This window comes from Triticum dicoccoides, chromosome 3B (assembly GCF_002162155.2).
Source record: "Triticum dicoccoides isolate Atlit2015 ecotype Zavitan chromosome 3B, WEW_v2.0, whole genome shotgun sequence".
In the NCBI taxonomy this organism is placed as follows: domain Eukaryota; kingdom Viridiplantae; phylum Streptophyta; class Magnoliopsida; order Poales; family Poaceae; genus Triticum; species Triticum dicoccoides.
The window spans coordinates 169439058-169511146 of NC_041385.1; positions in this window are offsets into that span (position 1 = coordinate 169439058).

Here is a 72089-nt window from a genome sequence, read left to right on the forward strand (position 1 = left end):
GAAAAATCGTTGTGGTTTTGATGCGTAGGTAAGAACGGTTCTTGCTAGAAGCCCGTAGTAGCAATGTAAAACTTGCAACAACAAAGTAGAGGACGTCTAACTTGTTTTTGCAGGGCTTGCTATGATGTGATATGGTCAAGGCATGATGTGATATAAATTGTTGTATGAGATGATCATGTTTTCTAACAAAGTTATCAGCAACTGTCAGGAGCCATATGGTTGTCCCTTTATTGTATCCAATGCAATCGCTATGTAATTGTTTTACTTTATCACTAAACGGTAGCAATCGTCATAGTAATAGTAGTTGGCGAGACGACAATGATGCTATGATGGAGATCAAGGTGTCGCGCAGGTGACGATGGAGATCATGTCTATGGTTCGGTGATGGAGATCATGAGCACAAGATGATGATGGCCATATCATGTCACATATTTTGATTGCATGCGATGTTTATCTTTTATGCATCTTATTTTGCTTAGTACGGCGGTAGCATTATAAGATGATCACTTACTAAATTTCATGGTACAAGTGTTCTCCCTGAGTATGCACCGTTGCTACAGTTCATCGTGCCGAGACACCACGCGATGATTGGGTGTGATAAGCTACGTTCACATACAACGGGTGCAAACCAATTTTGCACACGTAGAATACTCGGGTTAACCTTGACGAGCCTAGCATATGCAGATATGGCCTCGGAACACTGAGACCGAAAGGTCGAATGTGAATCATATAGTAGATATGATCAACATAGTGATGTTCACCATTGAAAACTTCATGTCACGTGATGATCGGACATGGTTTAGTTGATTTGGATCACGTGATCACTTAGATGACTAGAGGGATGTCTATCTAAGTGGTTGTTCTTATTAAGTAATATGATTAATTGAACTTTAATTTATCATGAAACTTAGTCCTGATAGTTATTTTGCATGTCTATGTTATTGTACATCAATGGACCGTGCTACCGTTCCTTTGAATTTTAATGCGTTCCTAGAGAAAGCTAAGTTGAAAGATGATGGCAGCAACTACACATACTGGGTCCGTAACTTGACGATTATCCTCATTGCTCCACAGAAGAATTACGTCCTGGAAGCACCGTTAGGTGTACCACCTGCGCCGGCAACTGCAGACATTGTGAATGCCTGGCAGACGTGTGTTGATGACTACTTGATAGTTCAGTGTACCATGCTCTACAGCTTAGAATTGGGACTTCAAAGACGTTTTGAACATCATGGAGCATATGAGATGTTCCAAGAGTTGAAGTTAATATTTCAAGCAAATTCCCGAGTTGAGAGATATGAAGTCTCCAACAAGTTCTACAACTGCAAAAATGGAGGAGAATAGTTCTATCGGTGAACACATACTCAAAATTTCTGGGTACGATAACCACTTGACTCAGCTGGGAGTTGATCTTCTAGTTGATTGTGTCATTGACAGAGTTCTTCAATCACTGCCACCAAGCTATAAAGGCTTTGTGATGAACTATAATATGCAAGGGATGAACAAGACTATTTCCGAGCTCTTCGCGATGCTAAAGGCTGCAGAGGTAGAAATCAAAAAGGAGCATCAAGTGTTGATGGTCAACAAGACCACTAGTTTCAAGAAAAAGGGCAAATGTAAGAAGGGGAACTTCAAGAAGAACATCAAAAAGGTTGCTGATCAAGAGAAGAAACCCAAGTCTGGCACTAAGCCTGAAACTAAGTGCTTCTACTGCAAAGGGACATGCCACTGGAAGCGGAACTGCCTCAAGTATTTGGCGGATAAGAAGGATGGCAAAGTGAAAGGTATATTTGATATACATGTTATTGATGTGTACCTTACTAATGCTCGTAGTAGCGCCTGTGTATTTGATACTGGTTCTGTTGCTCATATTTGAACTCGAAATATGGGCTACACATTAAATGAAGATTGGCTAAGGACGAGGTGACGATGTGCGTGGGAAATGGAGCCAAGGTCGATGTGATCACCGTCGGCCACTGCCTCTACATCTACCATCGGGATTAGTTTTAGACCTGAATTGTTGTTATTTTGTGCCAGCGTTGAGCATGAACATTATATCTGGATCTTGTTTAATGCAAGACGATTATTCATTTAAATCAAAGAATAATGGTTGTTCTATTTATATGAGTAATATCTTTTATGGTCATGCATCGTTGTTGAGTGGTCTATTTTTGTTGAATCTCGATAGTGATGATACACATATTCATAGTATTGAAGCCAAAAGATGCAAAGTTAATAATGATAGTGCAACTTATTTGTGGCACTGCCGTTTGGGTCATATCGGTGTAAAGCGCATGAAGAAACTCCATGCTGATGGACTTTTGGAATCACTTTATTATGAATCACTTGGTGCTTGCGAACCGTGCCTCATGGTCAAGATGACTAAAACTCCATTCTCCGGAACAATGGAATGAGCTACTGACTTGTTGGAAATAATACATACCGATGTATTTGGTCCAATGAGTATTGAAGCTCATGGCGGGTATCGTTATTTTCTTACCTTCACCGATGATTTGAGCAGATATGGTTATATCTACTTAATGAATCATAAGTCTGAAACATTTGAAAAGTTCAAAGAATTTCAGAGTGAAGTGGAAAATCATCATAACAAGAAAATAAAGTTTATACGATCTGATCGTGGAGGAGAATATTTGAGTTACGAGTTTAGTCTTCATTTGAAACAACATGGGATAGTTTCACAATTAACGCCACCTAGAACACCACAGCGAAATGGTGTGTCCGAACGTCGTAACCGTAAATTATTAGATATGGTGCGATCTATGATGTCTCTTACTGATTTACCGCTATCGTTTTTGGGTTATTCTTTAGAGACGGCTGCATTCACTTTAAATAGGGCACCATCAAAATCCGTTGATACGACGCCTTATGAACTATGGTTTGGCAAGAAACCAAAGTTGTCGTTTCTTAAAATTTGGGGCTGCGATGCTTATGTGAAAATGCTTCAACCGGATTAAAGGAAATATGCCCTAGAGGCAATAATAAAGTTATTATTTATTTCCTTATTTCATGATAAATGTTTATTATTCATGCTAGAATTGTATTAACCAGAAACTTAGTACATGTGTGAATACATAGACAAAACATAGTGTCCCTAGTATACCTCTACTTGACTAGCTTGTTAATCAATGATGGTTATGTTTCCAAACCATAGACATGTGTTCTCATTTAATGAACGGGATCACATCATTAGGAGAATGATGTGATGGACAAGACCCATCCATTAGCTTAGCATCATGATCGTTAAAGTTTTATTGCTACTGCTTTCTTCATGACTTATACATGTCCCTTAGACTATGAGATTATGCAACTACCGAATGCCAGAGGAACACCTTGTGTGCTATCAAACGTCACAACGTAACTGGGTGATTATAAATATGCTCTACAAGTGTCTCTGGAGGTGTTTGTTTGGTTGGCATAGATCGAGATTAGGATTTGTCACTCCGTGTTTCGGAGAGGTATCTCTGGGCCCTCTCGGTAATACTCATCACTATAAGCCTTGCAAGCATTGTGACTAATGAGTTATTTGTGGGATGAAGTATTACAGAACGAGTAAAGAGACTTGCTGGTAACGAGATTGAACTAGGTATGATGATACCGATGATCGAATCTCGGGCAAGTAACATACCGATGACAAAGGGACAACGTATGTTGTTATGCGGTTTGACCAATAAGATCTTCGTACAATATGTAGGAGCCAATATGAGCATCCAGGTTTTGCTATTGGTTATTGACCGGAGATGTGTCTCGGTCATGTCTACATACTTCTCGAACCCGTAGGGTCTGCACGCTTAACGTTCGATGATGATTTGTATTATGAGTTATCTGATTTGATGACTGAAGTTTGTTCGGAGTCCCGTATGAGATCACGAACGCTACGAGGAGTCTCGAAATGGTCAAGATGTAAAGATTGATATATTGGAAGGCTATATTCGGACATCGGAAAGGTTCCGAGTGATTCGTGTATTTTTCGGAGTACCACAGAGTTACATGAATTCGCCGGGGGAAGTAATGGGCCTTAATGGGCCATACGGGAAAGGAGAGAAGGGCGTGAAGGGGTGGCCGCATGCCCCCAATGGGTTGGTCCGAATTGGACAAGGAGGGGGCAGCGCCCCCTGACGATGCCATATACCTAGGGTAGGGTCATAGGCCTGACCTATACGCCCCACCCAAGGTCACTACCCTAGAAGCAAAGACATTCAAAGCGCAGCAGGAAGTATCAACTGAGGCCATCAAGTGTAATCCACTCGACCAGTCACCTCACTCGGATACCCCCAAGTTCACTCAACCAAGATGAAGCCATTCGACCATACAGGAAACCACTCGGAGTATAGAAGACCTAGAGTCACTTAGGATGTCAACAGTCAGGAGTTCACTCCATAGTCTTAAAGATCATTAATAACACTTTATAGCTGGTTAGCAGTAATGAGGACGGCTGGGGTCCTGGCGCACTCTATGTAAGCCACCCCCTCCTCTGGGACACGGGTTCACACCCCTTGTAACACACACCCATATTCCAGTCGACCGCCTCGGGGCACCGAGACGTAGGGCTTTTACCTCCTCCGAGAGGAGCCTGAACTCGTAAACTCGTGTGTACAACCTCGTCGTAGCTAGGGCCTAGCCTCCTCATATGTACCCCCTATTCTTACTGTCAGACTTAGTACCATGACAGTTGGTGCCCACCAGGGGGCAAAGCATCATAGCAACTTCCGGCAAGGTTACGTTTTCTCCGATCTTCATCAACATGGTTTCCGGCGGCGGTTTGGTCATGGGCCGCGAGTGCCGACTCGGCGTGCTCACTTTCATCACCGACGACTCCACCTGGCTCCAGGAAGCCCCCCTCGACGTCAACGCTCTCCCGATTCACGGATCGTCGCACTTCCGTGCGAGTGCATGTGGTGTCCTCCTTCGGCAGCAGTGGACCCCGTATCGGTCAGTCTTCGCGTTACCTTCTCACTCCGTTGGACGCCGTCGCAAGCGATCTGGTCGGTCGCGGCTACAGTGGTGGGTAAAGCATGTGGTGGCTTGTCAGACGGCCACCCCCCAATTCGCGGCAATCGAGCCCGACGAATTTCACTGTGGTCCGGTCGACCTGTCGACTGAATTTGCAGACATGTTTTCCGAGAGCGGGAGCTGTGACCCCACGGCAGAAGTCCTTATGGTTGACTCCCGTCGCAGCCCACCTGGGTTCCATTGCAGTTGCGGCAATGGTGGCGGCGATGGCCCGTCATTCGACCAGGAAGAGTACGATGCTCAATCTCTCAACTCGCAGCAGAGGGAAGAGTTGCACCGCCGCAACATGGAGGCCCTCCAGACCCCCATCATAGGGGAAACCGCCGAGGCTCGGGCCTTGGAGGCAGCGTGCCTGGTGATTCTGGCTAAGCGCACTCGTTTGAAGAATCTCCAACATTCTCTCAACGAGTGTGCCCGTCGACTGATCCCCGAGTCCAGTCGATGTCCATGACAGTTGTTTCTGCCTGAACCTTAGGTATTCCGCAGTGCGATCCAGAACCTTGCAGCTGATGCACACATCACAGAGTCTATTCAGCCGCCCCGTTCAGAGGCTGGAACGGGCTTATAACAGATCAGAACGCTGCTCCGAGCAGCAGGAGAGCTGAACTCCGCCATTTCTCAATCGCGGAACATGATCCACAACAGGTCGGTAAGGGCAGATACTGTTCAGTCGGCACACAGTCCCGGTTCGCCTTTGCAACGTGAAGATTTTGATCACCACCGAGATCGGCACCTGGGAAGAGCTCATGGAGAGTTTGATCGTGAGGACGCCCGTGACAACCACCGTCGAGTGCCTTGGCCCCTTCTGAGGGACGGGTCGTACGCGCCCCAGCGGTATGACAACAGGCGCCCATATGGTAATGACCGTAGAGTTCCAGTCGACCCAAGAGAGCCTAGGTTCGACGCAAGGTCAGTCCTTGTTCAAGGCTTGGTCGACCGGAACAGAGCATACAGAGAGGGGTTGGATAGAGACAGGCCCGGTGGAAGCAGCATCCATGTTTCCGGCCCCGAGTGTTTGGGAAGAGCCATCTGAGCCGCCGAGATCCCTCACAACTTTAGATTGGTGAGTGGCGTTAGTAAGTTCACATGAGAATCGAAACCCGACACTTGGTTAGAGGACTACCGAGTGGTTGTGCACATTGGTGGCGACAGCGATGAGGTGACCACGAAGCACCTCCGTTTGATGCTTGAAGGTTCTGCCAGAGCTTGGCTGAACCAGTTAGCCACTGGAAGCATTTTCAGTTGGGATGAGTTGGCCCGAGTGTTTACCAAAACATTTGAGGGCACCTGCAAGAGACCTGCTGGTTTGTCGGAATTGCAGCATTGCATGCAGAAACAGAATGAGTCCTTGAGAGATTATATCCAGAGATGGATCACTCTGCACCACACAGTGGAGAATGTATCAGATCACCAAGCAGTCTATGCCTTTAAAGAAGGCGTTCGCTACAGAGAGCTCAATCTGAAGTTTGGTCGGACCGGAGACATGTCTCTGGCTCGGATGATGGAGATGACACTAAGTATGCTAACAACAAAGAAGAGGACCGACTCCGGAGTGGCAAGAACGGACCAGTCGCCCAGGACATCGGAGGAGGAAATTCCAGTCGGAAGCAGAAGTGAAAGGATGAGGCAGCAGGCCCTACCGAGGCAGCAATTTTGAAACAAGGAAAGTTCAAGGGGAAGCCTAAAGGGCCTTGGACCCCTAAAAAAGTGAAGGATCAAGCATGAAATTATGAGATGGATTTTCTGTGTCATATACACACGAAAAAGGATGAGGAAGGGAATCTGATTCTCCCCAAGCATACCACTCGACAGTGTCGACTCTTGATCCAGAGCTTCCGAGAAAGCCAGCCCAGTGAAAAGGACAAGGAGTCCGATAAGGAGGAAGACAAAGTGGATGATGGTGGTTACCCCAATGGTAATGCCACCTTGGTGATTTTTGCTAATCTCGAGAGCAAAAGTTGACAGAAAGTTATTAACACAGAGGTGAACATGGTTGCTCCCGCAACACCAAGATATTTGAAGTGGTCAAAAACCCCTATTACATTCGACCACTCCGACCACCCGCCGCACGTTCCTACCCCTGGGCGGCAAGCGTTGGTGGTCGACCCAGTCGTTGGAGGCACCCGACTGACCAAGGTTTTGATGGATGGTGGCAGTGGTCTGAATATACTATACACTCAGGCCCTCCGGTGTATGGTCTTTCCGATGTCCAAACTAAGTGAGAGCAACATGAGATTCCATGGTATCATCCCAGGAAAGAAGGCCGGTTCACTCGGTCAGATCACTCTTGATGTGGTTTTCGGTGATTCTCCGAATTACCGCAAGGAAAAGTTGACGTTTGAGGTAGTGGATTTTGACAGTGCCTATCATGCCATTCTAGGCAGACCTGCCTATGCTAGTTTCATGGCCTGACCGTGCTATGTGTACCTCAAGTTGAATATGCTGGCCCCAAAGGCGTAATTGATGGTCACTAGAGATCGGCAGAGAGTAGAGGATTGCCTCCAAAACGGTTCGAAGATCGCCAATGAGCAGATGGCAACAGTAGAGTTTCAAGAATATCAGAAGACTGCAGATCCGAGTGATTTGCTGTGTGCCAAGAGGCCTACCTCGGAGTCCGCATTTCAGTCGGCCGGCAAGGCCAAGCCAGTCCACATTCACCCGACCGGACCCAATGCTGCTCTGACCCATATCTCAATGACACTCGACAGCAAATAGGAAGAAGCGCTCACCTAGTTCCTCCGTGAGAACTGGGACATCTTTGCATGGAATCCATCTGACATGCCAGGTGTACCCAGGGGACTGGCTGAGCACCATTTGCGAGTCGACTCAAAGGCAAAACCCGTTAAAGAGCATCTTTGTCAGTCTGCCGTGGAGAAGAGAAAGGCGATTGGCGAGGAGGTGGCTCGGCTTCTGACTGCCGAGTTCATCCACGGGATATACCACTCCGAGTGGCTCGCCAACGTTGTTATGGTCCCCAAGAAAGGTAAATCACTTCGAATGTGTATTGATATCAAGCACATCGATCGGGCCTTCCCGAAAGATCATTTTCCTCTGCCCCGCATTGAACAAATAGTCGACTCAACTGCGGGATGTGAGCGATTGTCCTTTCTGGACGCTTATTTTGGGTACCATCAGATCCGACAGTATGGGCCTGACGAGATAAAGACAACTTTCATCGCCCCATTCGGGTGTTTTTGCTATGTTACTATGCCCTTTGGCCTCAAGAATGCTGGTGCCACATTCATGCGCATGATTCAGAAGTGTTTGCTCACTCAAATCAGTCGGAATGTGGAAGCATACATGGATGACATAGTGGTTAAGTCATGCAAAGGTTCCACCTTGCTGACTGACCTCGCTGAAACCTTTGCCAATTTAAGAAGATATGATATCAAGCTCAATCCATCAAAGTGCACATTCGGGGTCCCAGGTGGAAAGTTACTCGGTTTTCTTGTTTCCGAACGCGGAATCGACGCAAACCCAGAGAAGATTGGCACAATCCCCCGAATGAAGCGCCCGGTGCACGTGCATGATGTTCAAAAGCTTACTGGTTGTTTGGTTGCATTGAATCGATTCATCTCACGCCTCGATGAAAAGGCACTGCCTCTTTACCAACTGATGAAGAAGTCTGACAAGTTCGAGTGGAATGAACAAGCTGAAGCAATGTTTGAAGAGCTCAAAGCCCTCCTTTCCACCCAGATGGTGCTTGCTGCTCCAGTCAGCAAGGAGCCTTTACTGCTTTAAATCGCAGCCACCGGACAGGTTGTCAGCACAGTGCTCACAGTTGAGCGGGAAGAAGAAGGCAAAGAGTTCAAAGTTTAGCGCCCTGTATATTACATTTCAGAAGTTCTGACCCCATCCAAGCAGAGATATCCTCATTATCAGAAGCTTGTTTATGAAATTTACCTAACCACGAATAAAGTTGCACATTACTTCTCAGACCACTTGGTTTCAATCGTCAGTGATGCTCCATTGTCAGAAATTCTAAATAATAGAGATGCAACTGGTCGAGTGGCAAAATGGGCGATTGAACTCCTTCCTTTAGATATCAAGTTTGAGGCAAAGAAAGCCATCAAGTCTCAAGCAATAGCAGATTTCCTCGCAGAGTGGATTGAACAGCAGCAACCGACTCAGATTCAGTCGGAACATTGGACTATGTTCTTTGATGGGTCCAAGATGTTGAATGGCTCTAGTGCAGGAGTGGTTTTAGTGTCCCCTAGAGGAGACATGCTCAGTTATGTCCTCCAGATTCACTTTGATTCTTCAAACAATGAAGCTGAGTATGAGGCATTATTGTATGGGTTGCGTATGGCCATTTCACTCGGCGTCCGGCGCTTGATGGTCTATGGCAACTCAGACTTAGTGGTTAATCAAGTAATGAAAGAATGGGACATCAAGAGTCCAGCAATGACCGGTTATTGCAATGTAGTGAGGAAGCTAGAAAAGAAGTTTGAGGGGTTAGAGCTCCACCACATACCCCGAATCAAGAATCAAGCTGCTGACGATCTGGCGAAGATAGGTTCCACTCAGAAGCCTATCCCCAACAACGTGTTCTTGGAGCATCTCCACACCTCGTCAGTACAATAAGATCCCTTCAAGGAAGAGTCCCCGCAACCGATAAGTTCAACCAATCCAACTGTTATTGAAGTTCCAGCTATGGTCGACTTGATCATGGAAGTCTTAGTGATCACGCCCGATTGGACGTTGCCGTACATCGCGTAGCTACTCATGCAGGAACTCACCGAGGATGAGGATGAGGCTCGCCAGATAGTCCATCGATCGAATGCTTTTACCGTGATAAAAGGATAACTTTATAGTGAAAGTGTCATAGGAGTGGCTCAACGTTGCATCACCCCAGAAGAAGGTCAAATGATCCTAAACGATATCCACTCGGGGACCTGTGGTCACCATGCGTCCTCTCGGACCATCGTGGCTAAAGCATACCGAGCGGGATTCTATTGGCCTCGTGCGAATGAAATAGCAAAGGATATAGTCGACAAGTGCGCAGGTTGCCAGTTCTACTCCAACATGTCTCACAAGCATGCGTCTGCCTTGAAGACTATTCCACTTGTCTGGCCGTTTGCAGTCTGGGGGTTGGATAAGGTTGGACCCTTCAAGACCGGTAGAAGTGGTTTCACTCATTTGCTCGTAGCAGCCGACAAGTTCACTAAGTGGATCAAAGCCAAGCCCATCAAAAACCTTGACTCAAGCATTGCCGTCAGTTTCATTAAGGAGTTGATATTCAGATATGGAGTTCCTCACAGCATTATCACAGATAACGACTCCAATTTTGATTCTGATGAGTTTAAGGCTTTCTGTGCTTCCCAAGGCACTCGAGTCGACTACATGTCTGTTGCACACCCATAGTCGAATGGGCAAGCAGAAAGGGCGAATGGTTTGATCCTTCAAGGGTTAAAATCCCAACTAATGCATGACCTCAAGCACGCTGCCGGAGCTTGGGTGACCGAGTTACCATCCGTCCTATGGGGGCTGAGAATGACGCCAAACTGTTTGATTGACCAAACCCCTTTCTTCTTGGTGTACAGTGCTGAGGCTGTGCTTTCGAATGACTTGCTGCACAACGCCCCCCGGGTGGAACTCTTCTCAGAAGCTGAAGCTAAACAGGCACGCCAAGACGCAGTTGATCTCCTAGAAGAAGAACGTGAGATGGCTCTGATCCGGTCGACCATCTATCAGCAAGATCTGCGTCAATTCCATGCCCGTAATGTCAGAGGTCGAGCGTTCTAGGAAGGAGACCTTGTGCTTTGAGTGGATCAGAAGTGGCCTCACAAGCTTGCTCCAGCTTGGGAAGGTCCCTTCATCATCACCAAGGTGCTTCACAATGGATCATACCACATCTACAATGTAGCCAAGAATATGGACAAGCCACGCGTGTGGAACACAGAGCTGCTTCGCCCTTTCTATACCTAAAATCACTCGGATCAACGAGTTGTAATAAGAGTCCTTCAGTTTGCTTACCAAAGACAGGATTTTTGCAGTATCTTAATGATTGATTTCCGTAATCATTTGTGTCTGAATCCCCCAGTGGGTGGCTTAGCCGCAAACCTGATTCGCCTAAGTTAAAAAAACATTCTGAGTGGAGAGCAATCCTCCCACTCAGAGGCTTAGCTGCAACCCCGTACTCGCCTAAGTTAAAAAACATTCCGAGTGGAGAGCAATCCTCCCACTCGGGGGCTTAGCTACGACCCCATACTCGCCTAAGATAAAAAACATTGTGAGTGGAGAACAATCCTCCCACTCGCAGGCTTAGTTGCGACCCCGTACTCGCCTAAGTTAAAAAACATTCCGAGTGGAGAGCAATCCTCCCACTCGGGGGCTTAGTTGCGACCACATACCCGCCTAAGTTAAAAGATGCTCAGAGTGGAGAGAAATCCTCCCACTCGGGGGCTTAGCTGCGACCCCATACTCGCCTAAGGTAAAAAGAAACATTCCGAGTGGAGAGCAATCCTCCCACTCAGAGGCTCAGCTGCGACCCCGTACTCGCCTAAGTTGAAAAACATTCCGAGTGGAGAGCAATCCTCCCACTCGGGGGCTTAGCTGTGACCTGATACATCTCCAATGTATCTATAATTTTTGATTGTTCCATGCTATTATATTATTTCTTTGGGATGTTTAGTGGGCTTTACTATGCACTTTCATATTATTTTTGGGACTAACCGATTAACCGGAGGCCTAGTGCAAATTGCTGTTTTTTTGCCTATTTCAGTGTTTCGCAGAAAAGGAATATCAAACGGAGTCCAAACAGAATGAAACCTTTGGGAGAATCATTTTTGGAACAAACGCAATCCAGGAGACTTGGAGTGGACGTCAAGGAAGCAACGAGGCGGACATGTGGCAGGGAGGCGCGCCCACCACCCTCGCGGGCCCCTTGTGGCTCCCCTGACCGACTTCTTTCGCCTATATATACTCATATATCCTGAAAACATCAGGGAGCACCATAGATCAGGAGTTCCGCTGCCACAAGCCTCTGTAGCCACCAAAAACCAATCGGGACCCTGTTCCGGCACCCTGCCGGAGGGGGGATCCATCACCGGTGGCCATATTTATCATCCCGGTGCTCTGCATAACGAGGAGGGAGTAGTTCACCCTCGGGGCTGAGAGTATGTACCAGTAGCTATGAGTTTGATATCTCTCTCTCTCTGTCTCTCTCTCTCGTGTTCTTGAGGTGGTACGATCTAGATGTATCGCGAGCTTTGCTATTATAATTGGATCTTATGATGTTTCTCCCCCTCTATTCTCTTGTAATGGATTGAGTTTTCCCTGTGCAGTTATCTTATCGGATTGAGTCTTTAAGGATTTGAGAACACTTGATGTATGTCTTGCACGTGCTTATATGTGGTGACAATGGGATATGATGTGATCTACTTGACGTATGTTTTGGTGATCAACTTGCGGGTTCGGTGACCTTGTGAACTTATGCATAGGGGTTGGCACACGTTTTCGTCTTGACTCTTCGGTAGAAACTTTGGGGCACTCTTTGAAGTTCTTTGTGTTGGTTGAATAGATGAATCTGAGATTGTGTGATGCATATCGTATAATCATACCCACGGATACTTGAGGTGACATTGGAGTATCTAGGTGACATTAGGGTTTTGGTTGATTTGTGTCTTAAGGTGTTATTCTAGTACGAACTCTATGATATATTGAACGGAAAGAATAGCTTCGTGTTATTTTACTACGGACTCTTGAATAGATCGATCAGAAAGGATAAATTTGAGGCGGTTTCGTACCCTACAATAATCTCTTCGTTTGTTCTCCGCTATTAGTGACTTTGGAATGACTCTTTGTTGCATGTTGAGGCATTGTTATATGATCCAATTATGTTATTATTGTTGAGAGAACTTGCACTAGTGAAAGTATGAACCCTAGGCCTTGTTTCCTAGCATTGCAATACTATTTACGCTCACTTCTACCACTTGTTACCTTGCTGTTTTTATATTTTGAGATTACAAATACTCATATCTACCATCCATATTGCACTTGTATCACCATCTCTTCGCCAAACTAGTGCACCTATACAATTTACCATTGTATTGGGTGTGTTGGGGACACAAGAGACTCTTTGTTATTTGGTCGCAGGGTTATTTGAGAGAGACCATCTTCATCCTACACCTCCCACGGATTGATAAACCTTAGGACTTGAGGGAAATTTTCTACTGTCCTACAAACCTCTACAGTTGGAGGCCCAACAACCTCTACAAGGAGAAGGTTGCGTAGTAGACATCAAGCTCTTTTCTGGCGCTGTTGCCGGGGAGGTGAGTGCTTGAAGGTATATCTTTAGATCTTGCAATCAAATCTTTTAGTTTCTTGTTTTATCACTAGTTTAGTTTATAAAAGAAAACTACAAAAAATGGAATTGAGGGTGCCTCATATGCTTCATCTTTTTAATATCTTTCATGAAAATAAGGATTCCGATAATTGTGATCAATTGCTAGAGGAAGAATGCATTAGAATGTTTGGCACTAAATCTTTGAATATCCATAGTACTAAGGATGATTGCACTAGTCATGATGAAAATGTCTCCTATAAGCATGTCAATTTTTGTGGAGTGCATAGAGTTTGCATGTACACACCAAATAGGGAAGATAGATTTTGCAAGAGGCATAAGTATTTAGAAACTAAATGGTTGCAAGAGAGGCTAGATGCTTGTGCTGAAAATTTAAAATTTCTTTGCCATCCTTGTGAACTTTGCAATGAACATGATCATTTAAATCTCTAATGCAAATTGTTTCATGATTGAATTGTGTCCAAAAACTGTGATGACTTGATTTTCCTTGCGCATCATAATAAACTTTGTTTGCTTGTGGGTTATGAAGAAATGAAACGTATAACTAAGGATCTTCCAAAATTTGTCCTTGATAAAGTTCTTGATTTTGATCTAGAAGAAATTTTTATGCATTGTGAGGTGAATTGCTTTGAAAATCCTTATATTGCCAATTACATAAACAAAAGAAAACAAATAGAAGATGAAGAGAATACTAATGAAAGGGAAGAGACTTCCCAATATCCTCCTATTATTTGTTATGATGAATCAAGTAATGAGGAGGAGCTTTCCATTCAACCAATCTCATTAATAAGGAGCTCAAAAAAGAGGGTTAAACCCACACATGATGTGAAGAAGAAAAAGAAAAGACGAGGAAGCAAAGGTAGAAAGGTATACCTCCCAAATGATGTTGCTCCTAGTACTCATTGTGATGATGATAATTGCTATACTATTGGTGCTATCCATACTATTAATGATGAGAGTGATTATGCTTATGATAGGAAAAGGCCCAAGCTTGGGGATGCTATGTTTGATGAGAATTACATGTTTGAGAATATATTTGCTGCAATTAATGTTTGTCCCAAGCTTGGGGATGCTATATTTAATGAAGATGATATTTTTAGCCTCCCAGGTTTTGATGAGCAAATTTATTATGATGATAGCATGCCTCCTACTTATGATGATTATATTGCTGAAAGTGGGTTTGGAAGAGTGTCAACTTTAGGAAGAAATGATCCCACTATTTTGGAGGATGTTGAATCTTATGTGATAAATATTAAAATGGATTTGGAGAGGTCATGACTTTATTTAGTGATGATTCCACTATCTTGGAAGAGGTTTCAATCGATTATGATGAGAACAAAGTTGCTACTTATGATAATTATTGTGATGATACGTATGCTATAAAAATTAGTGATGATTATATTTATAAAACTTGTCATGATTATGATTACCCTTTTTCTGAACATTACTCTTTTAATGTGGAATCAATTTATAGTATTCGAGTCTCTTATGATACTCCCACTATTCCGAATAAGAAGAATTTTGCTTATGTGGAGAGTAGTAAAATTTCTTTGCTTGTGCATCATGAAAATAATGCTTTATGTGATGGTTATATTGTTGAATTCATTCATGATGCTACTGAAAATTATTATGAGGGAGGAACATATGCTTGTAGGAATTGCAATAATATCAAGTTTCCTCTCTATGTGCTTAAAGTTTTGAAGCTATGCTTGTTTTGCCTTCCTATATATGCTAGTTGATTATTGTTCCCATAAGTTGTTTGCTCACAAAATCGCTATGCATAGGAAGTGGGTTAGGCTTAAATGTGCTAGTCATATTCTTCATGATGCTCTCTTTATGTTTCAATTCTTATCTTTTATGTGAGCATCATTGAAATCATCATGCCTAGCTAGGGGCGTTAAACAATAGCGCTTGTGGGGAGGCAACGCAATTTTATTTTTGTTCTGTGCTTTTTGATCCTGTTTAGTAATAAATAATTCATATAGCCTCTGCTTAGATGTGGTTTTATGTTTAATTAGTGTTTGTGCCAAGTAGAACCTTTGGGAAGACTTGGGTGAAGTCTATGCGATCTTGCTATAAAAAACAGAAACTTTTGCGCTCTTGAGATTAGCTGCCATTTTTTTACTGGAGAGTGATTTTAGGTTGATTCTTTTTTAATATTATTAATAGACAAATTCCCCAGGTCCACCAATTTATTTCAGAATTTTTGGAGATACAAAAGTATTCGAATGATACAGATTACTACAGACTGTTCTTTTTTTGACAGATTCTGTTTTCTATGTGTTGTTTGCTTATTTTGATGAATCTATGAGTAATATCGGAGGGTATGAACCATAGAGAAGTTGGAATACAGTAGATATACACCAATATTAATATAGAATTAGTTCACGACAGTACCAAAAGTGGTGATTTATTTTCTTATACTAACGGAGCTTACGAGTTTTCTGTTGAGTTTTGTGTTGTGAAGTTTTCAAGTTTTGGGTAAAGATTCGATGGACTTTGGAATAAGGAGTGGCAAGAGCCTAAGATTGGGGATGCCCAAGGCACCCCAAGTTAATATTCAAGGACAACCAAGAGCCTAAGCTTGGGGATGCGTCGGATGGCATCCCCTCTTTCGTCTTCGTTCATCGATAACTTTACTTGGAGCTATATTTTTATTCACCACATTATATGTATTTTTCTTGGAGCGTCATTTGGTTTTATTTTGTTTTGCTTGCTGTTTGAATAGAATACCAAGATCTAAAATTCTTAAATATTTGAGAGTCTTCACAAAGTTGCACAATTATTTGACTACTCATTGATCTTCACTTATATCTTTTGGTGTAGTTTGTCATTTGCTCTAGTTCTTCACTTATATCTTTTTAGAGCACGGCGGTGGTTTTATTTTGAAAAATTAATGATCTCTCATGCTTCACTTATATTATTTTGAGAGTCTTTTAGAACTGTATGGTAACTTGCTTTGGTTATGAATTTAGTCCTAATATGATGGGCATCCAAGATGGGTATAATAAAAACTTTCATATAAAGTGCATTAAACACTATGATAAATTTGATACTTGATAATTGTTTTGAGATATAAAGGTGGTAATATTAGATTCATGCTAGTTGGATAATTATGAAATTGAGAAATACTTGTGCTAAAGTTGGCGAGTCCCGTAGCATGCACGTATGGTGAATGTTGTGTGACAAATTTGAAGCATGGGGTGTTCTTTATTGCCTTCCTTATGAGTGGAGGTCGGGATCGCGCGATGGTTAACTCCTACCAACCCTTCCCCTAGCAGCATGCGTAGTAGTACTTCGCTTCGAGGGCTAATAAACTTTTGCAATAATTATATGAGTTCTTTATGACTAATGTGAGTCCATGGATTATACGCACTCTTACCCTTCCGCAATTTGCTAGCCTCTACGGTACCGTGCATTTCACTTTCTCACCTTGAGAGTTGGTGCAAACTTTGCCAGTGCATCCAAACCCCGTGATATGATACGCTCTATCACACATAAACCTCCTTATATCTTCCTCAAAACAGCCACCATACCTACCTATTATGGCATTTCCATAGCCATTCCGAGATATATTGCCATGCAACTTTCCAACGTTCCGTTTATTATGGCATGCTCCATCATTGTCATATTGCTTTGCACGATCATGTATTTGACATTGTATTTGTGACAAATCCACCTTTATTATTCTTTCATACATGTCGCTCTTGATTCATTGCATATCCCGGTACACTGCCAGAGGCATTCACATAGAGTCATATTTTGTCCTAAGTATTGAGTTGTAATACTTGAGTTGTAAATCAATAGAAGTGTGATGATTTCCATTATTAGAGCATTGTCACATGTGAGGAAAGGATGATGGAAGCAATGATTCCCTCACAAGTTGGGATGAGTCTCCGGACTTTATGAAAAATAAAAGAGGCCAAAGAAGCCCAAATAAAAAAAGAGGCCAAAGAAGCCCACCAATAAAAAAATGAGAGAAAAAGAGAGAAGGGACAATGTTACTATCCTTTTTCCACACTTGTGCTTCAAAATAGCACCATGATCTTCATGACAGAGAGTTTCTTATTTTGTCACTTTCATATACTAGTGGGAACTTTTCATTATAGAACTTGGCTTGTATATTCCAATGATGGGCTTCCTCAAAATGCCCTAGGTCTTCGTGAGCAGGAAAGTTGGATGCACACCCACTTAGTTTCTTTTTGATGAGATTTCATACATTTATAGTTCTAGTGCATTCATTGCATGGCAATCCCTACTCCTTGTATTGACATCAATTGATGGGCGTCTCCATAGCCCGTTGATTAGCCGCGTCAATGTGAGACTTTCTCCTTTTTTTGTTTTCTCACATAATCCCTATCATCATACTCTACTCCACCCATAGTGCTATGTCCATGGCTTACACTCATGTATTGCGTGAGGGTTGAAAAGGCAGAAGCGCGTTAAAAAGTATGAACCAATTGCTTGGCTGAAACCAGGGTTGTGCATGATGGGAGCATTTTGTGTGACGAAAATGAAGCATGGCCAAATTATATGATTTTGTAGGGATAAGCTTTCTTTGGCTATGTTATTTTGATAAGACATAAATGCTTGGTTAGCATGCTTAAAGTATTACTTACTATTTTTATGTCAATACTAAACTTTTATCTTGAATCTTTTGGATCTGAACATTCATGCCACAATAAAGAAAATTACATTGAGAATTATGCTAGGTAGCATTCCACATCAAAAATGCTGGTTTTATCATTTACCTACTCAAGGACGAGCAGGAATTAAGCTTGGGGATGCTTGATATGTCTCCAATGTATCTATAATTTTTGATTGTTCCATGCTATTATATTATCTATTTTGGATGTTTAGTGGGCTTTACTATGCACTTTTATATTATTTCTGGGACTAACCTATTAACCGGAGGCCCAGTGCAAATTGCTGTTTTTTTGCCTATTTCAGTGTTTCGCGGAAAAGGAATATCAAACGGAGTCGAAATGGAATGAAACCTTCGGGAGAATTGGTTTTGGAACAAACGCAATCCAGGAGACTTGGAGTGGATGTCAAGGAAGCAACGAGGCGGCCACGGGGCAGGGAGGCGTGCCCCCACCCTCGTGGGCCCCTCGTGGCTCCCCTGACCGACTTCTTTTGCCTATATACTCATATACCTTGAAAACATTAGGGAGCACCATAGATCGGGAGTTCCGCCGCTGCAAGCCTCTGTAGCCACCAAAAACCAATGGGGACCCTATTCTGGCACCCTGCTGGAGGGGGGATCCATCACCGGTGGTCATCTTTATCATCTCGGCACTCTCCATGACGAGGAGGGAGGAGTTCACCCTCGGGGCTGAGGGTATGTACCAGTAGCTATGTGTTTGATCTCTCTCTCTCTCTCTCTCTCTCTCTCTCTCTCTCTCTCTCGTGTTCTTGAGGTGGTACGATCTTGATGTATCGTGAGATTTGCTATTATAGTTGGACCTTATGATGTTTCTTCCCCTCTACTCTCTTGTAATGGATTGAGTTTCCCTTTGAAGTTATCTTATTGGATTGAGTCTTTAAGGATTTGAGAACACTTGATGTATGTCTTGCACGTGCTTATATGTGGTGAAAATGGGATATGATGTGATCTACCTGACGTATGTTTTGGTGATCAACTTGCGGGTTCGGTGACCTTGTGAACTTATGCATAGGGGTTGGCACACGTTTTCGTCTTGACTCTTCGGTAGAAACTTTGGGGCACTCTTTGAAGTTCTTTGTGTTGGTTGAATAGATGAATCTGAGATTGTGTGATGCATATCGTATAATCATACCCATGGACACTTGAGGTGCCATTGGAGTATCTAGGTGACATTAGGGTTTTGGTTGATTTTTGTCTTAAGGTGTTATTCTAGTACGAACTCTATGATAGATTGAACGGAAAGAATAGCTTCGTGTTATTTTACTACGTACTCTTGAATAGATCGATCAGAAAGGATAACTTTGAGGTGGTTTCGTACCCTAAAATAATCTCTTCGTTTGTTCTCCGCTATTAGTGACTTTGGAGTGACTCTTTGTTGCATGTTGAGGCATTGTTATATGATCCAATTATGTTATTGTTGAGAGAACTTGCACTAGTGAAAGTATGAACCCTAGGCATTGTTTCCTAGCGTTGCAATACTATTTACGCTCACTTCTACCACTTGTTACCTTGCTGTTTTTATATTTTGAGATTACAAATACTCATATCTACCATCCATATTGCACTTGTATCACCATCTCTTCGCGTAACTAGTGCACCTATACAATTTACCATTGTATTGGGTGTGTTGGGGACACAAGAGACTCTTTGTTATTTGGTTGCAGGGTTGTTTGAGAGAGACCATCTTCATCCTACACCTCCCACAGATTGATAAACCTTAGGTCATCCACTTGAGGGAAATTTGCTACTGTCCTACAAACCTCTGCACTTGGAGGCCCAATAACGTCTACAAGGATAAGGTTGCGTAGTAGACATCACGACCCCGTACTCGCCTAAGTTGAAAGATGCTCCAAGTGAAGAGCAATCCTCCCACTCGGGGGCTTAGCTGCGACCCCGTACTCGCCTAAGTTAAAAAATGCTCCAAGTGGAGAGCAATCCTCCCACTCGGGGACTTAGCCGCGACCCCGTACTCGCCTAAGTTAAAAAACACTTCGAGTGGAGAGCAATCCTCCCACTCGTGGACTTAGATGCGACCCCGTACTCGCGTAAGTTTAAAAACATTCCGAGTGGAGAGCAATCCTCCCACTCGGGTGCTTAGCTACGACCCCGTACTCGCCTAAGTTAAAAAACGCTCTGAGTGGAGAGCAATCCTCCCACTCGGGGGCTTAGCTACGACCCGTACTTGCCTAAGTTAAAAAACGCTCCGAGTGGAGAGCAATCCTCCCACTCGGCGACTTAGCTCCTAAGTCACAATGATATTCTAAGCTACATCACAAGTACAACGTGTGCTCCATCCCGATCCGTAAGGACGACAAGGTGTCGAGCAAACACATCGTCAGAGCTGCATCACAAGTACAACGTACACTCCATCCCAATCCACCAGGACGACGAGGTGTTGACCGAACACATCGTCAGAGCTGTGTCACAAGTACAATGTACGCTCCATCCCGATCCACAATGACGATGAGGTGTCGATTGATCTCATTGTCCGAGCCACTCGATGAAGAATGGAAGAGTCAAGTTCCACTCAAAATCAAAAACATCCAAAAGCAATAAAAGCAAAGCCTTCATATTCGAAGTAAACCAAGTTCAGGTAAATCCCGCAAAAAGTTCAGAACCACAGTGGGCAGAAGTACTCAGGCATCAGGCCTGAAAGAGTTTAACGGTTACAAAATCACTCGACATTCCGAGGCAAATAAAGGTGGGGCATAATGTTTGTTCACTTAGCGGGAGGAGGACTTGTTGGCTCAACGAAGCTGTCAAGATCAATGTTGTTTGTGATACGAGTGGCGGCGTCGATGAAGGTGTCCATGAAGGACTAGAAGGTGAGCTTCATAGTGTTGGCAACCTTGAGAGCCTCCAGCTTGTCTTCTCTGACATCCTTGCGGTGGACTCGGACCAACGACAGAGCAACATCGAAGCCACAGCGTGCAGACGACTTCTTCCACTCTAGCACTTGACCAGGGATTTCATTCAGTCGAGTCATCAGAGACTCGAGATCTTTTTGGAATTCTACATGGGGCTAGAGTTCAGAGTCAATCCGTGACATTGCCACCTTCAGACGGGCAAGATAATCCATAGCACTGTCCAAATGAGACTCCAATCGCGGCACGTTCATCGCGACGTCATCTTTGACAGGAGAGTTTATGGGATCAAGACCTTTCTCGATCCGCCCAGTCTCTGCTTCAAAGTCTTGACAGAGTTCTGCACAGTTAGAAAAGGAGCGAGTCGACAGCTTAGTAAGATGTGTCAGTCAACATCGGCAAATCAGTCGGATAAGAGGAAATACCTTCAAGCTTCAAGACCAGTTTCTCAGCAAGCCGTCCTAGATAAGCCTCCACTTCGCCCTTCTTTGCCTTGAGACTTCCAACCTCGTCTGTCAAGGTTCCCTTGTCCTTTGTCAGCCTCACAACCTCCTGGCTGGCTTCAGTAACGACAGTCTTCAGCTTGGAGTTCTCCTCTTCCAACTTGTTGCATGAGGCCAGCTTCTTATCGGCAAGTGCTGTTTTCTCTCGCGCCTCCTTTTGTTCTGCGGCAAGGTCTTGATCCTTCTTCTCTAGAGCCTGCTTCATTTTCTTTCAAGAAATAACATTCTTCAGACGAGCTTGGAGTTGACGATTTTCACTATGCACAGATGTTCGAGTGGAGTCACTCGGTTCAGGAGACTAAAAGAAAAAAAGTCATAAGGTGGAAAGTCAACGAATTAATACCTCCCATGGTAGCTGCTTCTTCCTGGGCCTTCTGAAGAATTTTCTTGGCCAGCTCCAGATTGAAGTTGAGGCTGATCTGCTTCTTCTCTAGTTCAGCAAATTGGGCTCCAAGATCACAAGATTTCTGCGGTCAGCAAATTAGATATGTTAGTTGACAGAAGCAAAGGTCAATCACAATGAAAATTGCTCTAAGACTAACGCCGAATCAAACATTCAATGGTAGTCTCGGGGACTACACCCAGTGGGTGCACTTGGCGTGCCCCCACTGGTTCTGTTTTCCACTCAGCATGGTCTGCCCAGCATGAGTATGCAACAAAAAAAGAGATTCTCAGACCCCAGCCGACTACCAGCAGTCGACTGCGGTCTCGGGGACTACACCCAGTGGGTGCACTTAGTGTGCCCCCACCGGTCTGGATTCCACTCGGATTGAGCTATTCAACCGAGTGATAGAACAATGAAGTAACGTTCGACAAAGACCCCCGCCGCATCAAAACACCCGGCGGCGGTCTCGAGGACTACACCTAGTGAGTGCACTCCACGTGCCCCCACTGGTTCAGAAAAACACTCGACTCAACTTGGTCGACCCAAGTGGAAGAACTATTCAACACTAAGTCAAAACACCCAGTAGGTGGTTGGATGCGGAACGCAGACCCATGATAGATGCACATAAAGGTTCCAAAACGCTCATCCAGGGACACCTTACAGACAATGAAGCAGCAGTTGCAACTACCACTAATGGAGAGATCAGTCGGAAATCCAACTAACCTAGACATTAACATGTAGAGCAGAGCTGGTGTTGTAGAAAGCCTGACTGGCCTCGTGCACCACCTTCATCTGCTCCATCATAAGGTTTGCTTGGAGTAGAGCCTCTCTGGCGGCACCCGCCGGGTCATCTGGAGTGCGATGCACTACAAAGAGCGACGATGGTGGTACGGTCGGAGCGATTATAGTATCTGAAGCATGGAGTTGTGCAGGCAAAGTAGAGACTTGAGCAGTCGACGCTAAGGGACGTTCAGTCGACAATGGATTGGCAAAAGAAACATTGGCCCGAGCCGGATCTCCGGATTGCGGGACCACCGCCTCCGGTGTTGATGTCGACTGAGGCTCCTGGCTTACGGTCGTCCTCCTGCTCAAAACCCTGCCCCTCCTTCCCGTAGTCTTTGGAGGAACTTCTTCCTCGTCGTCTGGAAGCTCAATGAAGTTCAGCGGAGCTGCAACAAAATGCAACCATAGAGTTTAATTAACCGACAACCCAGTCGACGGAACAAGTTCAAGATTGCAAGATCGTACCAGCTTTGGAAGTAGCCACATCCTCAGTCTCTTCATCACCTTGGGCCCTGTCAATATCCATGGAGGTCCCGCAAGTTGCAGCACTAAAAAGTTCATAATCCATTTGGTCAGAGCAGAAGTATGAGTCCGTAGGGAAACACAGGAAGATAAAACACTCACACAGAAGCAACAGGAATGTCCATCTTGATCTTGGGCAAGGTCTTCCAAGACTTTGAAGGGGCAACCTTGGGCTGCTTGGCGACCTTCTCTGACGGCTTCGGAGTCAAATTGCGAGTGTGCTTATGTGCTTGCATACTCAGAGCCACAGTCTTGCCACACTCTCCCGCTAGATCATGGAACTGCTTGGATCGACGCTCTATGCGAGGTGGTGAGTCGACCTCCTCTTCTTTGTCATCCGACTCATCACTCTCTTCCTCATCATCGTCATCAGGGGATTGCCAGTCGCTGCTCTCTTCTGCGCTATCCGCTCCCTCCTGGACTTGCTCCTGGGCTTGTTTCCCGTTCGGCATCGAATACATCTCAGTGTAAACCTGCAAGGCAAGAAGTCAATCAAACATCAGTCGGATTTCGAGACTGTCGCAAAACAGAATGAAGCACGCTCGATAGCGAAGGTCAGACCTTGTCCGGCTGGTTCTCGGTGTTGAATAGGTCGACTCTCCTGCCCCCCTAGGTTATCTTTGTTTCCAGTAATGCTCTTCAGCCTCAAGGACACCATCTCATCCGGAACCTCCTCTGGGTGGACCCGAGCAGTGTCATTGGAGCCCGAGTACATCCACATCGAGTGGTCACGGGCTTGGAGCAGCTGGATGCGTCGACTGAGGAACACCTCCAGTAAATCCATGCCAGTTACACCTTGAGGGACCAACTGGACTACCCTCTCAACCAACATGTCCGTCTCTACTATCTCCGCTGCGGTCACGGACAATGAAGAAGGTTGCTGGGCTCGATCTAGGGTAAAAGGAGGAAGACCAGTCGACTGACCGGGGGTCGCAATATCGTGGCAGTAGAACCAAGTCGACTGCCAGCCCCTAACCGACTCGGGAAGTGTCATGGTAGGAAAAGTGCTCCTCTTCCTCATTTGGATCCCTAAACCCCCGCACATCTGGATCACATGCGTCCTGTCGTCACTCGGATTTGCCTTCTTCACGGTATGGGAGCGGACTGTCGATAATCCAAGAAGTTTTCACACATAGACACGAATGCAGCGAGATACGTGATGGTATTGGGAGAGAAGTGGTGAAGCTGAGCACCAAAAAAGATCAGAAAACCCCGGAAGAAAGGATGCGGAAGAAGGGAGAAGCCACGATCGACATGGGTAGCAAGAAGGACACACTCACCCAACCGCGGCTAAGATTCTATCTCACCCCCCGGCTGCCTCGCAGCCCCAACGACCATCAAACCAGTGGCGGCCAGATCTTCCAGATCCTCTGGCCGGAGCGTAGATCGGATCCGGTCTCCCTAAATCCAACCCGGTGGCAGCCCAGACCTCGACGACGACCCCTGATTCATCTTTTTGCCCTTCGTCGTTGCCTTTTTTGCGTGCTCCAGCGCCGCCATCTTGTCCTTCACCATGGTGGCGGGCTATGCACTGGTAGAGCGGCGGCATCGAGGGTGAAAGAGGATGCGGTGGAGAAGTAGAGGAAGGAGAGGGTGAATGGGAGCGCACAGTGCAGACGCCTTAGCCTCGATGCCTATTAAGGGCCGGTTTCCGAGTGGCTGACGCATGGGCCCAGCGATTCTATCAAATCCCGCAACAGTCCCGCACCAGATACGTGGCAAAAAATGTGGAGCGTAAACCGAGGCACCCCTGTCTATCCGTCACGTTTACTATGGTGCACTCCGCCTCGCACGCTTCCCCGAATTTTTGAATCCCGTGAGATCCGGGATCCGCAGTAACCAATCGCGCCAAAGATTTCGCGTCATAGAAACATTCGAAGAGTGTTGGCGTAAGTTCACTCGACAACCTCTGAATTGATCAAGGCAACTGAAATGAAGCCGAAGTTTCAGCTTGGACCTCAAATCCAGTATGAAGACTTGTGAAGCACAAGAGTCAAGGCAGGACCAACTTCAACCCTCTTTCCACTCGGACCTCAATCCATTCGGGGGCTAATGACGATGCCATAGACCTAGGGTAGGGTCATAGGTCTGACCTATACGCCCCACCCAAGGTCACTACCCTAGAAGCAAAGATATTCAAAGCGCGGTAGGAAGTATCAACTGGGGCCATCGAGTGCAATCCACTCGACCAGTCACCTCACTCGGATACCCCCAACTTCACTTGGCCAAGATGAAGCCATTCGACCATACAGGAAACCACTCAGAGTATAGAAGACCCAGAGTCACTCAGGATGGCAACGGTCAGGAGTTCACTCCGTAGTCTTAAAGATCATTAATAACAGTTTATAACTGGCGTTACAAGTAACGCCCTGTCTTCATGTACATTGAACCCCAGTAACGGAGGACGGCTCGGGTCCTGACGCACTCTATATAAGCCACCCCCTCCTCTTGGATAAGGGTTCACACCCATTGTAACACACACCCATATTCCAGTCGACCGCCTCAGGGCACCAAGACGGAGGGCTTTTACCTCCTCCAAGAGGGGCATGAACTCGTAAACTCGTGTGTACAACCTCGCCGTAGCTAGGGCCTCGCCTCCTCATACGTACCCCCTATTCTTACTGTCAGACATAGTACCATGACACCCCCTCCTTCCTTCTCCCCTCTTCCTCCTTCCCTCCTTCTCCTACTAGGAATAGGAAAGAGGAGGGGAATCCTACTTCGACTGGGGAGTCCTAGTAGGATTCCCCACACCTGGCGTGCCCCCTTTGGGCTGGCCACCTCTTCCCTCCCCTCCTTTAAATACGTGGCCAGAGGGCACCACATCGACACACAAGTTGATCTTTAGCCATGTGCGGTGCCCCCCTCCATAGTTTTCCACCTTGGTCATATCGTCGTAGAGCTTAGGCAAAGCCCTGCAACGGTAACTTCATCATCACCGTCAGCACATCGTCGTGCTGACAGAACTCTCCCACAACCTCTGCTAGATCTAGAGTTTGAGGGATGTCACCGAGCTGAACATGTGCAAATCGCGGAGGTGCTGTACGTTCGGTACTTGGATCGGTTGGATCACGAAGGTGTTCGACTACATTAACCGCATTACTTAATGCTTCCGCTTTCGGTCTACGAGGGTACGTGGACACACTCTCCCCTCACGTTGCTATGCATCACATAGATATCTTGCATGATCGTAGTAAATTTTTGAAATTACCATGTTCCCCAACAGCTGCATCCGAGCCAGGTCTATGCGTAGATGTTATTTGCACGAGCAGAACACCAAGAGTTGTGGGAAATAATAGTCATACTACTAACCAGCATGTCATAATTTGATTTAGCGGTATTGTTGGATGACGCAGCCCGGACCGACATTACATGACCGCGTTCATGAGAGTGGTTCTACTGACGTGCTTATGCACATAGGTGGCTGGCGGGTGTCTGTTTCTCCAACTTTACTTTAATCAAGTGTGGCTACGCCCGGTCCTTGTTGAAGGTTAAAACAACACACTTGACAAAAAATCGTTGTGGTTTTGATGTGTAGGTAATAACGCTTCTTGCTAGAAGCCCGTAGCAGCCACGTAAAACTTGCAACAACAAAGTAGAGGACGTCTAACTTGTTTTTGATGGCTTCCTGTGATGTGATATGGTCAAGGCATGATATAAATTGTTGTATGAGATGATCATGTTTTGTAACAAAGTTCTCGGCAACTAGCAAGAGCCACATGGTTTTCGCTTTATTGTATGAAATGCAATCGCCATGTAATTGTTTTACTTTATCACTAAGTGGTAGCAATAGTCGTAGTAAAAATAGTTGGCGAGACGACAACCACTACAAAAAAAAGACACATCCGTGATATTTTGGGCTGAACGAAAAAAAATATGTCATACTTATGACACTTCTATGACGATAATTGTGAGAAAACCCGGTATCATCATAGATGTGGTGGGCTCCTACTTCTATGACAAAAAATCATGACATAAAATGGGATTTTCGTCCTGGGCGGGCCGGAGACGTAGCTGCATGACATTCTTTGGGCCGTCCATGATGGAAAAAACCGTGGTAGAAGAGAGGGCGGGGAAAATTTCGGTGAGTTCCCGGTTACGGTGGGTGGTCGGGGGCCGAGCGATGCGCGTTTCTCTCGTACACGTACGCGGGTGTGTGCGAGGCGTTGGGCTCTAACTGAACCCGAGTGAGGCGTCACCTAACTGAACCCGAGCAATTGCACTGTAGGCTACGCGTTACTGAACCCGAACGATCGAGCGATTCCTTCACTACTGCTGCTAACTGAAGCCGATCGATGCTGCCTCTGGATGAACAGTGAGCATTGCTGGGGGGCTGTGGATGAATAGTGAGCGGTGTGGGTGGATGAACAGGACCCTGTGGTGTTGCCTCTAGATGAACAGGACCCCGATTGATCGAGCTGGTTGGGGCTGGATGAACAGGACCCCGTGGAGGGCTGGATGAACAGTAGATGGTGGAGGCGTGGATGAACAGTAGTCCGTGGAGGGGTGGTTGAACATGAGCTCGTGGAGAGGGGTGGTTTAACAGTAGCCAGTGGAGTAGTGCACGGTGGAGGTTGGATGAACAGGAGCCCGTGGATGAACAGTTGCAGGTGGAGGCTGAGGTCGACGATGGATGAACAGTAGCCCGTGGAGGCTGGAGGAGGTCAACGGTGGAGATGAACAGTATCCCGTGGAGTCCCGTTTTGCGGTATGCCACACCCCTCTCGATGAACAGGACCCCCGTTTTAACCGTAGTGCTCCAACACAAGTCCGTTTCGTCCGTTTTGCGGTACGCCACACCCCTCCAGATCAACGGGACACTATTTCGACCGTAGGAGGTCCAACACAAGTCCGTTTCCTCTGTTTTGCGGTACGCCAGACCCCTCCCGATGAACAGGATCCTGTTTCGAACGTGGCCGATCGAACACAAGGCCGTTTCCTCTGTTCTGCGGTATGCCAGGCATCGTTTACATCACCTGTTCCATACAAGCCCTCCCGATGAACATGATGACACATTCCGTTCCGACCCAGCCGATTGGCTCCCGATGAACATGACGGTGATACTGTTTCTCCATTTCGACCCAACCATGTACAGAAGCCCTGGCCGTACTTATGCGTGACTAACTGTTCGAGAGCCCGCCCATATGTACATACATGGCCGTACTTGCACCCTGGCCGTTGTACGTGCGTGTATATGCTACGTGCGTGCCTCTACTATGACACGTGCGCGCCTCTACATCGACTAGTATGTACGTACAGGTTCGCGACCAGAATGACAATGCAACGTACGCTTCGACTAGGTGGGTCCCGACTGTCAGGCACTTCCTTGCGTGCGAAGATGTAGCTGGTGGATCCCAGCAGTTAGGGGGCGAATCATTTTTTTTTGCCCGGACGCACTTCCTTGCGTGCGAAGATGTAGCTGGTGGGTCCCAGCAGTCAGGGGGGTGAACCATTTTTTTCTTGGACGAACTTCCTGGCGTGCGAAGATGTAACTGGTGGGTCCCAGCAGTTAGGGGGCGAATCATTTTTTTTGCCTGTAATATGGACACACTTCCTTGCACACGAAGATGTAGTTGGTGGGTCCCAGAAGTCATGGGGGAAAGATTTTTTAGCTAAATACGGTGGCCCGTCTGGTGGGTCCCTGCTGTCAGGTGGAGGAATCATTATTTTCCGCGTAATAAGGAGGCACTTCCTTGCTGCGGCCGTGGACCCAGCTGCCAGCCTCTCCACGTACAGTCCAAGTCCGATGGAAGTCGTTCCTTGACCACATTGACCACGTCGTGCCGAGAGCACCATGGCAGTGTGCAACGGGGAGGCCTAGGAAGGGGACGACGCAGAGCCGCGGAAGACGCGGCGGTGGTGCCCACACGTACATGAGTATGAGGGTTCACTGGTTCGACTGCGGTGTGAGGCTGTCGTCGCCGCAAAATAACAGGGGGTGTGGTTGAGTAGATGGATGGCCTGGCCAGTGGTGGGAGTAGTAGGGGGCGGTGAGGCCTGTGTGACATCACAGCCGGCCACGGGAGGTAGGAGCATGCGGCACGACCGGCGCTGCTTTGGGCGGCTAGAGCAAGAAGACCAGAGGTTGAAGAAGCACTATGGCCGTTGGATGGACATCGTACGGTCACTGGAGCTAGAATCGTTCATATTGACTATAGTTGACAAAGGTCTCCATCCCAGTCAACTTAGTAGGCCCACAAGTCAGCCTCCCACCAAGGTGGGTCCCAGCTAGCAGGGGGAGTATTCATTTTTTGTGCGTAATAAGGAGGCACTGCCAGTGGGTCCGAGCTGACAGTGGGGGAACATTTTTTTTTCGAAATACGGCGGCCAGTTCGATGGGTCCCAGCAGTCAGGGGGGAAACTTTTTTTCATGAAATACTGGCGGCCCGTCCGGTGGGTCCCTGCTGTCAGGTGGAGGAATAATTATTTTCCGCGTAATAAGGAGGCAGTTCCTTGCGGCTGTCGTGGACCCCTGTCAGCCTCTCCACGCATAGTACTCTTCCGATGGAAGTCGGTCGTTGACCAAATTGACCATGCCGCGCCGAGAGCACCACGGCGGTGGATGACGGTGATGCCTAGGAAGGGGACAACGCGGAGCCAGGGAAGACGCGGCAGTGGAAGCCCGCGCGGAGAGGAGTACGAGGTTTTACTGGTTCGGTTGTGGCGTGAGGCTGCCGTCGCCGCAGAATAACATGGGGTGTGGGTGAGTAGAGGGATGCCCTGGCCAGCGGTGGGAGTAGTAGGGGGCGGTGAGGCCTGCGCGGCAGCAGAGCCGGCCACAGGAGGCGGGAGCAGGCGGTCCTGCCGACGCTGCTTTGGCGGTTGGAGCAAGAAGATCAGAGATTGAAGAAACACGACAGCCATTGGATTAACATCCAACGGTTACGTCTGCTAGAATCATTTATTGACGTATAATAACTAAAAAAATCTTTCATATGCGTCAACTTAATAGGCCCACAAGTCAGACCATTCCCTCTTTTTTTAATAATTTATATATAGCTCACTGCAACTTCTTATGCAATTTATTGCAGTCCATTTTTTTGGTTGGCCAGGGCCAATTTCGCATATTTCTGTGGGTTCCAAACTATTTTTAATACCAAAATGTCAAGCCAGATTTCAAGTACTTTGAAGATATATTTAAAATTAGGTTAATGCCCAGTGAAATAGGAATCTGAAAATGTGAAAAAATTCAGAAGTTATAAAGTAATTGCCAATTTGTCATCTGTTTTTATATTTACAACCCATTTCATATTACTTTCAAGATTTGCAAGCGTCTTGAAAGAGTTGCAGCCCATCACGGCGTAGAAAAATAAGTAGGCCTGGATTGGGTATTCTTCAGAAAAAATAAACTGGGCTCATTTTCACATAGAAAAAATAGCTGTGCTGGTGACATGGTGAACATAAAATATAAGCCTGGGCTAGACGGGCCACAGCCTAGTTCAAACCCTGCTCCGTCTCAACAATAACAAAAAAAAATACTGCTCGAGCAGCTACTTCCCAGGTGTCAGCCGATCTTGTGCTGTTCTCTTGTCTATTGACTATATACGCTCACAATGTCGTGGGTCCCAAATGTCAGGAAAACACTAGGAGGAAGCATTTTATTTTTCCATACGTTGACATGGTGGGCTCCTACTGTCATCCTCTCCATGTACTTCTGCCGATTCCTGTTGTTTGTTGACCATGTTGACAACGCGAGAGGGCGGCGCCATGGCTAGCACACCAAAGCGCTCGGAGGACGATGGCGAGGCCTCAAACGTCGGCATTAATGATTTAGGAGACGGTGGGGCGGCAATGCGTGCGCTGAGGCACAACCAGCCATGGGATGCGGAACAGGCGGCCCCGCCGGCGCTAGTTTGGTTTTGCCGGCTGGAGGAAGACATGACTGAAGAAACATGACAGACTGTAAAAGCAGCAGGAGTACTTAACAACCTTAACTGAAACCAGCAAGGGCACTTAACAACCAAAGCTGAAAGCAGTATGAGTACTTATACAGATTCAACCGTACAAAGCACGCCTCGTACAGTGCTACTTTGCCTACAGTTAACCAACGGTGAGGCCGCCAAGCCCCAGGACAAGGCCCATGCGCCACCCCGCGCATCCACAACCTTCTGAAAGCGGCTTCATCTCGCAATGTGGTAAATAAACAAGATATTCGCTTTAGAGCCATGGAAAAGCATGAACATAATCTTATGTCCTATTCTCCAAGATGGACAGGCCTTCACTATTTGAGACCACCCATGAATAAGTATCTTTTCACCTCCAAGGGGAATGGAGTAGGTCGACATAAACATCATGTTGTGACCAAGCTCAAGTCTGACCCGACCATGGTCAGGCATCTGTATAGGAACAATAGAACTGGGCAGTTTCTGTTTCAAGAAGATCGCAGCTGTAAAACTATGTATAAGCAATAGTTTATGAACAACATATATAACAGAAAACATCTTGTACCATAAGTTTCTCGACACAGTTGGACCTGTTCAACGAGTGCAGCAGTGGCGCACATATCCCACGTGGCCTTCCACCATTGAAATGCCCCACAAGGACCTCAAGACGATCAATAAAGTGTAGGAACTTGTGGATGTCGTCCCAGTCAACTTCAGTGCCATCAGTAACAGCCGAGTTATTACAGAATAACAAACAAGCTGCCTGCTTAACTCTAAAAAGACCTACACGTGCCACCAATTATAAGAAAATATTAGTTAGAAGTAGCATCTTCGCGAGAGATTCGTTGCTACTTCTAAAGTTGAATTGTAATTAGTTAGACAGAATAGGTGGATTAAGAAGTATCAAGGCAATAAGCAAGAACCAGATACAAAACTAACATGGATGAACAATTGGAACAACGTCGGGGTGGAAGATCGCAGTGAAGATGAGACCAGGTTCTGCTATTTCCATCAACATTCGTGCGCCAACTTTCAGTCCGTAACACTTGAGAAAGTTTATCCAAGTTCAGCCATAAAAAAGCAGCGATCTTCTTGGTTCATGAACCCAACTCAGAACTTATATACATGGCTTGTCTTCACTATGACCATTAAACTAGTGTATTCAGTTATGGCAAGGCCGAGCATCTTGAGTACATGTGTTCTGGCAGAGCAAATAATGCACTGCAAGAAAAATAATATGAGAACATAGTGTATTCCCTACCCAAATCTAGAAATAACTTCCTCCTTCATGTCAGTGTTGACCATCGTACTAGTAGTACATTTTATTCAAATATAGCAATCCAAATTTCCAAATTAGTGGACAACATGTTCAAAAAAAACCAGCCTCCCGGATAGAAAAGAGGATTCTAGGAACATACTGTGCGCGTTTTAAAATCTTGTGTTAGGATGAGAAGGAACAAATGTGGCATCTCACCGAGGGCGCAGAAACCTGTAGGGTCCTCGCACTTTGGGCACTTAAAATGAAACACACTAGATTCAGTAGGAAGAAAAATGCATCAACGGCGGCGGCTGCCATCCTAGGATTACCTGCGACCAAGGGACTTGGATTTATCGGGGATGGATGAAGAATTCGTACCTGGTTCTCCATGAGAAAACCCTGTGCAATCGCCGAGAGGGGGTTTTCTCTGAACAAGCAGACGAGCGAGAAGGGGATTCAGGCCCAGTGAAATATTGCCGCTTTGTCCGTCCAACTTACGGCTAAAGCTGGAAAGGGGGGGTTGTGATTTGACGGCTCATTGGGCATTACTGCGGCGCTACGACCGGGGTGTGTCTACCGTGTAGTTGTGCACTCTAATTTGTGCATATGGCACGTGGACCCCGTTGCTAGATGCCCCACATATCAGTGAAAGGAAGTAGAAAGATAGGAGTAACTAGTTACATATAAATATTTTTTTGACAAAGAGATACTCGCTCTGTAAAGAAATATACAAATCTTTTATATCACAACTTTATACATAAGAAAAATCAAGGGGAATATATATAACATATATAATTATAAAAAATAGAGTTGTTTTTAACACAGTATAGACGAGTTGGTGATGATGGTGTGTCTGCCATCCTGCAATATAGGCCGTCCGATTTATATCTGATGGATAGGAACGAAACTATGTCAATTTTGCAAAAAGGTACCCCCACACCTCTCCACATTTGCAAATAAGGCCTTCCCTCATTCATCCTTTTCTCCCACAAGATAAATACTCATAGAAATGCATCTTGATGTTACATGCAACACACGGGCATTACGGGGGTTCAGCTTTTTTTATGGGGGTTCAGCTGAGAATATAATACTCAGACAGGCTCACGGTTCTGGACTTTGGGCCGCAGGCCCACCCTGCTTGTTTGGGGGCCCATGTGTTCTACCTCAACGCATTTCATATTGCAAGCGATCGGTACGGCGCTGGTTTTAGATGCTGTCGCAAGGCGAATACACAAAATTGAATAAAGCACGACAGCTGTTGGAATGAAATCGAACGACGGTTCCTAACCAGCAATGAGAGTTGCAATTCTATCAATGATATACCATGTGATAAATAATACTATTGTGCTACTTATACACACAGGACACTTGTTTCACCATGCCAGATTATTACATCAAAATCTCTCGGAGGATAGATCAGTTCGGCAATTGCGTGCTGCTACTTAAGAATTTCAAAGTTGATTTGGACCAACTCTCCTTGCCGAGAAAGTTCGATTTTGACATCATCCCCTACCGCAAGATATGATTTAGATTTGAACCTTGACCATCCTTTAGCATCAATCATCATGTGACCATCCTTTGTACTTACGGTATATTGAGCAGGTTCATTCACACCAAGGCTGTGCATGGTAAGAGTAACTTGGCCGCGGTCGCCCGAATTGTTGAATGACTCCCTCGTTGCTCTAGGAATTCTCTATTTGCAAACAAGAAGACATACCGAAATAGTTAGATCAACACAGTGAATCATGTGAAACAACATGGAAAGAAAAAAGAATGAAGCACTTGGGCAGCCAATGCTTACCAAGAAGGTGGACATGTCGGTTTTTGTAAGGACTTTGGTATATGAAGTGCGAACTGCAACCCAGTCTGTTGCCGGTGCAACTGCTCGTTCGTTTGCCGTTGCACGGGCCAGAGCAGATGCAAGTGCAAGTGTTGGTGCAGGTGCCAAAGCCGCTGCTTCTGCCGGAGATGGTGCTCCTTGTAGAGCTGGTGTCGGTGTCGGAGCAGATGCTGGTGTCGATGCCCGATCCTTCGGTACTTCAGACTGATCCGCTGACGCGGTCGGTGCCCAATCCTCAGCTCGATCAGACTGAGCTGCTGCCGCCATCAGTGTTAGAGCAACTGTCGGTGCTCGATCCGTCGCTGAAGGTGGTACCGATGTGCGGGACAGCGGCGATCGTGTCTGGTCTACTATGATCAGATTTCTAACTTGACTAGGATCCGTGACCGTGATCTAGTTTTTTTCTTCATTTATTTTAAATGCGAGAAGGACTAATTGTGGCGTTTTTGTTAAACCAAACTGCAGTTCATCATAGGCATTCAGCTTGTACTCAAATAACAGACTGATCCAATTTTTTCTAGTAATATAAGTGATGGACAGTGCCTTCGTTACTGACACGACATAAGAAGTTAAACCTGCAAAAATAGCCATCGTAGAGAAAACCGAATGGTTTATTCTGTGATTAATGTCACATGGCAAAACCTGCATCGTAAAATTGTAGGAAAAGAAAGAAAACATGACACTAATTCAATAAGATTTAGACAGTAAATCAATAAGATTTACTTGATGTGACACGAGTGAATCCTTACCAGGAAATCACTATGTTGAAGTACTAAATAGAAGATTGATCGTCCAACTACGGGTGTCATGTAGGGGACCCGCCTACTCCCACAAGCAAGACAGTCCAAAAGTCGTGACAAATCGCATTGACTGAGCATCCATGGGACTGGAAATCCCGGTGGGTGCGATAAACCTTGCAATGCATACAGATATTGGAGTGTAACCATAATTGATAAACCGTCCTCACAAAAAAGATGATCTGGATACTTCAAAATATACAGACTAAATTGAGTGGACAGACATTAACATAGACCGTTCTCAGGACTGACCACACACCAAAAGCGGCAGTACTAATAAACAATACAGGGTTCACAAACACAAATCAAGTACTGAACAATAATACTTACTACAGACAAGCAAAGTTGCACTAATTAAACTCTGCAGACTATTTCTTGCCACGGACCTACAGGATGAACCCCACATAACTGACTAGGCCATGGACTTCGTGAGAGATGTCTACAAGCACCATCACCATCTCGTCAACCTTGGAGAACCTAACATAGTGGTCTTTCCACTCATAAACATGATTATGAAGACATGTCGCATCATATTTGTTGGGAAGCTTTACAAGAAGCACACCCTTCATAATCGAAGGCACAACCAGGAAATTATTGTGGTCAAGTACAACCTCGAGAACACGCCTGACAACAATGCTACAGGAAAACACTAGTTCAGGACACGTGGCGACAAGGACACAACAGCTAGATAGTTTAGCAGTAGAACTCATCCTCAGGTCTTCCAGTTCACACGGCATGACTTTGAGAACTTCATCTCCACTGCGGACCTGGTTCTAATTCAAATAGAAACCATATTTTATTACTACCTCCGTTCAGAAATATAAGATGATTTTTGACATTATACTCCATATATGACTACATATATGCACAGAAATGAGTGAACAAAGACACAAGAACATGTCTTCAAAGGCATGAGAGTAGAGGGATTACTTGCAATATCCATAACACAAGTTACTGAGGCAAATATACCCTCTTCAAAGTTAGCATTGATGTTCATAAAGTACTCCCTCCGTCCCAAAATTCTTGTCTTATATTTGTCTAGATACGGATGTATCAAGTCATATTTTATTATTCGATACATCCGTATCTAGACAAATCTAAGACAAGAAATTTGGGACAGAGGGAGTAGTTGAAAGTAATCTATAAGAAATCAGTGTCAACGTCTCGCATGTTTTGGTAAAAATAGGAATTTAGAACCGTCATTTGGCACACTAAAATCACATGCAAGATCACCCAGAAGATTGGACTACTAGTACTTGTACTGCGTGTTAGATGAAAAAACACGGTCAAGAGTGAGAAAAAGATCGCCAAGAAGAGATATTACCCGGACTTGCTTAATGAGGGATCCCGGAGAGGGGGGCTTGAAAAGGGCGATGGATTTGAGCTTGTTTGCGGTAGTCTCGGCGGGGTGCTTGCGCTTCTTCGTACGATGAGCCTCGACGGTTTTGGCCAGAGCCATAGACATCATGTCGGCCGGTGCTCCAGCGTCCATCCAAGAGAGGAAGCTCAGAGAGAAGAGCGAAATGAGGAACGAGATGAGGGAGAAGCGAAGCGAGTGGGGGTTTTCTTCAAGAGAGGAAGCCGAGAGAGAAGAGTGAAATGATGGTGCTTCGTCCGTCCAACTTACAGCTGGAAAGGAGGGGGTTTTGTGATTTGACGGCTCATTGGGCATTACTGCGGCGCTTCAATCGGGGTAGTGTACCGTCACTCTACTATGGATTAATTTAGTGCATGGCTGGTGGACCCAGATGCTGGCTATCCCACAAGTCAGTGAAAGTGAGTAATTTAGTGCATGGCTGGAGGAGGATCCCCACGGTAGAGCGTGTCCAATGTTTTTCTGAAGAAAAAAATGATTGCAGCAAGCGTTTCCACTCTTACAATGGAGGAGTGCGAAACACGACAGCCACTTGAACATACACAGTGCTCCTACTACTAGGCATGTGCAGTGGTTCATACGTCGGTACTACATACTTGTTGTCAGTGTAGTAAGATATGACGATAACAAATGATGTTGTGCACATGTCAACTATATGAACAGTAATGTAGTAACATAGTACCGCTTTTTCGACTGTCCGATCGAGAATGAACGGTGAGATCAATGTTAACAGAACTAGGTCTACAGCGCACGGAGAGTACGGTGCTACAGTACTCCATGAAACATGAACCATATGAAGCACGAATAGTGTTAGGCAGGGTGTATGAAGGGTGCATGGGATGGGAGAAAAAGTTCCCTTCTCGACCCACTTTTGGGTGTTTGGCAGAGTGCATGAAGGGTGCATGAGTCCACACTAGTAGGTTAACACAAATACACGAAGAGGAAACAACTATATTGAGATGAGAATGCAACCAAACACACCCACACGCTTTGTGCTACAGTGACTGATCTGCACCATCTGAGTTTGATCCAACGGTCATGTTGCGCCGAGACATGGATATGCCCATGGAGAGGGCGCCTAAACACCACCGAAGTCCCTTTGCTTCTCGAGGCGCACGATGTTGGTGATGCAGGGTGCAACTCCCCGTAGAGCCTGCTCCTGGTCGACGGGAGATAGCTCGTCAAAGACGACGTCCAATGGCACAAATGGATTCCAGTGATGGAGCCCTGAAAGGATTCGCCCGGCAACGACGACGGCAGCCCACAAGCCCTCCTTGTCCAGCTCCGCCCCCACCATCGCGCGGAGATGGCTTAGCTCCTCAGAGATATAGGTGAAGAAGGAGACCAGGTCAGGAAGCCGCAGCTCGTTGAAGTCGACCGGGTGGTCGAACGGGTTTAGCCCGACGGCCAGCATGGTCGCTCTGGCACGACGGTAGGCATCGCATAGCTGCAACACGTGCGTGGCAACTTGGTTCACCAAGTAGCCGAGGCAATCCTGGACCTCGTCACGATCGGCCCGCTCGCGCTCTAGCCGGCTCCCCTAATGGCCTATCATATCTCGCGCTTTCTGCAGTAATGCCGCCGATGCCTCGAGCATCTTTGTGGTGGACGCCTGCCGCTTTTGAAGCTTTGTGAACTCCCGCACATTACGGTGGAGCATGGCACTCCTCTCCTCCTTGAGCTCACGGAGCTCCACGTCCTTGGCCCTGAGCTCCACATCCTTGGCCTGGAGCTTCTATGTCAGGCGCCTCACCTCGGACTCTGTGATCTGCTACGCCGCCATGGCACCATGTAGAAGCAATGGGGAGAGGGAGCAAATGGAGCGAAACGGCTAAAAAGCAATGTAATCTAGGGGAAGGCAGAGGGAGCCATCCGAGGAGCGGGTAATCTTTTGGTTTTCACCATGGTAAAACACCAGTAGGCGACTTCTCACATCAGGGAGCAGTGGGTTTTACAGGCGGAGTCATCATGACTAATTGCTATCGCACCTGCTCCCGTCAATCAAAAAAATTAAAAATCCTGCCGCGCCTGCTCCCGTCAATCGAAAAATTGAAAATCCTGCCGCACCCAAACACCAGAGCAATGCCGCGGTGGATATTTGAATTTACCTGCCGGCAAGTAGATAAAAAATAGGTGAAAAAACAAATGTGGCAGCGGCCTAGCTAATCGGTCGAACTAGCCTAACTAGCCACCCACCGTGCTTCACTGATGTAGTCGGCGGGAAAGGTGGTCTTTCATGATTTGATGACTCATTTACTTGGTTTGGCGCTACGACCAAGGAGGACCCATAAAAAGCGTGGTAGGGCGTCCCACGTCAGGAAGAATATATGCGTGCACCACCCGGGAGGACCCCGAAACCGTGTGGTAGGGTGTGCCACGTCTCGGCACGGAGGAAAAATGTGCGTGTAAAAATATACTGTATTAGACGTAGTACCTATGGTTCGACCTCGGGACCCAGCTAGTCGGTCGAAAACACCCCACTAGCCACACAGCTTCATCATGCTAACGTGGCACGGAGGATAGATGTGGTTAGCTCCGTCTCGACCAGCCACAATGTCTCTTGTTCTAGGCGATTCTTCTATTTTCCAAGCTTTTTTTAGTTGTAATAACACCACGGCAAGCTAGCGCCGCTCTTCGTGTGTGCCCGTGCAAAGGTTAGACGATGGAGAGAAGAGAGATTGAGATCACAGGCCTAGGACCCACCAGTAAGTGAGTCAACGGTCATGCACGTGGTGACGAGGCACTCCCTCTACTCTACTCAACGTAATACTGTATAAAATCAAGTTATGGGACAAAGCCAACAACCATTGTTGTTTCAGGCTATTGACTTACGCTTTGTAGTCCAGGTTGCCAGTTCGAATCTCATCTTTCAGATTTGTTAGTTTTAGGTTAGTTTTAGGTCCAAATTTGATTAATGACAAGTGGGACCCCCGTGTGTTGTTCCGATATTTTAGTGTAGGATGGTTTTTTTGAACAAACACTTTGCATGGTTAGACAGGTAACGGCACGAGTTACACGTATTTTGCAAGTTTACGAACAAAAATGACAGCGGCATAGAATATCACATCCACCCCGCAGCTTAGATGCCATGGTGATACGAGTTTTTACACCGTTGGAAGTGAGATCCAATGGCTTGGGAGTTGTCTTTGTAATTATGCGCAATTTCTAAACTCTCCAAAGGTTTTTTTGCAAATAAAACATTCAGGCCTCGTGTGTGCCGCTGCATCTTCGATCCAACGGCTCCCCGTTGCTCATATTAGGTGCTCCCTGTAGCTTAATTACCCGCTACGGTGATATGAGCATCTAGGTCGTATGATCAGTGATCAGATGGCACATGCGTAGTACTTGTACTTTCTGCGCATTTCCCGAACTCTCTCAGCCGTATATTGCAAAAACATTCAAACCTCCTACTGTGGGCCGTTAGATCTTAGTGAACTCGTATCACCATGGAATCTATGGTGCGGAGCACCTCATATTCTCCCGTGCGAGAAAACATAAGGTGCTATCGCAGCTTGGATGCTACAGTGATACGAGCTTCGAGGTTGTTTGATCTGAGATCCAATGGCATCTGAGCAGTCTTTGTGCTTGTAAGCAGTGGCCGAACTCTTTGGGTGCTTTTCTGCAAAAAACCATTCAAACCACCGAGGAGGTGTTGGGTCACAAATCCAACGGCTCCGAAGAGCTTGTATCACCAAAGCATCTAAGGTGTGGTAGCACATGATATTCTTACATATAGGAGAATATGATGTCCTCCTTCATCTTAGATGCTACAGTGATATGAGCTTCAAGGTCATTGGATATGGGATCCAAGGGCATCTAAGTAGTTTTTGTACAAATTGTGTGCAATTCTCAAACTCATCAAGGTTTCCTGTAAAAATATTAAGACATCATGTGAGCTGCTATATCTCAGATCCACAAGCTCCAAGCAACTTGTATCCGCATATAGCATCTAAGGTATGGGGGAACATGATATTCTCCCGGGGAGGAGGGGTGGGGGGTGTACAACCAATCGGTGGTTGGGAGGGTGGGACAAATATAATCTAAACAACCCTAAACAGAGCTTCACAATTTTATCTAAGGTCGAGGGGTTGACCCCCGACAATCATAGCTCCGCCTAAACACAACATTTGCATGTACTATAGTACTAGACTTAATATTCATGTTTTAGTTTCATGTTCATTTTAACTATTGAACTGAGGACCATGCATGTCGTACATTTTACTCCCTTCGTTCCTAAATATTAGTCTTTTAGAGATTTCAAATGGACCGGCACATATGGATGCATATAGACATATTTTAGAGTCTAGATTCACTCATTTTGCTCCGTATGTCACTTGTTGAACTCTCTAAAAGACTAATATTTAGGAATAGAAGGAGTATTTTTGAATTCGTGTCATACATGCATGGTTTTGAAAAATAGATGCACTATACTTATTGGATTATTGTTGTGTTCATGCGTCTGTGTCTCTGTGTGTGTGTGTGTGTGTGGTCATATGCTTGATACATACAAAGTTTTCTCACCTCCATATTGTTCATCTTTTAAATTTGATTTTGCATTGAAAAACTTACTAGGGATACCATGAAATGTGAAATCCACGTTGAGATCACTATATCACAAACTCACTCTAATTCAACAACTCGTCATAAATCAATTATCATGTTGATATTAGTATTTGCAAGGAAAATACGGGCATTGTAATACATATAGATTTGTTTGGCAATTTAAAAGGTTCCTTTCGTATTCTTGAATGGTAGGACCCAATGGCGTACCAGCCAGACCTTGGCTCGTGTTGATCCTAAAAAAATAAAAAAAACCAGGCTCGTGTCCTTCTGGTGGCGTGCGTGGTATGCACATTAGGCAACCCCAACCAGTCGAGCCTCACTGTTTCAAGTCGAAATATCTGGCGGCTAGAATTCTAGCCCTAGGAAATTCCCCTCATGTCCCGTGACCATAATGACTACCAATGAACAACGGAGGGATGCTTTAGTAACTATACAACGTTACCTAGCGTGCCGAGCACGGTTCAATTCCCTCGGTCGCCGCTCGCCAAGGTCACCCATCAACTGCATTGCCTAGTACTACTACTACTACCCCAGGATGAGCACAGAATTGAGCCCGTTTGTTCGTGCCTAGTACTTGAGTTAATATATCAGGCAATGCACTGGTACGGAGGGATTATCCTTTTACTCTGCATATATAACTTGTCTGAAGTCTAACTAAGCAAAATGTTTGACCAAATCCTTTCTTAAGAAACACACCAGGATAGATGTATGGCTTGAAAATTTATTGCATGATGCAGGTTATGATATTACTACGAATCCTGGATCTTAAATTTCAGAAAATCCAAAATTGACCATAAATTCTTGAAACTGAGCATGGTCATGTGATATGCACAAATATTACTTCGTAATTTTTTTCTTCAATTTGAGACAAGGTGCTTATGACAAGTTGCACAAATGAAGAGCCAAGGTATTTTGGAAGAAAGATCTGTCACGTTAAGGCAAACGCTTTCACTATTGATACCATGGGCGTTTATGTACCGCCACGAGTCCCGCTTCTCATTGGTAGGTGCCGTCCGAGCAAGCATGTGAGTCGACGGGAGGCGTGTGAGCATACCACTGCATCGGTGACAGGGAGGCGTGCATGCAGACTGCGGTGAAGGCTCACCGGGAGGCGAGCCCTTTGACCAGGCTCCGCCGCCCACCTTCATCCCAACTGTTCTCACTTTTAATGTCGCCGGCACCGCAGTTTGAAATCAACCCCGCACTACCCAGTATCGCTACAATCTTCTCTCTTCCTCTCCGATTCTCCTGTCGTCTACTTCCAACTAGCCTGACCTAAACATACGCCATGCCGCATCACTATGGTCTGCCCTTAGTGTTCCAGTTTCCTAAGGAAGACACCCAGCCGGAGTCTCAAGAACATAAGGCACTTTGGGACGATCTTGAACTAGCCTTGCGGGAAGACGCCGCACCTGTCCCCGCTCCCATTCCGGCTCCTGTCGCCCCGACTACGCCAGCGCCCATACCTATGGCATTGATGGGTTGGGAGCCGCACATTGTCGCTAAGCTTGATGCCACGGGGTTCCACGAGGTCCCCGCCGACTTTCACGCGCTTGTGCATCTGCCAGCACATGCACCTGCACATGCACTGACGCGCACGCCCGTGCTGGTGCCCGTGCACCTGCCAGCGCATGCGCCTGCCCGTGCACTGATGCTACCTCTTGAGCATTGCGTTGGATTTCCCCAAAGAGGAGAGGATGATGCAGTAAAGTAGCGTAAGTATTTCCCTCAGTTTTTGAGAACCAAGGTATCAATCAAGTAGGAGATCACGCACGAGTCCCTCGTACCTACACAAAACGATAGTTACTCGCAACCAACGCGATTAGGGGTTGGCAATCCCTTCATGGTCACTTACGACGGTGAGATCTGATAGAGATGATAAATAATATTTTTGGTATTTTTTATATAGAGATGCAAAGTAAAAAGTAAAAGGCAAAGTAAAAAACAAAGCAAGTAAATAGGTAATAGAGATTGATATGATGAGAATAGACCCGGGGGCCATAGGTTTCGCTACTGGCTTCTCTCAAGAGCATAAATATTCTACGGTGGGTGAACAAATTACTGTTGAGCAATTGATAGAAAAGCGAATAATTATGATGTTATCTAGGTATGATCATGTGTATAGGCATCACGTCCGAGACAAGTAGATCGAAACGATTATGCATCTACTACTATTACTCCACTCATCGACCGCTATCCAGCATGCATCTAGAGTATTAAGTTAAAAACAGAGTAACGCCTTAAGCAAGATGACATGATGTACAGGGATAAATTCATGCAATATGATAAAAATCCCATATTGTTATCCTCGATGGCAACAATACAATACGTGCCTTGCTGCCCCTGCTGTCACTGGGTAAGGACACCGCAAGATTGAACCCAAAGCTAAACACTTCTCTCATTGCAAGAACTACCAATCTAGTTGGCCAAACCAAACGGATAATTCAAAGAGACTTGCAAAGATAACTCAATCATACATAAAAGAATTCAGAGAAGATTCAAATATTATTCATAGATAAGCTGGATCATAAACCCACAATTCATCGGTCTCAACAAACTCACTGCAAAAAGAAGATTACATCGAATAGATCTCCACAAGAGAGGGGGAGAACATTGTATTGAGATCCAAAAAGAGAGAAGAAGCCATCTAGCTACTAGCTATGGACCCGAAGGTCTGAAGTAAACTACTCACACTTCATCGGAGAGGCTATGGTGTTGATGTAGAAGCCCTCTGTCACTACTGGAATCAGCTTATTTGCCGTCTGCCAGTTCTTTGCCGTCAGCTGACGGACGACAAAGAGGCACTTTTCCGTCTGCTTGCAAAAAACAGACGACAAAGAACTGACAGACGGCAAAGATGCCAGTTGCCATCAGCCAATTATTTGCCGTCTGCCAGCAGATGGCAAAGAATCTTTACCATGTGCTGGTGGACGGCAAAGAGGTGGGGCTATCTCTTTTTTTGCGGGTACAAAGAAAATCGTTGACCCCCACCTCCTCTCTCTGTCTCCCCTCTCTCCGCACGGCCCCCACCTCCTCTCTCTCTCTCCCCTCTCTCTCTCCCCCGCTCGTCTCTCCCTCTCCCTCGCGCGAGCACCTACGGCGGCCGATTTCGGCGAGCTCCGACGGGATTCGACGCCGCCCAGCACACCCACGTGACCCCCTCGCCCCGCTCCTCCATCCCCTCCGACCAGATCTGACTCGCGCGTCCTCCAGCGACCACGCATGACCCTCCCCTGCGGCTAGGGTTTCGGCCACCACATCGCCGGCGTGGCTCCGGTGTTGCTCCGGTGACTCAGGTGAGTCTCTTCACTCCTCCTCGTCACATCCATCCCTCTCTTCCTCACCGCGTCGCGTCGCGTCTCCTCTCCCTCACAGATCCATCACGCCAGGAAGCCATGGACGGGAAGGACGCCATGGACGGGAAGGACGCCGTGGAGGACGCAGCTCCACCACTGCCCCAACGCCATCTAGGTCCGCCCCTTCTCCTCTCCTCCCCTCTTGGATTTCTTCTTTTCCTGCCTTGCACCCGTCCACTCAAGTTCTAAACCAAACAAGAAAAATTATCAATCTTGTTTTTGCTGCATATGCAATAATGGTTGAGGAGGACTCAGTTGTTCACTTCTATAATTGTGCCATAAATCGGTTTACTCTGCTTGAGGGCTGCCGTGGTTAGCTCGATTTGATAGGGTCCTTACTACATATGCTGCAGGGATTTAACTTGACTTGTTAATAATGAGTGTCAATCAATCAAACACAAGGAAACTATAAATGCTTAATATTTCGTATAGTGATCGTTGTGTTGTGTATAGGTAAAACTTGTGTTGTCCTTATCTACTTCGGAGGCATCATCATGTGTTGTCAATTTAGCTTCTGCCATGGTTTTGGTTTGGTCCTGCTTATGCCAAATCGATCATTCATTGCTTCTGAACACTCTACCTTTAATCTTTGCTTCTGTAAAACCGGACTTTCTTCTATTGAATGGAGTGTTTGCTTGCTATGCGGGAAAAGTAGCTCATTCATCGCTGATTTGGCATGTGCAACCAAAGTGGACGGACCGTATTTAGGTCCGGTCACTGTGAGGATCCTCTGGCTGTGCTGGATGTGCCGTGGCGTGGTGGTGCCCCCGGGTGGCGCCTCCGTGCTGCGGTGCCCCTGGTTGGCGCCTGCGTGCCCGTGCTCTCACTGGCGCCGCCATTGTGGTGCTCTCTAGCAAGCTCCGGCTTGTTGTGGTGGTGTTGGTTGTGATGTTGGTCACACCATAGTGATGGTGTGGCTGCATCCTGCTTCGGCTACAACTCCTTTTGGTGAGCTTCTCCTTGCTCCCCTCCTGATCTCTCTAATGCATAGCTCTTGATCTTGTTGGATGTGAGGCTCTATTAGCTGTGGTTAGCTGCTGTAGATGAGCATCAACTTGTATTGGAGCTCTCTGTGATGGATTCTTGCTGTGTCAGGGTTTTGGTCAGTAACCATCTATGTGTATTTGTGAAGTATATATACTCCTGTACTGCTCTGTTCTGTGTAGTTGATCCTGGAGTTGTTACTTTGGTCAGTTACTTTACTTATGAACGGATACTCACTTGTTCTTAGTTATTTTACTTCTAATACTGATATGAACAGATACCACCTGGTTTGGCTATTCCTATTTGTCTCTTTCTAATAGCCTATGAACAGATACTATACTTGGTTTTGGCTGTTACTTTCCTAGTTTTCTACTGATAAGACAGATACTACATCTGATTTGGGCAGTGATGCTGGTCTGAGCCCCCCTCTCTTAGGCTTAATTTACATGTGACTATCCCCGTGCTGTGATGAACTAGCCCTGGCACTTCCAGGCTGTCTGAGCACATAATCCCTCAAGTATACCTTGAGGTCTTCTGTAGCTCTCCTTAATAGTTATCTCTTCTAAGCTGCTGGTGGTTGGATGTGTTAGGACTTGGTCTGGTTGGCTGGTTGTGATGTATATCTCCTCCTGGAGCTTTGTTTTTGGCGTTGCAGAGTGACATGTACCTATTGTCACTAGACAAAACTGATTGTGGTGATGAAGTCTAATCTTTGGCTTTAATCACTAGTTTTTAGTTGACTTAATTCCTGGAGCTAGTACTGATAGTGGTCTTTGTGTTGGCATTTAACTTACTGCTAATTGTGGTGGCTTCTTGATTGGGTCCTTGGCTGGTTCTCTTCTTTGGCTCTTTGGTATTGGTTTACTCTATTTTGCTTTCTAATTAGGATCACTTTGAAAATCAGGATCTTAATTAAGATTATCTTGATCTCAAGTACTGGCTCCTACAGCATTGCATTTCACCAAGTGAAATGCTACATTTCTACTCCTAACCCATTCTCTCTTTCTTAGTGTTTTTGTTATGCAGGTTGGAAGAAAAGAAGAAGATCCAGAGAAGATCTTAGTAATAAGATAGTTTTTAGGAAAATAGATATTTAGTTTTAGATCATTCCTTGTAATATTTGTTGGATATGTGTTCGTGGATATGTGTTGGATATATATGTGTTCATGACTATATATTGGTAACATGTGTTGGATATGTGTTCATGGATATGTGTTGGATATATATGTGTTCATGAGTATTGGTAATATGTGTTGGATATGCTATATTGGTCATACATATAGTCTGTGTTTGATTGTGTTTGATTTTCTGTGAAAATGAATTGATATAAGAAGAAACAGAATTAATGCCTATTTGGTCTCTTTGCCATCTGCCAACAGATGGCAAAGAGCCTGCAGCCTTTGCCGTCTGCCAGCAGAGGGCAAAGAGCCATGCCCTTTGCCGTCTGCCAGCACATGGTAAAGAGTCGTGCCCTTTGCCGTCTGCCACTGACGGCAAAGGCCTCTTTGCCGTCCGCTGCAAAAAACAGACGGCAAAGAAGGCCTTTGCCGACCCTGTCTTTGCCGTCACTGTTTGCCGTCCGCGGCGGACGGCAAAGGCCTTTGCCGTCCGCCATCCTAGCCTTTGCCGTCCGCCATGGCTGATGGCAAAGTACCAGATTCCTGTAGTGTGTCGGGGATATACCCCGCGGTGTAACCCGGCCGGAAGTATAACCCGGCCGGACTTGGCGACTCACTAATGACCCGCCCTGACTGGACGACACACTAAGTGACCCGCCCGACCCTGGCGACTTATGGGTGACCTGGCAAGTGGATCAGAGGAGCGACAAGACCCGGGGGCCCAGGAGGCTCAAGGCCCAGAAGGCCGGCTTACGTTATGGTAGGCCGGCTTAAGAGGAAAGGCGTGAAGAATATCTCCCTTACAAGGAATCAAGACCCGGATTTGTATCCGGCTTGTAGTAGAAGATAGGCTAGTCCTAATCCTATTTGGACTCCACATGTAACCCGCCCCTCTAACTTATATAAGGAGGGGCAGGGCTCCCCAAAGAGAGGAGGCAACAAGAAACAATATCTAGGGCTAGACACAAAGGGGGAGCCGGCTTACGGCGACTCTTCTCATGAGCATAATGAGACCTAGCCACAAACAGCATGTAGGGTTGTTACCGGATGATGTTTCCCAAGGCCCGAAGCTGTCTAAATCCTTGTCTTGCGTGTTGCGTCTCTCATCCCGATCAACCCCTCTCAAGCTACCATATAGATGTGTTAGCCTCGCGACTAAGTCCTAACACTAAGGACATCTGACATGTTAATTCCATGACAGTTGGCGCCCACCGTGGGGCTCGCGCACGGTGGTGTTGAGTTCTTGAAGGGATCTTTTTTAGGGTTCGAGGAGTTCACAATTTTTCGGGTGAAGCAAGAGCCGGCGTGAAGAGGATCTACGCCATCAACGAGCAGTCAGATCGGCATGTACGAGATTGAGATTGTTTTAGGGTTACATATTGTACGGCCGCCAGATGCACCGTGGTAATCCGCCGAGTCCGAGAGCGACTCAGAGTATTGCATTGTTTAATTGTCGTTCTCTAGTGCACGTGAAGCAGATTAGATCCATGGTAGGCAAAATACGCGGATTTGTTTTAAAGTCCCGAGGATTAGGCTGATCGATGGAAGTCGCAGCTGGTGCACGCGACCTCCGCATCAAATCCGTCTAAAAGAAAAAACAAAAGTAATATGCCAGGCCAGTACATCGCCACGTACATACACAAAGCTCCTAGGAGAACTTATTTGTGGACTAGTATTGTTTTACGAATCCTTACTAAAGCAAATCTGTGCACAAGGAGGTGCTTTGTCAGTCAAACCCAGTGGTCAAAATCAACTGTTGTCCCTCCGTTCCTAAATATAAGGTGTATTATTTTTTCAAAAAGTCAAACTTCTCTAACTTTGATCAAGTTTTTAGACAAAAATATCAATGTCTAGAATACCAAATCATTATCATTAGATTCACCATGAAATATATTTCTATATTTTAAATATTCAATAGTGTAAATCTTTATAGTTTTTGCTATAAAGTTGGTCAAACATAGACAATGTTTGACTTTTTGAAAAACTAATACACCTTACATTAAGGAACGGAGGGAGTACATCATAGCAAGCCGGCCGCAATTGACGTGAGGACAGATTACTGAACCAGTTATTATTATACTAGTATGGGCTATACAAGGAACAAGGTGTTTTGGTGCTTTCTGCTCGTTGCATGTTCGATTGGGAGTTGAGGAACTAGCAATAATGATCGGCCACAGTCCGGCCTAGCCTCCGCCTCGCCGGTCCTCGTCCTGGCACTCGTCTCCCCTCACCTCTTTCATTGGGTCACCGCTTTTTCTTCAAGCTGTTGCAGGCTGGCCCTGATCGCCTTCAAACCGCCGACACGGCCGCGTTGAGCTGCCGATTCACCGCCATCTCTGCCGCAGCTGCCGCTCGTGAACCGCCATGGGCCTACTCAAGTCACCCCGTGACCCAATCCCGAGTCACCACTCCTGAACCGGCCTACTGCCCATGCCTTGGAGCCTCTCCGAGTTAACGCGTCAAGATGCAGAGCTTTCTGTCCCTTCCACCGCATGCCCGCAGCACTCCGCGGACTCACCGGGGTCCTCCAAACCGCCAGCAGCTTCCGTTCAACCTTTTCCTTGGTCTTGTGCACCGGTTCAGCCGAGCCGCCACCATGGCCCTTTGGGCCTTCTTTGATTCACAGGATTTTCAAAACGTAGGAATAGGAAAAGTATAGGGTTGGAGTGGCATGCACACATGAATCCTACAGAATTAGCATGGAGTGTTTGATGGCACAGGAAAAGCAAAGGAATTGTAAAAAGAGGTTGGAGTGGATGTTAGATTTCCTATGAAATGTAGTACAAAAGATTTCATGGGAAAAATTCCTATGGGATCCAATCCTATAAATCAAAGGACCAACATAGAAAAAATTCTTAAGGATTTCAATCCTCCAGAAATCCTATAGAATTCCTTTAAATCAAAGGAGCCCTTGCCGGTTCATATTATTGCCGTCACAGCCCGTGCCACTGCCTCAACTCAGAGTCACCGTTTTCGCCGAGCTAGTCATTTTCCGCGCTCACCTCTGCCTTTAGTACTGAGGCTGCAACACCGCCCGTCGCCGTCGGTTCGCCTCGCGATGAAGCACCAGATCCAGCTGTTGCCTATGAGTCGCCCACACCTGTGTCAAGCTGTAACTTGCGGTGCCTCGCCGAGCCTTTGCTTACGCCGCTGAAGCCGCGGCCATGCCTCGCGCATCTCCTTCTGTTCCAAACGGTCGCTTTGAGCTGCCCCTGCCCTCACCTCTGAGCCTGTCATCATGGGCCGGCTTTGAGTGCTCCTGCTGCTGCTTTCGCGAGGACAGAAAAGATGGAAGCAAAAAGGGCTGGATATAAATTCAATGCACAATGACTTAGCAAAAGCAACGGAGGAGAGGGTAGCTTACTTCATGAGAAGATTGGACATCCAGCCGACCGAGTGTGTGGCAATTAGTACTATGTGGATCTTAAGTCTGATGGAAAATTACTAGTACTATTGCATGGCACAGCTCCCAAAGTTTGATGGAAAATTGCTCCCGTTAGAAGACAAAGGTACTAACACGTCAGTTAGTAGTATTATTTAGAAGTTTTTCTATGGGCTCGCTTCCAAATTCTCAAAAACGCCAAGGCCAAAGCTTCAAGCATGTGCTCCAGCGGCTGAAAAAAAAGGTGGAATGGTCAACACAACTCGAAGGATCTGGTTCAGAGTCATCCAGTTCCGGCCGTGTCTAATCAGCCGCCTCTTTGCCTCAAACGAAGAGAGTGCTTAAAAATGGTGCTATATATGGATCATCCGACAAAATATACCAGGTGATATCCATTTCAGTCTGTTTTATCAGCACATATTATTTTCTTCAAAGAACAATTACTCTGTCCTGTAATATTTTTACACAGGATAGTTTTTATGCCATTCACGGACACGCGTGTCACGGTCCGGGTTACATCAACGCGCCAGCCGAATCGCCCGTCCGCGCCACCTTACAACACCACGGACGACTCGCCCGTCCGCCTGGCCACCGGTCCATGCGTCCGCACCGGTTTACAACGCGGAGGACAACTTGCTCGTCCACACCGGTTTACGACGCCACGGCCGGTTCACCCGTGATTAATTTCAACTTTACTGCAGTGATCATTAACTCTGTGATGGATTAATTCCGGCTCAACACATCAGGTGAAATCCATCCAGTATATTTTATATTATATATTTCTTTCTTTAAAAGAGTAATTACTCTGGCTTGCAAGTTCTCTAGTGTAGGACAAGTTATGTCACTTAGATGTTGAATGACTCATACCGGTTTATATCATGGTCAAATATGGAGAGTCTCAAGCCAACTCCTCGAGTAGTCTTAAAACTCGGGGGCTACAGTGACATGACTCGGGAACCCCGGGTCATGGGAGGGGATGATAACCCGGTTCCGGAGGACACTACCATACAGATGAAAATTCCGGTTTAAAATCCGGTTCAAGAGACATCTCTCTCCCGCAAAGCTTTGAAACTCTCAAAACCGGTTTAAACATCCAGATCAAGGTAAATTTGTCCCTTACAAAGCTTTGAGGATCTCAATATCCGGTTTAAGAAATTCCGGTTCCAAACATGGGTATCCTGCTTTACGGCTTATCTTATTATGGTCACTTGGGGGCTTCCTGCTCATCGGGCATAGCCATCAGTACCCTCTTGATCGGCGCAATGCTAAAATTTATACGGTCATTTGGGGCTTCCTGTTCAAACATAGGTCGTATTTGAACCAAAGAGAACATAGTTGTCGATACCCTTTTGATTAGCAAACTTCTGAACCTACTTGGGGGCTTCTTGATCGTATCCGAATCATAGCTCAACCCCTTTGGGAATCGACATGGACCGTATTCGAATCAGCGTCGTTGTACAACTCTTATGGTCACTTGGGGGCTTCCTGTTCAAACATAGGTCGTATTCGAACCAAAGAGAACATAGCTGTCGATACCCACTTGATCGGCATCGCCAAGCCACTGGGGGCTATATGATCGTATTCGAATCTTAGCTTAACCCCTTTGGAACGGTTTACTGATCGTATCCGAATCAGAAGCCTCAAAAAGTTTTATTCTATCTCTGGTAAAGTTTATTGTAGCCATAATTACTTACTTGAGACCTTTTGGGGATTATATCTCAAATGTCTATAAGTGTTTTATGATTAACCGGCTTGACTTTTGACTATAAGTCGCCAGCTTATGACAACCATCATTTATATGGAAGCATTGGCTTCTAAGGATTGGGTTATCACCCTTATTACACAGGTCATATAACCCGGCAGTACAAATTCAATATTACAGTGGTCATTTGGGGGTTTTCCTGTTCAAACATAGGTCGTATTCAAACCAAAGAGAACATTGCTGTCGATACCCACTTTTGACACAGGATGGGCTATATGATCGTATTCGAATCTTAGCTTAACCCCTTTGGGACGGTTTACTGATCGTATTCGAATCAGAAGCTTTTTTATCTGTTTTTATACAATCGCAAGTTTTTGAGTTGTCACAAATATCATATGTGCCGGCTCTTACAGAGTCAACTTCACTGTCCGGGTCACATAAACCGGCGGTATCATTCAAAGGATCATAGGGATCTGGTAATCTACTTGTGTGCAGGATAAGACTACATTTGGGTTGTTACCTGCCTTGGCTCTTGATGTTAAGTCGCCAGGGCATATGTTGTTTAACCTCTGTGCAGGATTTGCAGAATTATGACTTATATAAATACTTCAGTCCAAGCTCATCATTGAAATTGGTGTCTCAAAAGGGTTATCAATTATTGATTCTCTCAAGGGCTATAGGCCACCGGGTTACAAAAAATCCGTCTTACAATGAATGCACATTAAGTCGTCATCGGCCAAGAGCCGCCATGTATTTAAACTCCGGATTTACTTGTCAACCAATGAGGTATTTACATCTTTAATAGCCAAAACTGGCTAGATTTTTATGATGATATTGAATGATTGAGGTTTTCATACCGGATTATATTGATCAAATCTTAAATAGCCAACATGGCTGGATTTCTGTTGTGATTATCAATAACCAGTGTTATGATTGAGGTTTTCAAAGTCGCTTCAGCGCAATGGCTATTATTTTATCAATGGATATGATTTATTCTATGATGAAAGGAATAGTTCTGAGTCGCTAGCTGTAGGCTTACGACCCGGTACTTGAGGGCTACATTATTCAAATCGAGATTACATCGAATATACAAATCCCATGTCACTGCCAGCATGCACCATGGCACTTGGGGGCTAATGCAAAGTCAATTTTTGCTCAACTTATTGAAGACCCGACTCATCACATTTTAAATGAGCCGGCCCTTGGGGGCTACCAATTGCTCCTGTCAACAATTCAAGGTACACAAATTTTCATCTATCATTGAAGAGATCCACTGCTCAGTTGGTAAAGCACAAAGCTCTCAACCTTGTGGACGTGGGTTCACGCCCCATGATGAGGGTTACATTATATGATGTTCTTTTCAAAGAAGTATATATAAAGTACCAGCTTAGTATTATCTTACTAAGCTGGCTGAGGGAGTTCCGTACTAGGGGGTGTCCGGATAGCCGAACTATCATCATCGGCCGGACTCCAAGACTATGAAGATACAAGATTGAAGACTTCGTCCCGTGTCCGGATGGGACTTTCCTTGGCGTGGAAGGCAAGCTTGGCAATACGGATATGTAGATCTCCTACCTTTGTAACCGACTCTGTGTAACCCTAGCCCTCTTCGGTGTCTATATAAACCGGATGGCTTTAGTCCATAGGACGAACAACAATCATACCATAGGCTAGCTTCTAGGGTTTATCCTCCTTGATCTCGTGGTAGATCTACTCTTGTAACCCACATCATCAATATTAATCAAGCAGGACGTAGGGTTTTACCTCCATCAAGAGAGTCCGAACCTGGGTAAAAACATCATGTCCCTCGTCCCCTGTTACCATCCGCCTAGACGCACAGTTCGGGACCCCCTACCCGAGATCCGCCGGTTTTGACATCGACATTGGTGCTTTCATTGAGAGTTCCTCTGTGTCGTCACCGATAGGCTCGATGGCTTCTTCGATCATGAACAACGATGCAGTCCAGGGTGAGACCTTCCTCCCCGGACAGATCTTCGTATTCGGCGGCTTCGCACTGCGGGCCAATTCGCTTGGCCAGCTGGAGCAGATCGAAGGCTACGCCCCTGGCCGTCAGGTCAGATTTGGAAGTTTGAACTTCACGGCTGACATCCGTGGGGACTTGATCCTCGACGGATTCGAGCCACAGCCGAGCGTGCCGTACTGTCACGATGGGCATGAGTTAGCTCTGCAGCCGGACAGTACCTTGGAGGCCGCACTCGAACCCGCTCCGATCTTCGACTCGGAGCCGGCTGCGCAGACCAAGGATGGATTGCTAGACACCACCTCGGGGGCTGCAACCTCTACGGCGATAGAGCCGAACACCGATCTTGTCCCCCATGAAGCTCGTGACTCCGAGGTGCCGGACTCCGGACCTCCCGCGCCCCCTCCAGTCGAATCCGATTGGGCGCCGATCATGGAGTTCACCGCGGCGGACATCTTTCAACACTCACCTTTTGGTGACATCTTGAGTTCGCTAAGGTACCTCTCGTTATCAGTAGAGGCCTGGCCGGACTGCGGCCAGGACGGTTGGGATGCGGACGACAAAGAAATTCAGAGCCCACCCACCACCCACTTGGTAGCCACTGTCGACGATCTAACCGACATGCTAGATTACGACTCTGAGGACATCGACGGTATGGACGACGATGCCGGAGACGACCAAGAACCAGCGCCCACCGGGCACTGGAAAGCCACCTCTTCATACGACATATACATGGTGGATATCCCAAAGGATGGGAACGGCGAAGGAATAGCGGAGGATGACCCCTCCAAGAAATAGCCCAAGCATCAGCGTCAGCGGCGCCGCTCTAAATCCCGCCATAGCAAGAATGAGGATTCCGGCACCGGAGACAATAATACACCGGATAGCACCGAAGACAACCCACTCCAGCAAGATCCAGCACAGGAGGAGGGGGACACCAGCCCTCATGAGAGAGCGGCCAAAGAAGCGGTAGAGGACTATATGCCTCCCTCCGGAGACGAGGAAAGCCTCGACGATGACGAATTCGTCATACCTGAGGATCCCGTCGAACAAGAGCGTTTCAAACACAGGCTTATGGCCACGGCAAACAGCCTCAAGAAAAAGCAGCAGTAGCTTAGAGCTGATCAAGATCTGCTAGCCGACAGATGGACCGAAGTCCTCGCGGCCGAAGAGCATGAACTCGAACGCCCCTCCAAAAGCTACCCCAAACGTAAGCTGCTCCCCCGATTAGAGGTGGAGGCATATGATCCCGCTTCACCAGGAGACAATACGGCTGATCGACCACCCCGTGGTCACGACAGTGAGGCCTCAAGGCCCTTCACTAGACCCGTACCCCGGCATCGCTCGAAAAGCACAAGGCCACAGGGGAACACTCCGGACCTGCGCGACATATTGGAGGATAAGGCAAGACAATCAAGATCGATCTATGGATCACGTGGGTGCCCCACGACACGTGACGATCACCGTCACCCCGGACATAGTAAGTCCGACCGGGCCGAACACAACAGACAAAGCTCCTTTGAGCTCTGTCGCGATATTGCCCAGTACAGAGGCGCCGCACACCCACTGTGCTTCACAGATGAGGTAATGGATCATCAAATCCCAGAAGGGTTTAAACCCGTCAATATTGAATCTTATGATGGCACAACAGACCCCGCGGTCTAGATCGAGGACTATCTCCTCCACATCCACATGGCCCGCGGAGACGATCTCCACGCCATCAAATATCTCCCACTCAAAGTTAAAGGACCAGCCCGGCACTGGCTTAACAGCTTGCCAGCAGAGTCAATCAGGAGTTGGGAGGACCTGGAAGCCGCATTCCTCGATAACTTCCAAGGCACGTACGTGCGACCACCAGATGCAGATGACCTAAGCCACATAATTCAGCAGCCAGACGAATCGGCCAGACAATTCTGTACACGGTCTTAACCAAGAAAAACCAAATCGTCGACTGTCCGGATGCCGAGGCACTCGCGGTCTTCAAGCATAACATCCGCGACGAGTGGCTTGCCCGGCACCTGGGACAGGAAAAGCCGAAATCCATGGCAGCCCTTACATCACTCATGACCCGCTTCTGTGCGGGTGAGGACAACTGGCTAGCATGCAGCAACAACCTCAACAAAAATTTTGGCAGTCCGAATATCAAGGACCGTAGTGGCAGGTTGCGTCTCTACAAAAACAAATGCTACATTAACGGCGATAACAGTGAGGATACGGCAGTCAATGCCGGATTCAGAGGCTCTAAACCCGGTCAACGGAAAAAGCCATTCAAAAGAACAACTCAGGGTCCGTCCAATTTGGACCGAATTCTCGACCGCTTGTGCCAGATACATGGCACCTCTGAAAAGCCAGCTAACCACACCAATAGGGACTGTTGGGTGTTCAAGCAGGCAGGCAAGTTAATTGTCGAATGGAGCGACAAGGGGCTACATAGCGACGACGAAGAAGAGACCCGACCGCCGAACAATAGAGGACAAAAGGGTTTCCCCCCACAGGTGCGGACGGTGAACATGATATATGCCACGCACATACCCAAAAGGGAGCGGAAGCGTGCACTCAGGGATGTATACGCGATGGAGCCAGTTGCCCCGAAGTTCAATCCATGGTCCTCTTGCCCGATCACCTTTGACCGAAGGGACCACCCCACCAGCATTCGCCATGGTGGGTTCGCCGCATTGGTTCTAGACCCAATCGTCGACGGATTTCATCTCACCAGAGTCCTGATGGATGGCGGTAGGAGCCTAAACCTGCTTTATCAGGACACAGTGCGCAAAATGGGCATAGACCCCTCAAGGATTAAACCCACCAAGACGACCTTTAAAGGCGTCATACCAGGTGTAGAAGCCAATTGTACAGGCTCAGTTACACTGGAAGTGGTCTTCAGATCCCTGGATAACTTCCGAAGTGAGGAGTTAATCTTCGACATAGTCCCGTTCCGCAGCGGCTATCATGCCTTGCTCGGACGTACCGCGTTCGCAAAGTTCAACGCGGTGCCGCACTACGCATACCTCAAGCTCAAGATGCCAGGCCCTGGAGGAGTCATCACGGTCAACGGAAACACTGAACCCTCCCTCTGAACGGAGGAACATACAGCGGCTCTCGCGGCAGAAGTACAAAGCAGCCTTTTAAGGCAATTCTCGAGTCCTGCTGCTAAGCGGCCGGACACAGCTAAGCGTGCCCGATGTAACCTACAACACGACCACCTGGCGCGTTCCGAGCACGCGTAGCAGTGCGGCCCCAACCCCAGCCCCTGTAAAACATTAAGACAGACCCTTCGCGTACTCCATTACACTTTGAAGATACCCTGGGCATGGGGCAAGGGGCTCGACCACGATAAGCCCAAACTGCGGCTCAACCGCACCAGGGGCTCTTAAGTGTGTCGTTTCTTTTTCTTTTCCTTTTATTTTTTACCCACAGGACTCCGTTCGTCAGAGGCCCTGTCCGGCAGCAGACATGCCGAACGCACGATACAACAGCCAGGGAAGGAGAAAGGCTACAACGAAAATCCAGGTGGTCTCCATTATGAGCATTAAATCTGTTTTTATGCATTATTCCGTAGCCTACCCCTGGAGGGGGCATGTTAAAACAGTCCCATCCCTTGCTCACCACACCACTTGTATCGTCCTGCACTTACAGCAGTTTTTATTTGAATAAAGCAATGCAGCACATTTTTGCTTCTAATTGCATTTCTTTCTTACACATACGTTCATCTATGACATGTTGCATCCGTACGGTTTGGTACGGCTAAATACACCAGGGGCTTATGTTTCCCGCGTTATGGTGTGATAAGTCCAAACACTTTCACAAGTGCGGCACCCTGAACTTATAGCATTATATGCATCGGCTCCGAATCATGTTCTTGGGTCAATAGTTGGGTTTGCCCGGCTCCCATGTTTTGGTACCTTACGTTCCGTTTTATCGGCTAAGGTAGCACTGGGAGAACAACTGCGATTGCGCCCCAGTTGAGCTGGGTTAACGCCTCAGTGGAGAAAGCTAAAACTGACCGTCATGATGAGGCGATAGCTGGTCGCTGTTCGAGAGGTTCTTTGCATGTCCCTAAAGACTTATGCCGCTTCGAGCGAGGAGCCGGATTCTGTCCGGTCAAGGCGTGGATAGCACCCCAAATTTGGCCTTCCGAAAACTAGGGGCTTCGCTGAAATTTAAAATTATAGAATTCTATGGCTAAGTGAGAGTGTTCAAGCATTATAAGTCCGGTTGCCTTGTTCGTTGTGTCGAGCGCCTCCCTAGATGGACCCAAAAATGGGAACAAGAGCGCTCGAGTTTATCCCGAACACCCCAGCACTCCTGGCATGGGGGCTGAAGCCGACGACTTGCCATCTCTCATATTTGATAAACAGCCGCACAGAAGGTAATATTTTAAATTAACAAGCGTTGCTTAGCGCATATGAACCAAGTTTTCAGCGCACAGGATAACAAAATGCGAGTCTACTCAAATGTTACATCTTTGGAGCACTCGCCCGCAATAATGCGGGCGCCCTTCAGCACACTCCTATAATACATCTCGGGCGTGCGATGCTCCTTGCCCTCTGGTGGGGGGTCCGTCACAAGCTTCTGGGCATCCATCTTGCCCCAGTGCACCTTTGCGCGGGCAAGGGCCCGACGCGCACCCTCGATACAGGCGGAGCGCTTGATAACTTCAACCCACGGGCACGCGTCCACCAGCCGCCGCACCAGGCCAAAGTAGCTCCCAGGCATAGCCTCCTTAGGCCACAGCCGAACTATGAGGCCCTTCATGGCCTGTTCGGCCGCCTTGTGGAGCTCGACCAGCTGCTTCAGCTGGTCGCTAAGGGGCACCGGATGTCCGGCCTCAGCATACTGAGACCAGAAGACCTTCTCCATTGAGCTCCCCTCCTCGGCCCGGTAGAATGCGGCAGCATCGGACACACTGCGGGGAAGATCTGCGAACGCCCCTGGAGAGCTCCGAATTCGGGTAAGCAACAGGTAATTAACACTCACATGCTTACTTTGCATGAAAAATGCCTTACCCGCTGCTATTTTCTTCACCGCCTCTATCTCCTGGAGGTCCTTGTAGGCTTTTGCCTTAGCAGCTTTGGCACTCTCAAGAGCCGTTGCAAGCTCAGACTCTCGAGTCTTCGAGTCACGCTCCGGTCTCGTGTTTCTTCACGAGATCCTGGAGCTCTTGTTGTACCTCCGCCACCCGCGCCTCCTGTTTCTCTCGCTCGGTGCGCTCCGCAACTGCATTGCGTTCGGCCGCGGCCACCGCCTCCTTCAGGGTCGCCACCTCGTTAGTGGCCCCTGCAATACCCCAGTTATCCTTGTAATTTTTCTTGCAACCAAATCCTTTTCTATAAGGTACAATTTTCATAAGGTATTACTCACCTTCTTTTTCCTCGAGCTGGTTCTTGGCATGGCCGAGCTCATTCTCGGACCGCTCGAGGTTTTCCTTCAAAGTTTTGACCTCCACAGTCAGTGCGGCAGAGGTCAGCAGCACAACCTGCAATCCCATATTGACATAGTTTCATGACTCCTGTGTTTATCTTTCTAAAGATCCTCAGTCCGGCTTTAGTTCCCGAACACCGAACCAAGCATCAGGGGCTACTGTCTATGTGATACCATTTTACATATATTGATATTCTTACCTCAAAGCCTGTTAGAAGGCTGCTGCAGGCTTCGGTCAGCCCGCTCTTGGCGAGCTGAACCTTCTGAATCACCGCACTCATAACAGTGCGGTGTTCCTCTTCGATGGAGGCGCCATTGAGCGCCTCCAGCAAATTATCCGGCACCTCCGGTTGGACGGAGGCAGCCGGCGTCGCGGTCTTGCCCTTCTTCCGAAGGGGTCGCCCGCCGGACTACGGAGCCACTATGGGTTCCGGGGCTGAGTCCGGTGCAAAGTCCGGGAGGTTGTCCTGCGACACCTCCGGGGCCCTCTCCTCCTGGTGGGTCCCTTCCTGGGATCCCACCTCGGCATCGTCCGCATCACGGGGGGTGGAGGCAGTCGGAAGAGAATCCATATCCGACGCCCATAAGGACCCGCTCGACGAAGTGGGGAGATCATCCTTAGGCGGACTGCAGGGTTGCATGCGGCATTAGAAAGACATAATGTGACGGAAAACGAAAACCTTGAAGTTACTCGGGAGTTCGGATACTTACGATCTCGCCAGGGGCTTGGCCCTTGGAGGCCAGTCCTCGTCGTCATCACTGGCGTTGGCGGAACAGTCCGGGGGAAGAGTTTTTCTCCTCTTGGACCCTTTGGCCTCCCTTGTTGGGGAGGCCTTCCTTTTCTTCCCTCCCCCCGCTGGGGGAGAGGCTTTCTTCTTCTCCTCCTCGCCTTAGTGGGAGGAGTCGGCCTCGGATTCATCGTCCGATAGCACCTGAAAACGGGAACTCTTCCGAGTCCCCGTGGCCTTCTTCTTGGCCTTCTTCTCCGGCACCACGTGGGGTGCCGGAGCCAGCAGCCCCGTTAGGCGGGCATCAGCTGGGTCTTCTGGCAATGGGGCCAGACAGATAGCCTGTGCGGCCTTCTTCAGCCAGCCCTATCAAAGGAAAGGGAGTTAAGATCCTGCATAGAGTCAAACTATGAATAACAAGCGTCCCGTAAAGGACAATAGCACTTACCTCGTCAGTTGGACGCTGCGAGCTGAATCCGCGATCTTCGGTAGCGGATGCGAGAGCCTCGACGCCCTTGAACAGCACCTTCCAGACCTCTTCGTACGTAGTGTCGAAGAGCCCATTCAAAGTCTGGTGCTGCGCCGGATCGAACTCCCACATATTAAAGCCCCGTCGTTGGCACGGGAGAATCTGGCGGATGAGCATGACTTGGACTACGTTGACAAGCTTGAGCTTCTTGTCCACCAGCTTTTGGACGCAGGCTTGGAGTCCGATCAGCTCCTCCGAATCACCCCAAGTCCGGCCGCTCTCTTTCCAGGAGGTGAGCCGTGTGGGGATGCCGGATCTGAATTCGGGGGCCGCTGCCCATTTGGGATCACGCGGCTCGGTGATGTAGAACCACCCCGATTGCCACCCCTTGATGGTTTCCACAAAGGTTCCCTCCAGCCACGTAACGTGGGACATCCTGCCCACCATGGCGCCTCCGCACTCCGCTTGACTGCCCTTCACAACCTTCGGCTTGACACTGAAGGTCTTGAGCCACAAGCCGAAGTGGGGCTGGATGCAGAGGAAGGCCTCGCACACGACGATAAACGCCGAGATGTTGAGAATAAAATTTGGGGCCAGATCGTGGAAATCTAGGCCGTAGTAGAACATGAGCCCCAGGACAAAGGGATGAAGTGGGAAGCCTAGTCCGCAGAGGAAATGAGGAAGGAATACTACCCTCTCATGGGGACTGGGGGTGGGGATGATCTCTCCCTCTTCGGGGAGCCGATGCGCGATGTCGCTGGACAAGTATCCGGCGCTGCGCAGCTTCTGGATATGCCCCTCCGTGACGGAGGAGGCCATCCACTTGCCTCCCGCTCCGGACATATTTGGAGAAGGTTGAGGTGAAATGTGCAGGCTTGAGCGCTAGAGCTCGAGTTCGCAAGATGGATAAGCCAAGGAGGAAGAAGGCGCAGGTAAAAAGGTTGGATCTTTATCTCCTTATATGGGCGGACAGAAACACGCGTCCCCACCGGCCTGGTAAAACTCGCTTATCCCCCAAGCGTCATGATTGATGGCGCGGTTGGGTTACCCACGTCCGTATTGATGGGAATCCCGGAATAAGGGGAACATGATCTCTGCTTCGACAAGACGTGCCAAGGAAACCGCCATGCTAAACGCGCTGAGATGGAACAATAAAAACAATTTGAAGGCTTGGTAGTGGTGTGACGTTACGCCATAAAATACGTCAGCAAATTGAACTTGTGTAATATTATTCTCTCTACGGTTGTGTGTGGAATTTATTTTGCAGAGCCGGACACTATCCTGGTGTTCACAATCTTCTATAAATTATTCCGAGGAGGAACCCGCCTTGCAATGCCGAAGACAATATGCGCGCCGGACTCGTCGTCATTGAAGCCTGGTTCAGGGGCTACTGAGGGAGTTCTGGACTAGGGGGTGTCTGGATAGCCGAACTATCATCATCGGCCAGACTCCAAGACTATGAAGATACAAGATTGAAGACTTCGTCCCGTGTCCGGATGGGACTTTCCTTGGCGTGGAAGGCAAGCTTGGCGATACGGATATGTAGATCTCCTACCTTTGTAACCGACTCTGTGTAACCCTAGCCCTCTCCGGTGTCTATATAAACCGGATGGCTTTAGTCCATAGGACGAACAATAATCATACCATAGGCTAGCTTCTAGGGTTTAGCCTCCTTGATCTCGTGGTAGATCTACTCTTGTAACCCACATCATCAATATTAATCAAGCAGGACGTAGGGTTTTACCTCCATCAAGAAGGCCCGAACCTGGGTAAAAACATCGTGTCCCTCGTCTCCTGTTACCATCCGCCTAGACGCACAGTTCGGGACCCCCTACCTGAGATCCGCCGGTTTTGACACCGACACCGGCCCTTGGGGGCTACACGTTTCTATTCAGATCTACATGATCATATTTATAAAGTCCCTGCTCATTATTGCATAATGACACGGCCCTTGGAGGCTACACCGGTTGAAGTTTTTATGAGCATAAGGAAATTACAAGTCCCAGGTTGCTGCAAGCATGACAACCCGGAACTTGGGGGCTACCTATGTGGAATATTCAGTTTATGACTAATGATTGAGATGAACAAACCGGATTTCTTCTTTGGTTGCAACACTTATATTGGAGCAAGTCTTAAGCTATCACTATGTTCTCCTCTTAAGACTTGGGGGCTACAGGTATTATGCATATATAAAGAGGAACATCTTCAAATTATCAGTTTTGAGCAAATCAGGAAGATCAATTACATGACCCGGTGTCAACAACAATTACAACTCGACATCATCTGTCTTTATAACCCGAAGTTTTTGGGTAATGATAAACCGGCAAGTTTTATATCTTCAAGCCGGTTGAATATCAGATGAATATTTGAAGACCAAAATTATTTAACCCGACGCCTTGGAAGCTGACTCAAGTGGATTATTCTTCACAATATTTTTCTGTGAGAAACCAACATCATCAAATTGATTGTGAAGCTGGTCTATTGACCCGGATTTTCTAGAAGAAGGAAATGACAAGGACTTAAGGATGTTCAGGTGCCGGTTGATAAGAATTCTTAACCCGGAGCACAACCTGTCAAATTTGTTCTTGTGTTTATTTTGCAGCATAAGTTTACCATGGATAAATCCAAGCTAAACTTGGGGGCTAATGCCGGGGATATACCCCGCGGTGTAACCCGGCCGGAAGTATAACCCGGCCGGACTTGGCGACTCACTAATGACCCGCCCTGACTGGACGACACACTAAGTGACCCGCCCAACCCTAGCGACTTATGGGTGACCTGGCAAGCGGATCAGAGGAGCGACAAGACCCGGGGGGCCAGGAGGCTCAAGTCCCAGAAGGCCGGCTTACGTTATGGTAGGCCGGCTTAAGAGGAAAGGCGTGAAGAATATCTTCCTTACAAGGAATCAAGACCCGAATTTGTATCCAGTTTGTAGTAGAAGATAGGCTAGTCCTAATCCTATTTGGACTCCACATGTAACCCGCCCCTCTAACTTATATAAGGAGGGACAGGGCTCCCCAAAGAGAGGAGGCAACAAGAAACAATATCTAGGGCTAGACACAAAGGGGGAGCCGGCTTACGACGACTCTTCTCATGAGCATAATGAGACCTAGCCACAAACAACATGTAGGGTTGTTACCGGATGATGTTTCCCGGGGCCCGAAGCTGTCTAAATCCTTGTCTTGCGTGTTGCGTCTCTCGTCCCGATCAACCCCTCTCAAGCTACCACATAGATGCGTTGGCCTCGCGACTAAGTCCTGACACTAAGGACATCTGACGTGTTAATTCGACGACACCCTCCGTGGTAGATGCCCCCTCCGGCGGAGCTCCGAAACAGGCCCCAAGATGGGATCTCATGGATACAGAAAGTTGCGACGGTGGAATTAGGTTTTTGGCTCCATCTTTGATCTGACAGGGGTACGTAGGTATATGTAGGAGGAAGGAGTACATCGGTGGAGCAACAGGGGGCCCACGAGGCAGGGGGCGCGCCCAGGGGGGGCACCCCCCACCCTCGTGACCTCCTCGGTTATTCCTTGGAGCAGGGTCCAAGTCTCCTGGATCACGTTCGGTGAGAAAATCACGTTCCCGAAGGTTTCATTCCGTTTGGACTCCGTTTGATATTCTTTTTCTTCGAAATACTGAAACTGGCAAAAAAATAGCAATTCTGGGCTGGGCCTCCGGTTAATAGGTTAGTCCCAAAAATAATATAAAAGTGGAAAATAAAGCCCAATATAGTCCAAAATAGTAGATAAAGTAGCATGGAGCAATAAAAAAATTATAGATATGTTGGAGACGTATCAAACATCCCCAAGCTTAATTCCTGCCCGTCCTCGAGTAGGTAAATGATAAAAAAGCATTTTTGATGCGGAGTGATACTTTGGCATAATTTCAATGTAAATATTCTTAATTGTGGTATGAATATTCAGATCCGAAAGATTCAACACGAAAGTTCATATTGACATAAAAGTAATAATACTTCAAGCGTACTAATCAAAGCAATCATGTCTTCTCAAAATAGCATGGTTAAAGAAAGTTATCCCTACAAAATCATATAGTCTGGCTATGCTCTATCTTTGTCACACAAAGTATTTAATCATGCACAACCCCGATGACCAGCCAAGCAATTGTTTCATAATTTAATAATCTCAAACTTTTTCAACTTTCACGCAATACATGAGCGTGAGCCATGGACATATCACTATAGGTGGGATAGAATGGTGGTTGTGGAGAAGACAAAAAAAAGGAGAAGATAGTCTCTCATCAACTAGGAGTATCAATGGGCTATGGAGATGCCCATCAATAGATATTGATGTGAGTGAGTAGGGATTTCCATGCAACGGATGCACTAGAGCTATAAGTATATGAAAGCTCAACAAAAGAAACTAAGTGGGTGTGCATCCAACTTTCTTGCTCACGAAGACCTAGGGCACTTTTGAGGAAGCCCATCATTGGAATATACAAGCCAAGTTCTATAATGAAAAATTCCCACTAGTATATGAAAGTGGCAACATATGAGACTCTCTATCATGAAGATCATGGTGCTACTTTGAAGCACAAGTGTGGTAAATGGATAGTAGCATTGTCTCTTCTCTCTTTTTCTCTCATTTTTTTGGTGGGCTTCTTTGGCCTCTTTTTTTGTTTGGGCTTCTTTGGCCTCTTTTATTTTTCATAAAGTCCGGAGTCTCATCCCGACTTATGGGGGAATCATAGTCTCCATCATCCTTTCCTCACTGGAACAATGCTCTAATAATGATGATCATCACACTTTTATTTTTTCTTACAACTCAACTATTACAGCTCGATACTAGAACAAAATACGACTCTATATGAATGCCTCCAGCGGTGTACCGGGATATTCAATGAATCAAGAGTGACATGTATGAAAGAATTATGAACGGTGGCTTTGCCAAAAATACAATGTCAACTACATGTTCATGCAAAAAGCAATATGACAAAAGTAATGCGTGTCATATGAACGGAACGGTGGAAAGTTGCATGGCAATATATCTCGGAATGGCTATGGAAATGCCATGATAGGCAGGTATGGTCGCTGTTTTGAGGAAGGTATATGGTGGGTGTATGATACCGGCGAAAAGTGTGCGGTATTAGACAGGCTAGCAATAGTGGAAGGGTGAGAGTGCGTATAATCCATGGACTCAACATTAATCAAAAGAACTCAGGCACTTGTTGCGAAAATTTAGAAGTCATCAAAAACCAAAGCACTAAACGCATACTCCTAGGGGGATAGATTGGTAGGAAAAGACCATCGCTTGTCCCCGACTGCCACTCATAAGGAATACAATCAATAAATGAAATTGTGCTCCGACTTCATCACAAAGCGGTTCACCATACGTGCATGCTACGGGAATCACAAACTTCAACACAAGCATTCTTTAAATTCATAATCACCCTAACTAGAATTGCTTTGATATTATCACCTCCATATCTCAAAACAATTATCTAGCATCAAACTTATCTTAGTATTCAACGCACTCAAAAGAAAGTTTCACATATCTTGAATACCAAGTATATTATCTTTAAGAAAATTACCATGCTATTAACAACTCTCAAAATAATCTAAGTGAAGCATGAGAGATCAATAGTTTCTTTAAAACAAATCCACCACTGTGCTCTAAAAGATCTAAGTGAAGTACTATAGCAAAAATTATTATGCTCAAAAGATATAAGTGCAGCACTATGAGCAAAACTATCAAGCTCAAAAGATATAAGTGAAGCACATAGAGTATTCTAGCAAATTCCAAATCATGTATGGCTCTCTCAAAAGGTGTGTACAGCAAGGATGATTGTGGTAAACTAACAAGCAAAGACGCAAATAATACAAGATGCTCCAAGCAAAACACATAACATGTGGTGAATAAAAATATAGCTCCAAGTAAATTACCGATGGAAGTAGACGAAAGAGGGGATGCCTTCCGGGGCATCCCCAAGCTTTGACTTTTTGGTGTCCTTGGATTATCTTGGGGTGCCATGGGCATCCCCAAGCTTAGGCTCTTGCCACTCTTTGTTCCATAATCCATCAAAAGAATTCACCCAAAACTTGAAAACTTCACAACACAAAACTCAATAGAAATCTCGTGAGCTCCGTTAGTGAAAGAAAACAAAAGACTACTTTAAGGTACTGTAATGAACTCATTCTTTATTTATATTGGTGTGAAACCTACTGTATTCCAACTTCCTTATGGTTTATAAACTAATTTATTAGCCATAGATGCATTGAAATAAGCAAACAACACACGAAAAACAGAATCTGTCAAAAACAGAATAGTCTGTAGCAATCTGTAACTAACACAAACTTCTGTAACTCTAAAACTTCTACCAAAATAGGACGTACTGGAAAATTTGTTTATTGATCATCAGAAAACACAATCAATGCAAAATCACGTTTCTGTGATTTATTGAATTTTTTCTCGTGAGTGGAAAGTTTCTGTTTTTCAGCAGAATCAAATCAACTATCATCATAGCTTATCCTATAGGTTCTACTTGGCACAAACACTAATTAAAACATAAAAACACATCTAAACAGAAAGTAGAAATAAAATTTAACACTAAACAGGAACAAAAACAAAAAATAAAAAATAAAATTGGGTTGCCTCCCAACAAGCGCTATCGTTTAACGCCCCTAGCTAGGCATAAAAGCAAGGATAGATCTAGGTTTTGCCATCTTTGGAAGGCTATCCATAAGTGGCTCTCATGATAGATTCATATGGTAATTTTATTTTCTTTCTAGGGAAGTGTTCCATACCCTTTCTCATGGGAAATTGGAATCTAATATTCCCTTCCTTCATATCAATAATCGCACCAATTGTTCTAAGGAAAGGTCTACCAAGAATAATAGGACATGAAGGATTGCAATCTATATCAAGAACGATAAAATCTACAGGCACATAATTCCTATTTGCAACAATAAGAACATCATTAATTCTTCCCATAGGCTTTTTAATAGTGGAATCCGCAATATGCAAGTTTAGAGAGCAATCTTCAAAGTTACGGAAATCTAGTAAATCACACAAAGTTTTGGGAACAGTGGAGACACTAGCACCCAAATCACACAAAGCATGAAACTCATAATCTTTAATTTTAATTTTGATAGTAGGTTCCCACTCATCATAGAGTTTTCTAGGATAGAAACTTTCAACTCAAGTTTTTCTTCATAAGATTGCATCAAGGCATCAACAATGTGTTCGGTAAAGGCCTTATTTTGACAATAAGCATGAGGAGAATCTAGCACGGATTGCAACAAGGAAATACAACCAATCGAAGAGCAATTTTCATAATTAAATTCCTTGAGATCCAAAATAGTGTGTTTAGAAACATCTAGGTTTTTATTTTTTTTTCAATCCCACTATCATCAATTTTATCATCAAGATCTAGAAACGACGAATTCTTAGAACGCCTTCTAGGTAAAGGAAGATCATATTCAGTTTCATCAAGATTCATATTGACAAATAAAGGTTCAATAGAGGACACATCAATAACTTTTAGATCTTCATCTTGATTTTCATAGGAATTGGAAGAACACACTTTAATAAAGGCATCTTTGGAAGCACGCATCCTAGCGGTTCTTTCCTTGCACTCATCAATGGAAATTCGCATAGATTTGAGAGACTCATTGATATCATGCTTAGGAGGAATAGATCTAAGCTTTAAAGAATCAATTTCAAGAGAAATTATATCAACGTTCCTAGCCAAATCATCAACTTTAAGCAATTTCTCTTCAAGCAAAGCATTAAAATTCTTTTCTGAATTCATAAACTCTTTAACACTACTCTCAAACTCAGAGGGCATCTTATTAAAATTTCCATAAGAGTTGTTGTAGGAATTTCCATAATTATGAGAAGGATTACTAGGATAAGGCCTAGGATTAAAATTCCCTCTATACGCGTTCTTTCCAAAACTATTCCTACCAACAAAATTCACATCCATAGATTCATTATTATTCTCAATCAAAGTAGATAACGACATATCATTGGGATCAAGAGAAGTATTTTTAGTACCAAACATCTTCATAAGTTCATCCATCTTTTCACTCAAAACATTGATTTCTTCTATAGCATGCACTTTTTTACTAGAAGATCTTTCGGTGTGCCATTGAGAATAATTAGCAATAATATTATCAAGTAATTTTGTAGCATATCCTAATGTAATTTCCATAAACGTGCCTCCTGCGGCCGAATCTAAAAGATTTCTAGAAGAAAATTTTAATCCGGCATAAAATTTTTGTATGATCATCCATAAATTCAAACCATGAGTAGGGAAATTGCGAAGCATCAGTTTCATTCTTTCCCAAGATTGGGCAACATGCTCATGATAAAGTTGTTTAAAATTCATAATATCGTTCGTAAGAGTGATGATCTTAGCGGGAGGAAAATAATTAGAGATAAAAGCATCTTTGCACTTGTTCCAAGAATCAATAGTATTTTTAGGCAAAGACGAAAACCAAACTTTAGCATGATCTCTAAGTGAAAACGGAAATAACTTCAATTTGACAATATTATTATCCGTATATTTCTTCTTTTGCATATCACACAAATCAACAAAATTGTTTAGATGAGTAGCGGCATCTTCACTAGGAAGGCCGGCGAATTGATCTTTCATAACAAGATTCAGCAAAGCGGTATTGATTTCACAAGACTCATCATTATTAAGAGGAGCAATTGGAGTACTAAGAAAATCATTATTATTGGTATTCGAGAAGTCACACAATTTGGTATTATCTTGTGCCATGGCAACAAGTAATCCAACACACAAGCAAACAAAAAGGCAAACGAGAAAAAGGCGAAAGGAAAAGAGAGGAGGAGATTGGGAAAGAGAGGGCGAATAAAATGCCAAGGGTGAAGTGGGGGAGAGGAAAACGAGAGGCAAATAATGTAATGCGAGAGATAGGGATTGTGATGGGTACTTGGTATAGTTGACTTTTGCGCAAACTCCACAGCAACGGCGCCAGAAATTCTTCTTGCTACCTCTTGAGCACTGCGTTGGATTTCTCCGAAGAGGAGAGGATGATGCAGTAAAGTAGTGTAAGTAATTCCCTCAGTTTTTGAGAACCAAGGTATCAATCCAGTAGGAGATCACACACGAGTCCCTCGTACCTACACAAAATGATAGCTACTCGCAACCAATGTGATTAGGGGTTGTCAATCCCTTCATGATCACTTACGAGGGTGAGATCTGATAGAGATGATAAATAATATTTTTGGTATTTATGATATAGAGATGCAAAGTAAAAAGTAAAAGGCAAAGTAAAAAACAAAGCAAGTAAATAAGTAATAGAGATTGGTATGATGAGAATAGACCCGGGGGCCATAGGTTTCACTAGTGGCTTCTCTCAAGAGCATAAATATTCTACGGTGGGTGAACAAATTACTGTTGAGCAATTGATAGAAAAGCGAATAATTATGATGTGATCTAGGTATGATCATGTGTATAGGCATCACGTCCGAGACAAGTAGATCGAAACGATTCTGCATCTATTACTATTACTCTACTCATCAACCACTATCTAGCATGCATCTAGAGTATTAAGTTAAAAATAGAGTAACGCCTTAAGCAAGATGACATGATGTAGAGGGATAAATTCATGAAATATGATAAAAAACCCATCTTGTTATCCTCGATGGCAACAATACAATACGTGCCTTGCTGCCCCTGCTGTCACTGGGTAAGGACACCGCAAGATTGAACCCAAAGCTAAACACTTCTCTCATTGCAAGAACTACCAATCTAGTTGGCCAAACCAAACGGATAATTCGAAGAGACTTGCAAAGATAACTCAATCATACATAAAAGAATTCAGAGAAGATTCAAATATTATTCATAGATAAGCTGGATCATAAACCCACAATTCATCGGTCTCAACAAACACACCACAAAAAGAAGATTACATCGAATAGATCTCCACAAGAGAGGGGGAGAACATTGTATTGAGATCCAAAAAGAGAGAAGAAGCCATCTAGCTACTAGCTATAGACCCGAAGGTCTGAAGTAAACTACTCACACTTCATCGGAGAGGCTATGGTGTTGATGTAGAAGCCCTCCATGGTAGATTCCCCCTCCGGCGGAGCTCCGAACAGGCCCCAGGATGGGATCTCGTGGATACAAAAAGTTGCGGCGGTGGAATTAGGTTTTTGGCTCCATCTTTGATCTGACGGGGGTACGTAGGTATATATTTAGGAGGAAGGAGTACGTCGGTGGAGCAACAGGGGGCCCACGAGGCAGGGGGTTCGCCCAGGGGGGGCGCACCCCCCACCCTCGTGACCTCCTCGGTTATTCCTTGGAGCAAGCTCCAAGTCTCCTGGATCACGTTCGGTGAGAAAATCAGGTTCCCGAAGGTTTCATTTCGTTTGGACTGCGTTTGATATTATGTTTCTTCGAAATACTGAAATAGGCAAAAAACAGCAATTCTGGGCTGGGCCTCCGGTTAATAGTTAGTCCCAAAAATAATATAAAAGTGGAAAATAAAGCCCAATATAGTCCAAAACAATAGATAAAGTAGCATGGAGATAGATACGTTGGAGACGTATCAACTGACATGCGCGCCCGTGCACACGAATGTCTCCGCCGCAACGTTGACAACGCCTGTCCCCGTGCGGGTGCCAGTGCTCCCCTTAGTGGCATGGATGGCCGCCGTCGACCGCTTCCTTGTACCAACGTCAGTCGCCTCCTCCCGCCAGTTGACTCGCGCCGAAGTCTAGAACATTTTGGCCTTCCTTGAAGCTAGGCCAACGTCCAGGAGTACGCCAACAACGGTGCAAGATGCCGCCGTCGCCGTCGGTCAGTTGCCCGACGACACAAAGAGCACGGCAGAGGAGCTGCTTCCCACCTCAAGACGCCGCCGCCCCCGCCGCATAATATAAATTTTCCATGAAAAACGTTCGGATTGCCATGCTTCAAATCCGAATGTTTATCATTTCCGTTTATTTTATATCGATCGTCGTATAATTTAAAGTCGGAGTTAGACTGAACGAAATCTATGGTTTGATTGATTGAATGTTCTGCTAGAGCCGTATCAAATTAAATATAAAACGTCATCAAGCCACATGTATTCCTTGTCATCCAATGACCTAGACTGCATCAATGTCGAGCGCTCAACACGTTTAGCATGCAGTTAATTTCATGCCAATAGTGCTAATCACATAATAACACGCAAATAATATCCTACTTAATATCCGCATGCACTTAATATATTTCCAAATTAATGTGCATTGCACGTACACACTGACTAGTGCTGCTAGTACGTGAAACCGGTGCCGTAACTTGTGAACGCGTCCAGATATGGTCATCGGCAACATCGCCCGCGAGTTCTTCGTGTTTGGCCATGCGTCTAATCGCAGAAGGGGAGGGGAGAGAGAGAGCACACATGGAACCCACCATTAAGTGAAGGTGAATAGTACTAAAAGAATATTACATGTTATCCATTAAATAGTCTGTGGTAATATAGAAACATTATGTGAACAAAGGGGGGTACAACAAACATTGTTGTTCTACGTATGTTGCCTATTGACGTGCGGCTTGAAGGCCCTGGTCGCATGTTCGATCGTCGTCCTTTTTTTTTAATTTGTATATCGGTCCAAATTTGTTTCATGACATGTGGGCCCCTCGGTGTGTAGTTTGTAGCACTTTAATTTCTGGGTCGAAATTTGTTCAATTCCAAGTGGACTATCGGTGTGTAGTTTTGTAGCTTATTTATAATAATTACAAAGAACAACGGTGTTTTTTGCAATAATACCATGGTGCAACGTTGCAGGCGAGAAAGGACGTGCGAGAGAGCGATGACCGAGCCAGAGGGAAATCAACTAGGGCAATTGCGGGGGTTGCAACGGAGTTTGCAGTAGTTGTGGGCCGAATGCTACGAAAATATAATCTAAGCCGACCGGAATAAATACCTACACAAATTAATCCAAGGTTGGAGTGCCCCTTGCAATGTAAATAGCTCCGGCTTTGCGCGGGGTGGAGAGGTAGCTTCAATGGGTGGAAGATACGGCGTGAGAAAGTGAGGTCAATCGAGAGACATATAGATAGAGAGACAAAGTGAACGTGGTCTGACATTCAGTGAACAAATATATATGCTCTGGAGAGATATTGTCCGATTGAGCTTTTGGCAAGGGTGAGGGCGGTAAAGATAGATCTTGAGAGATGATCCAGTCACAGACGTG